This window comes from Euprymna scolopes, chromosome 2, assembly GCF_053919585.1.
Source record: "Euprymna scolopes isolate OS-2025 chromosome 2, ASM5391958v1, whole genome shotgun sequence".
In the NCBI taxonomy this organism is placed as follows: Eukaryota; Metazoa; Mollusca; class Cephalopoda; order Sepiida; family Sepiolidae; genus Euprymna; species Euprymna scolopes.
In genome coordinates, this window is record NC_136483.1 from 139,363,326 (window position 1) to 139,435,414 (window position 72,089).

The 72,089-nt window shown below is 33.8% G+C and overlaps 1 protein-coding gene across 1 annotated transcript; it reads left to right on the plus strand.

Annotated features, from left to right (window-relative positions):
• The first annotated feature begins 5,570 nt into the window (after positions 1-5,570).
• LOC145296672 (coiled-coil domain-containing protein 85C-like) lies at positions 5,571-53,201 on the plus strand. The gene is made up of 8 exons (XM_080142621.1): positions 5,571-5,763; positions 21,204-21,621; positions 32,703-32,892; positions 39,170-39,255; positions 44,022-44,117; positions 47,179-47,286; positions 49,396-49,494; positions 52,700-53,201. The coding sequence occupies exons 2-8, from the start codon at positions 21,238-21,240 to the stop codon at positions 53,024-53,026; spliced, it is 1,290 nt and encodes a 429-aa protein (XP_079998747.1). The 5' UTR covers positions 5,571-5,763; positions 21,204-21,237; the 3' UTR covers positions 53,027-53,201.
• The last annotated feature ends 18,888 nt before the right edge of the window (positions 53,202-72,089 follow it).

Sequence of the window (72,089 nt, forward strand, 5' to 3'; positions counted from 1 at the left end):
CTAAGAAATTTCTTTGGCCCCTTTTGGGAACGGCAGTCAGCTAGCAGAGAGAACTCAATCAACAGCTAATCCAGACACCTCTCTGCCTTCTCTCTTCTCCCTGTCACTCAACATTACAGCATCAACGGTTTTCACAGAAGACAAGTGCTGCCAACCTGGGACTCCAAAGAGAACAGCTGCTTGACCAACACAGCCAAAGAACTGTTCATTTCTTCTTGTTTCAATCTGAACACTGTCCAACATTCTGCTGCTCATATAAATCCCCTCATTGTGTAGGGAAATTAGGGAAACAATACCGGTTGTAGATATACCAGTGAGTGGTTTCCCTTGACTTGGTAAGCAGATAGCTGATGAGGGATTCAAGAAAGCACCTTCTCCTGTACAGCCTAGAGGGAGGAGATTGATATAAATTCTACTTGCAATTTATGATCGTACAGATGGTTTTAACCATCAGTTGAGGGGTTTTCTCTTGGCACAAAAGCCAGGAGAGTCTCGGCCATTGTTGAGATGGCTTGTTTCCTGTTAAATGATGTATAGGGGAATTAGGGAAAATGAGTCATCCCCTTGGCTTGGTAAGTAGATAGTTGATGAGGGCTTCTGTTACAGGAAAAAGGGCTGTCCCTTTCCATGTAAATAAGAACATTAGATAAGTGGAAATGAGATTAGGATAAGCAGAGACTCGAACCTTGTAAGCAAGGTTCAGAAATAGAATGTTAGAAATTGGAATGTTAAAAAGGCCTATTGTTAAATTCTATTATAAAATAGTTAGATATTTTTTATATTGTAAAAAAGAATTGATTGTCATTCTTTTATTAAACTGAATATTAAAAATGTCAGCTAAAAAGAATGAACAATTCAAATTAAAAATATACTGTAAAAAAATAGGTTAGGTTAAAAAATAGGTTAGTTGAAAATTGTGTTAGGAAAACGTGTGTGTAGCCACATGAATTGGTCACATTTTGGAACCACACTTCTGACGTCATAGCAAAAAGGGGATTCTCAATATAGGAGCTAGAGTTAGTCAGATCGCAGCAGTTGAGGCAGAACAGTTGAGTCTGCTAGTCAGCAGAGATCAGGAGAGTCAGTCAGTTGGCAGTCAGTGGTCAGCTGCCCCTTTGGAAGCGAAGGGTAGGAAGATTAAACTATGTAGAACAAATGTGAATTCCTGGCGTCATCATCATTCGACCGATGATAGGTACTCGACTGAGGTCCAATCTATCGTTTCCTCTTGCAAAACATTTGCAACAAACACTCGTCTAATTACAACCATGGTAAATAACTTTCCTTTCTTCCTCTATATACTTAAAACTAAACTGAACTTCTATGAGTGAAGTTTCTTTCCATTAACTACCCATTTGTAGAACATAATACCACTGGGCTGCTTCCCAGTTAACTGCAACATGATCGTTTTCAAGTTAATGTTACTAAATTCTTGTTGAGAAATTCTCTTAAAAAATCAAATTCTATCCAATTTTCACCATGATTACCCATCCTCGTGGTGGTGTTTCACCGTCCACTTGACAAATTGCTAAACCCTTATCCTCGAGTGTCCTTTCAGCCTTGATAAGTGATGGCTCATTAGTAAATCATAATAATCATAATAATAATAATAATAATAAGTTGAACGATTTCATTTTAAGAGAACAAATTTGACTTGTCACCGTTATGAAAGAGTCAAAACTAGCTATGAAAGAAAAACGTCCACTAATTCGGGAGTTAACATCTTCAATATAGCCAATATCGCCATCAAATAAACAGAGGAAAATAATAAAACTATATTTTTGTTGTACGAAAAGAGATAGCAATCAAATATAATTCCCTTTACGACTGTACTGACGTATTTTTCTTTTCTTTTCTTCTTTTTTTTTTTTCCTCAGAGTTCTTTCGACCCTCATTACTTTAAGGTGACAAAGTAAGGGACATAATTTATATCAACTTATTTTTTAGATTATTCTTTTTTTTAACAGTTTTTGTAATAGCGAAAAAAATGTCAAAATTACATAAATTATCGCCCTAGAAAAGATGACGTGATTCCTTTTCCGTTTGATGAAAATCGGTTTTCTTTTTTGTTGCAGACCATCTCCTAGTTGGCCAGTTGTGTACAAATCCTAAGAGTAATAGGAGCCTTCTATCATGTCTGAAAGTGACACAATGTTCAACAAGTGAGATCGGAAATGCGTACAACTCATGCTCTCTACTGATTCAAGTTATGACAACAGGATCATTGCCAGCACCCTCAAAATGCAAATCCGGACAGTTCAACACATAAGGGCACAGCTCAAAGTATCGGACGAGGACGACCCAGGGTTCTGGTTTTTGGTGTGGTTTCAAGTGAGGGACACATCATGCCACCTCACATCTTCGAAGTCGGCTTGAAAGTCAACACCAAAGTGTAACTGAATGTGCTGAAGAGTATGGTGATCCCCTGGTACAATCAGGTGGTTGTTAGCAGACTCTGGGTGTGGCAGCAGGACTCGGCGCCGGCCCACAAGTCCTAAGAGACCCAGGACTGCTAAGACTTTGTACCCTTTTCTCACTATTCCCTCCTCCTCCCCCGACCTGAACCACTGGACTACTTCGTTTGGTCATATGTCGAGAACATCACCAACATGACCTCCCACAACCCCAACGCATGCCTGATTGCCGCCGTCTGCCAAGTATTCGCCAAGCTCTCGCCAGCACTCCAGGAAAAGGCATTTTTTTTTTTTTTTTTTTTTACATAGGCATCACCACATTATCAAGGCCCAGAGGCCATTCAAGGATAAGGGTTAAAGAGTGTACAGTAGAAATTGGACAATATAGTAATCATTAGTAATGAAAATTTGGTAAATTTGATAACTTATATGGAACGGCTCATCAAGAACTTATTTACTTTAGACTTGAACACAACCATATTGTAGTCAGCCGGAAAGCAGGAAAACGGAAGACAATTCCACAGGCGTGCAGTTCTAAGAAAGAAGCTTTGTTCATGGAATCTACGTTTAGGTTTAGGCACAGATAAAGAGTGGGGGGAATTATTGATAGTGTTTTCAGCTAGTCGAGTGTTTCTTGTGAAAGTTTGGCAAGGGGGGACCATAGATTGAAGCTCAGTCGAACACTTTCCATGAAAATAACTATACATCAGAGACAAACTCGCAACATCTCTTCTGTGAGATAGAGGTTGCAAGGAGGAGAAAAGAACATCTCATATGAGGCTACAAAGTCTATTTTGAACTCTATCAAGGCAGGACAAGTTCTTTCTAGCAGCTTCTGCCCAGATGTGGCAACAGTATTCCATCCTTGGACGTACCTGGCTCTATATAGATAGAGAATAGCATCAGCAGTGAGATATTTACCGGATCGATAGAAAGATCCCACCATTTTTCCAGCGGCCTTGGCAACAGATTTGATGTACGCGTTCCATTTAAGATCAGGAGTAATGGTCAAGCCTAGAAGCCTGTCAAAACTTGAGGCCTCCTGAAGACGAGAGCCATTCATTTCAATTGATGCCAAATGTGGATTAGAATGTTGATGATGTAAAGAGAGAAGCTTGGTTTTAGATGCATTAAAAGTAACCAGCCACTCCTTTCCCCATTGTACTACGTGCTCAAGATCAGAGGAGAGAGAATTGGAGAGAACTTGGTCGTTTACTGTCTTAGATGTGCTACCATAAATGGTAGTGTCGTCAGCATAAATGTCTACAAATGATGTAAGGATGTGATTTGGAAGATCATTAATGTAGATCAGGAAAAGAGTTGAGCCCAGGATGGACCCCTGAGGGACACCGGCATTAATACTGTGAGCTTCTGATTTTTGCCCATCAACTACTACTCTTATGAACCTATCAGAAAGAAATGATTTAATAATTGAGAAGACTTTTCCAGCTATACCATAGCTAGCGATCTTATGAAGTAAACCTTTATGCCATACCCTATCAAAGGCTTTAGATATGTCAAGAGCAATTGCCCTAGAAAGATTGCCACCGTCGAGAGATTCGCTAATCCTATGAGATATAACTGTAAGCACATCTGCTGTAGATCTAGCAGAACGGAAACCATATTGAGTGTCACTAAGAAGGTTATTTTTGTTGAGATGGTTGATTACTTCTGTATTTAACACAGATTCTAGCAACTTACTCATGACGTACAGGAGACTTATTGGCCTGTACTGAGAGGGGGATGAGCGATCACCTGAATTCTTAAATACAGGGCATACTGATGAGATTTTCCAGGGAGATGGGAAACTATTCTCCTTAAGACAACGTTTAAACAGTTTTGTAAGTATGGGCGCTAGTTCAGGTTGAAGTTTTTTGAGTACTATAATTGGAATACCGTCAGGGCCAGTTGCTTTACTGGAGTGAAGGTTTTTGATTAGCTTGGCAACATCACGTACAGATATACGTATATCAAATAGCGTGTTTTCTGATACAGGAGGAAATATTGGGGGTTGGCGGCCTTGGTCGCAAAGGCTAGAATTAGCTGCAAAGTTCTTGACAAAGAGTTTGGCTTTGTCTGATGCTGATGAGATTACCTCAGGTCCATTGATAATAGTTGGGATGGAGCACACGCTTCTGTTCAGGATTCTGTTTGCTATTTGCCAAAACTGGTGGGAACCAAGCCGCTGCTCAGCTACTTTGGACTTAACAGATTGAGCATACAACTCTCTTGCGTTCCTTATTACTTTCTTACAATGGTTGCTGGAAGTCCTGAAAACGGCTTTAGTTTCCTTACATCTATTACGTTTGAAGCAGTGGAAAAAGTGATTTCTGTGCGCAATGGCAGCAGCACATTCTGGAGAGAACCATGGCTGGCTGTTAGGTTTTTGCATGCTCCCAGTTTGGGATCCCTATCAAGGCAGTTATTGAGGCTGAAGGCGGCTACATTGAATAGATATCAGCTCTATTACTTAAGTTACCGGAATTGATTTTTCCAATAAAAGTTTAAAAGTAAAGTGTTGTTTTCTTTATGGCGACAAATTTATCGTTCTGCCCTGTACTTACTTGCCATGTAAAAAAATACTAATATACCCAAAAATTACAAAAATTCATCGAGTAGAAAATTATTTATAGTTAAAAGTATTTTTACGGAGAATTGGGGGAAATGGCATTTTCACTAGATGTGAACACCTTGAAGATTGTGAATACAGCGGACATACTTACCTCCCTTTTAGGCTAATGTAATGGCCTAGCTATAGTGTCTTTATTTACTAAAAACACAATAGCAGTTGTTCTACTTGATGAATTTTCGTAATTTTTTGGATATATTACTATTTCCGACATGATAATTAAGTAAGTACTGTTGTTTTTGCTTAAACCCACATATTAAAAAAAATCGATCTGCCGACTTTATCTTAACAAGCACTGAAAATAATATAAAAATACGTGGAGAAAAGTTACCTCCCTTCCTTTGTCACCCTAAAGTAAAAAAAAAAAAAAAAAGAAAAGAAAACGTCGTTTTCTTTCTTTCCACGAAGGAGAAATTAGCATCGTCAACTTTATTGTCATCGCTTGGATGAGAAAGGAAAGAAAATGAAAGTGTTTTGTATGGAGGAGGAGGAGGAGGAGGAGGGGGCTAAGAATAATTTAGCAGGAAGAAAGACAGAAAGAAAAAAAAAGGCAAACACCGACTTTATTTTCGCCTTGCCACTTCCTGAACAAAACTAACAACAAAGAAACGAAAAGGCATCATCTATTTCGTTCCTTTATTTTTTTTTCTTTTATTTATTTTGAAAATCAGAAAATGGAAACAAATTATACACTGTTTGTATAATTCGGAAACAAAAAAGGTATATCTGTTTTAAATATTCAAGATTGTTTTATTATGATATTTATTTTGATAGAAAAAAATAAGTTTAAACAGGTACTCCTTAGTTAACAACTTAGAACTTCAACAAGTGTGTTCAAGCTACACATACTTTTTTACGTCAATCAATAAGAAATAAAACACAAAATGTGTAAACACATTTTTTTACTTCAATTTTGTAAACATACATAAAAAAAAGACATATTTCTTTATTTTTACTTAACATTTTAGAACTCACAAAAACAAATGCGTTAAAACCACATACAAGTTATGAGGCTAAATTGAGTTTCTGAAACTCGGTTCCATTATTTTTATCGGGAATAAAATAAATATTTATGTATAACTTAATTGTCATAAAAACATATTTTCATACTTGTGTGTGTGTGGTTTTGAAACACTTGTTGAAGTATTGAAAAGTTTCCGTATTTGCAAAGATTTCAAATATAATTCTGATTACGATTGTGTAAGTAACATTTCTTCAAGTTTTTATTTATTTATATATTTTCGTAGTTTTCCTTCTTGTATACTTTTAAAGAGTTTGTTTTGTTGGGGGTAAGGAGGCGAGAAAAAATAGTTTTAGTCAATAGAAAACCAAGTATTTCCCCCCCCCCCAACTAAAACTTTGACTAAAGAAATATTCGGGGTTTGTATTATTGTACACATAGATTCGAAAAAGTTGTCAAAAAACAAATATATAACAAATAAATGTTATCAAAGGTAAGATAAATTACTTTTCTACCAAACTGGATATAATTTTCGTGTTTTTATTCAATATAACATGTTTATTCAGTTCGAAAAGCATACAGTGTTTACCGATGTATTGGAAAATTCCAAATGGCGCCTGACTCTCTCTTTAACACTGTAAGTTCGGGAAAAGCTGTTATAAATAATAAACTAGACAAAATACTGTTAGAAATTCGCTCAATATATGTTACCGTGACATAAGTTGACATATATTCGGTGTTTTTTAATAGTATTTTGTCTAGTTTATTATTTATAACACCTTTTCCCAAACTTACCGTGCTAAAGAGAGTCGGGCGGGCGCCATTTTGAATTTTCCAATACATCGGTAAACACTGCATGTTTTTCGAACTGAATAAACATGTTATATTGAATAAAAACAAAAAATATATCCAGTTTGGTAGAAAAGTAACTTATCTTGCCTTTGATAACATTTATTTGCTATATATTTGTTTTTTGACAACTTTTTCGAATCTGTGTACAGACAGTAATACAAAGCCGGGGAGGGTGTTTTGTACCTATTCTGTACAGTTGAATAAAAAAAAAACATATAAAACTTTAATTAAACGTGGAAATACGATTTAAAAAATAGCGCGGATCCGGATCAGGCGGATGATCACTCTTTGCATTAGCACCGAAATTCGTTAAAGAATTCTTGGTGCTTATGCACTTCTGTTACCGTGCTATTTTTTTAAAAAATAGTATTTTCAAGTTAAATTCAAGTTTTACGATATCTTTTTTTTTTTTTTTGGTACTAAGTGCACTTATATTGATCCGTATTTAGAAAGCCATTCTTAACATGGGGGAGTGTTTTGTGCCTATTCTGTACTTTAACCTTACAATTTATTAAAAACGTATCATAAAACTTCAAAATACTATTTAAAAAAATAGCGCGGATCGATAAGTGTACTAGCACCCTTTTTTTTATTAAATTGTTAGGTGAAATTACAGAATAATTACAAAACACCCTCCCTATGTTAAAAATAGCTTTCTAAATGTTATTTCAGCACGGTAACAACAGTGCATGTACAGAATTCTTTTCAGCAAACATTTGTTTGCTTTAAAAGGGAATTTCTCTTGCGAAAATCGTTTCTATGAGAGATCTTAAAGACATTTTTAGACAATCTCTATAATTATTCTATTTATTTCAATATTTTATTTTCACAAAAACATTTTAATAATTAAATTAAAATTTGGTAAATTTTTTACGTGGGTTCCACCTTAATAACATTTTCCTTTAAAATGACGACCCGAACAGGTTTTCTCTTATTCTGAAAACGAATATCGCATTTAAAATTTCTGGAAAACTACTTATTTGCGGGAATTTTAAATACGATATTCGTTTTCAGCATATCCGAAAACTGGCATTTTTTTTTTTTTTCGATCTGCCATAGCGTAGTATAAACACTCCCAACCTCGTCATGCTAAGAACGACTTTCGGAATAAACACCCCAACCTCGAAAGCCGTTCTTAACATGGGGAGGTTGGGGGTGTTTATACTACGCTGGTGCAGGTTGCAGGTGTCGTAAAAAAAAAAATCAGGAAAACCTATAGAGGTTGTTATTTAAAGGTGGAAAACAAGTAAAAAAAAAAAAAAAAAAAAATTACCAATTTTTTTTTTTTTTATCGTGAAACAAATATCAAAGGCTTTTAAATTTTGTTTTCGGTTTAATTGTAATAGAATGGCAATTAAAATACTTCGCTTCTTGTTTCGATTGGTTTACGGACTTCGTCCCAAATGTGGAATAAACTTGATTTCCGGCAATTTTAAATTCTGTTTTAGCTTTTGAAATAAAAATTCTGATTCACTTTTTAAAATCAATAAAAATAATCGAAATTCAATATCGTTCACCATGTTTTTTTTTTGTTTTTGTTTTTTTATTTAGCTTTTGACATCAAATACATTTTGGTATTTTGTTTTACGACGTGACCAAATCAGAAATTGTTTTCCGGTTTTACTCTTAGCATTGTTTTTACTGTCGTTGCGTGACCATCGTCATATTACGGTTGCCACGGTCGTTGTCTTTCGACTATTGGAATTTGTTACCGGATTTTACTGAGCCAATATTGTCAGCTAAGACTCTATCTATACAAGTACACGAAGTTTATTTTTTTGCATTTAAAGTAAAATCTTCCAAAATGGCACTCTCAATTTAACTGACAGATGCCTCATCAATGGCAGAAATGGGGCGACCAGGTCTGGGAGCTGTAGGGGTTACCCCCAAAACAATGTGAAAAAAAGAAAGCATGATTCCGTGACGTCAAACTTGTGTTAACTATACGAACTATGGAAAAGCAAAAGCGACTTAATGATTTTTAAAAACCTTTGTTTATTTTCTTCAAACTGCAATTAATAATCTTTGTTATAATTTTGTTAGGTTTTAAGATTTACACAGTTTAATGATTAATAATATTATAAACATTTATATATTAAATATGAGATACGGTTTTACTGAATGTTTATGTTCGGCTTCCATACTTTTGTTCGGTAAAAAGAGACAAACAAAATATGAAGGGGGGCTGCAAAATGCTTAATATTTGTGCAATAATATTTTCAAATCGGTTTTAATCTGAAGATAAAATAGCTGACAAGAGCCATGTATATATATATATAAGTTAATAAAAAAAAATTAAAAATAATTAAAAATTTATGTTGTAACGGAACATTTTGAAATAATGGAATTTTAAACGTTTTAATCTGTTAAAAAATTAATTGTTTACGAAGTTTCTTTTTCTTGGCAATTCAACTGATTATAGTATATATTAATTCGCAAAAACGCTACTAAAAAGAAAACTATTAAATTTATATCATTTTTTTTAATTGCAACTTCAAAGTAAATTTTTGTTCAATACGTGTATTTAAATTTCAAAAAAATAAATGTTTTACTTATTTGAACTCTTATGGTTCATAATAAATAGAAATTTCGATAGATTTAAAAAAATAGATAAATATGGGGGGGGGGGCACGTACTAAAAAAAAAAAAATTTCCCCTCGTATATTTTACGGAAACTGCATTTTATATGTAATTTCATTGTAAAATGGATAAGCATCGAAAATTTCACGAAAATCTGACCATTAGTTGATTTTTGCTAGATTTATTAAACACGGGTATGTTTTCACGTTCGAAATGCTTACTACATGGGAACGTTATTTTAAAGCACCAATTATGTAAACACGATTTTCGTCTCGCAATTTCATTATTTTCGTTCGATGAAAAAAATTTTTTTAAATTATTACTAGTTTATTTTGCCCCTCTTCTTTTAAATGGTACAAAAGTTATATTGATAATAAGTTATATTATAATAAAGTTACATCGTTTTACATATAGAGGCGGGTAATTCTGTGGTGACTTTTGTAGGTTCCTAGGGAGCTGTTTATACAGATTTCTGGCTATATTTGAATTCATGATGCCAGCATTTTACAATGCCATATAATGGAGATCATTACCATACGTTTCTTTCATTTCATCAAGTCTTCTGTTGTGAGCGTCCTTTCAAATACAAAAAATCGGATCACTGCTGCGACACTGAACAGAGGCGGCATTTCATAATTGACTCAGTTGAAACACGTGTAAATCAGAAATCACAATTAGTTCAGAGCTGCAATTTTGTACAGATTATACTGAGCGAACGGAAATCAATACAAAAGTTGTTCTTAGCATGGGGAGGTTGGGAGTGTTTGTAGAGTGGGGAAAATTGTTGATGGTGGCTGTTGGGTGTTTCTGTGTAAGTTTGGCAAAAGGGAATCATAAATTGGAACTCAGACGAGCACTTGCCATGAAAATAACAATGGAGCAGAGACACGCTTGTAACATCTCTTCTGTGGGAAAGAGCTTGCAAGGAAGAGAAAAGGGTACTAGTGTACTTATTGATCCGTGCTGAAATAATAACGTTATTGTTTTAAAAGCCATTCTTAACATGGGGAAGGTGTTTTGTACCTATTCTGTACTAAAATACAGAATAGGTACAAAACACCCTTTTACAATTGAATTAAAAAACATATCATAAAACTTTAATTAAACTTGGAAATACGATTTAAAAAATAGTGCGGATCAGTAAGTGCACTAACACCGAGAAAAGGGTATCGCTTACTAGGTTTTGAAGTCGGTTTTGAACTCTATCAAAGCAAGATAGGGGTTACTGAGTAGTTCCTGCCCAGATGTGACAACAGTACTCCCTTTTAGGATGTACTTGACACTTATACATAAAGAGGAATGCATTGGCAGTGAGATACCTACTGGAGTAATAGAATGATCCAATCATTTTTCCAGCGATCTTGGCAACACTTTTTTCAGTAGAAAAAAGATTAGGGAAATTCCGTTTTGTTTCATGCATATGGTATCCTGGAGCTCTGATTTTGCTCATTTTCAAAATTGGAAGTTTTTTTTGTTGTTTTGTTAGCATATTGGCTTAATTTTTAATCTTTTATTTGTTTATTAATTCTAGAAAAGATTGTTTTACTAATTTTTCCTATTTTTCGGTTAGGTGCTACCAGATCAGGCTGTCTGAAGATACTAGCTTCCTAACCTCAAGTGCACCAAACATAGATGTTTTTTTCTATCCTTTTGTAAAACTGAATCATGTTCTAAATAGTCAAAAACAAAGACAGCAGTTTTCATCTACAAAACAACCAAACCAAATACCACAAATAAATATTCGAAGGTATAAAGAAACCCTTTTTTTTTTTTTAATTGTTGGATTCGGCATTGAATAACCAGAAAAGAGTTGAAATGCTGTAAAATAAAACTATCAAACCAAACACCATGAATAAATATTAGAAGATATAAAAAATTTGAAGGATAAGATCTTTTTTTCAAAATTACTGGATTCAGTATTAAATAACTTGAAATGGATACTACTGCAGTTTAAATCCTGTTTTTCCGTGAGTCTCACCTGCAACGTCGGTGGATGATGCAAACCGCCAGATTATGCTGAATGAACGGAAATCAATACAAAAACAAAAAAAGAAATGAATAACCTACCATAAGAATTTCATGAAATGGTTTTATTTTATTTTTTTTGGCAACTGTTTTTTATTTACTTATTTTTTTCTATGAAAAAATTTTTTTCTTTGAATTGATGAACAATTATTATTTTTGTTTTTATTAAGGAACAAAGAACAATTTTTTTTTTTTTTTATTTATACATTTTTTATAAAACTTTTTATCAAAGAAAAGATGTATTTTTTAGTATTTGTAACAATTTTGGAGTTTTCTTTTTTCTCCCCCCCCCCCGCATTTTACAAACCAAATCTTTTTCTAAAGAAAAGTTTTTTTTATAAACAAACCCTCCTTCTCAGCAAGGTTGTATCCTCTGAAGACCCAGAGCAGTTTGACAACCCGTCTGACGTTATATTTCCATCTATTAAAGCCAGACTTGTCCACTTCCACTGTGTGCCCTGGCCTTCGATCAGCTAGGGATTCAGAAGGAAATAGTCCTGGCAAATATCCCTCAAGAAGTTTTTCCAGTTGGTGAGAGTGTGATCCGAGCAGATATCACACACTCACCTTAGGTTGTGCGTTGCCTTTTTGTAGGTCTGCAAATATACAAACTTAAGATAATTGGCATCTGGAGATGGGATCGCTGGAAGAAGGTGCTCTGGCATAAGGAAGTCCAGTGTCTAAACTGGCCATTACTACACCTCTCGCCGAAACTGTTTTTTTTTTTCATTTTTTAAAGATACAATTCCATTGGCATTTCATACATCTCTCAGTTGCCAGCAGCCGGTTTTCTTGTCAGAATGCGAGGACTATTCCTGACAACTTCACGATAGCTTCTGGTCTAGAATTGTTCATTATCCTTGTCACAAAAATAAACATTTGTTTTTGCAATGGATCTTTTGAAGCACAATGAAACTCTTCCCTTTTCTTCCAATTTGGTGTCGTTTATCATTGAATAAGCTCACTCGCCATTTTCCAGGACAGTTTGCGTCATCTTCCGGGCATTGCCGCATGAGACTCACGGAAAAATAGGATTCAAACTGCAGTAGTACCTTGAAATGGTTGATTTGCCATAAAACAAAATAACCAAACCAAACTTATTTTGGGTTGGTTGGATTGATTAACTAACTGCCAAAGTAATGTTAAAATTATTTTTATGGTCTTTTAGTAAGATATAGGTCTCTTTAGATCTTAATTTACTAGTTTTGTCACTAATTTTTAGTCTGTTTTTGATTTGTTTACTTTCAGCATTTATTATATTTATTACATTTGTTTTTTCATTTTACTATTGGGGTCAAGATGTATTCTTACTTATATAATCACAATTTTTCTTTTCTGCTTGTTTGTTCTCACTCACAGAATGATTAATATGGTGTCCAGTAACACTTACGTGAGAGGCAATTCAGCCAAACTTTTTCATTGCCATTTTCTAGCCCTCTAAAAGGACAGTCAGTATTTAAAGTTGACAAGGCGTCATATTCCTGTCTTAGCCTTAGCCATGATATGAGTTAGGCAAGTTAAACATTTCAGGCTCCACCTCAAAATATTTTTATATTCTTGTCCACAACTCTTTCCCAAACACTCCATTGTCGGTACAACATAACATTTAATGTATAACGATATTCGTCGGCCATTTTTATTTATTTTCTATCTTCATGTTTTATTGTGATATTTCTATATTATTTACAAAGAAATGTTTGCTCTTTACAAAGAAAATAACTAAAGGAATGTTTCTTATTTAAATAATACTTGATGATGCTTAGTCCCCCCCCCACACACAAAATGTCTCATAGGCAATACCTAGACTTGCTAGTGCACGTGTATGTGTATATCTATATATGTGTGTGTAAATTTATATGCTATTTCACGTATGCTTTTAGAAACATATTTTCAAGGTAGAGATGTAACAAGCATAAAAACGATGATGTTTTTAATTTATTATATTTTGTTTCTTGTTTTTTTTTGGGGGGGGATATTTCGAGCAGTCACAAAATGTAGGAAAATGGATTGAAATGAAAAGCGTTGAAAATACTGGAAATTTTATCTTGGAGTTGTATTCTTGCCAAAATTTTCGAAATAGTTCACATGAATTCTCGTAACCGTTTGTCAAAGAAGAACGTTGTTGTTTTTTTAAATTTTGAACGCATGTGCATTCATCTCACTTGATATCAACAGTAAACGCAACCGATTTCAATGTACATAAATAAATGATTAGAAACTGAAAGAAATGTATTTAATTGAAAAATTAAAATTGATGGGAAAATAATAATAATAATATTAATGATAATTATAATAGAAACAAAAATAATAGTAAATAATAACAAAAAAGACTGTAAAAATTCCTGATGAAGCTGTACAATAAACAAATTTAATTGATTTGTTAGTAAATGGGATTTGTGAACTGCCACTCACAGTAGACATTTCTGACAGTGAATTACAGAATTCATTGAAAAGTTTGACTTGACAGATTTCCCTTCACATTCTCAAGGTGTGAAACAAGCAGTTAAGTTAGTAACAGGCTTTTCAGTCAGTATATGACTTTGAAGCACATATTAGCTAAATTTTTGTGCTAGCAATTGAGACAGTCGTTTTCATCTAAAACTCATTTGACTCCATGTATTAAACAACAAACAAATAATTGTTTGTTGTATTTTTATTCATAACAGAAAACGTCAATATATTCAACTATTACTGCTAAAATAATAGTATTTCAAAGTCTACAGAGGTAAGGTAGGGTGGAGTGGGAGTTCAATTTGAAATTTTGTTATAATTTCTTTATTATATATATATTTAAAAAAAAAAAAAATTTTTTTAACATTTTCACCCCAAACAAAGCACATCGCCACTTTGATGTTGGGGGTTAATATCAGGGACATAAGCTACAGGGGTATTATGTAGGGAGTTGGGCAGCAAGATGTCGGTTCACGTTATACTTGAACGTCTGCATGTCAGTACAGTTGGGGAAGCAGGGTCCCGGAAGGGAGTTCCAAAGTCTACCGGTTCTGGGGAAGAAACTACTGGAGTAGAAGGCTCTCTTACATCAAGAGATCTCTGCTGTGAAAGGGTGGGATTTAGCTGCTTGTCGGGTCTGTCGGGGGTATTTATGTCGAGGGGGTATAAGTGCTTGCAGTTCGTCAGAGCATTCACCGTTAAAGTACTTGTAGAACAGGCAGAGGGATGCTACATTTCGTCGATGGGACAGAGGCTGAAGCTTAGATGACAGTTCAGGACCTATTAGGTTGGCGACTCTCTTTTGGACCTTGTCCAGGAGCGAGATACTAGTAGCAGATACACCAGCCCAATTCTCTAAAATAAAATACAATTTCTTGATTTAAATACTGAAATAATAATTTCCTGGTGTAAATATTGAAATTGTTTGGTTTTCCCATCAATATTTAGGCTAAATGTGGCAAGATCGAGGATTTTTATTTAAAATGCTTCGTACTAAATGCTCAAAAAGCCATTGAAGATTCAGACCTAATTTTTGGTGTCAGTATTTAATAGGTATGCACACAATTCTCGGTACATTATTCTTTTTGATATTAAAAAATTAAATGACCTACCCTTACTGAAATTAATATAGGAATAGATAGGTTTACACATATACATATGTGTAGGTGTTGGTAATCATGTAATATTTTTTCAGAAAATCAAAGTCTTTATTAAGACCTACGTTGTGTGTGTTCCATTCGATTTCTTTTTGTTTGCAAATGTTTTGTAGATTGGAAATCAGATTCTTTCAGGAGGCATCTAATGTTGTCTAGTGTATGTTCAGGTAGATTAAGATGGTCTGCTAGTGGAGTGAAGGGGGGTTTGTGTGTGTGTGTGTGTGTGTGTGAGAGAGAGAGACTGCTTTCCGCTTATCTCGGCATTTCTTTCCAGTTGTTCTGTACAGACACTTCACTTGCCACTGTTATTTAACAATGTCAACTCAAGAGAGGTGTGGTTGGAGATTGCACACCTCCTGCTACAAAAAAATTTCATGTGCAGGCACCCCTTCATGGGTATCCATAGTCTGTCAAAGCCTGAAGGAGCCTTGTGTGTGTAACTAGCTGTCCCGATCCATCACAACCTGAGATTACAAGCAAGTGAAATCTTAATGTTTATATAAACTATGAGTTTTGTATTATGCATAGTGGTAGCTAGCAATTTCACTGACCCGTGTTCAATTACCGAAGAGGTGAGAGAGGTGTTATATGGTTATTTATAGACTGTCTCACTGAATCTTCATAGTCAATATAAAAAAAATCTGTAATTTATGCACTGTGCTATGTTTTTAGACAGGACTTTTTAGTTAAATTCAATTTTTATGGTATTTTTTGTTTATTAAATTTTTCTTTAACTGCAACTCAACACCTACCTTTAAATTGACAACTTTTTTTAGGTTTTCAGGTCTGCTGAAAACGAATATCACATTAAAATTTGGAGCAGACAAGTAGTTTTCTGGATATTAATACATTTTTTTCCCCATGTATTAAATGTCAGTGGTGTTCACCATTTTTAACATGGGGAGGGGGGAGTGTTTTATAACATGCATGCGCATGTTCAGTTGGAAAAAACACGGCCTCCAGTGAACATAATGGATTACATTCGATAATAAAATTCTTAATATCCAGGAAACTACTTGTCTGCTCCAATTTTAAATGTGATATTCGTTTTCAGCATACCCGAAAACCTTTAAAAGTTGTAAATTTAACAGTGACTGTTGAGCTGCAGTTAAAGTAAAAAAAAATATATATAGCAAAATTATTAGGTGAAAGTACATAATAGTTAACAAAATCTCCCTCCTTTCCCACGTGGTAAGAATGAGTTTCTAAAAAACTGTTATTTTAGCAGAAGTACCAAAAAATCAGGTTGTAAAACATTCTAACGGATTGGACATTTTGCAACCACAACAAACGAGACAAAACATAAGAGAAAAAAAGAGGAAAGGCTTGGCATAAACAGGTCATCGGGGTCAATAGGTGAAATATCCGGGTGGCCGAGTTGTCAGATTACACTGATAACCTTATTGATCTCTCTATTCTAATTTTCTCTATTATCCGATGTGCTATTGAGTAAACTATTACAATTTGTTGCTGATGCTCTACATAATAATTATCTTTTAAAGGTTTATTATTAAAAATCAGATTGTTTTAGTCATTTCAACACTTGTGTTCCTACTTTCTTGCCTAGTCCACGAGGGTAAAATTATTATTTTTTTTATATGTGGGGGGGGGGGGGGGTTAGATATCTAGCTATCCAAAAAAGGAGGGGGGGGGGCTGATTCAGTAAAAAAAAAAAAAAAATCTGTTTATAAAGACTAGCAGGACTTGTGGAAATTCCACAGCGGACTCTTTCATATGCAATATATTGATGTTGGCATTTTGTGGATGTTCAGTCTAAATGGAGACGCCCCGATATTATTATAGCCCTTTTGTTAAAACTGCAAAAGTATTTATCTAAGCTAGCAAGGACGCCCGACGTAGCCCAGTCGTAAAATATGCTTAAATATGATAAGAAACCAATGCCAACAATAAAATCTTTAGATTCATACGATATGATGATGATGATTTTAATAATGGATAGACATTTACTTGCTGCCTACGACAGCAAGATGTGACACAAGGTCAGAAGGTAGGGATGTCAAGCAAGCGCCCCTAAAGGAGGGGCACTCTGGCCCTAGCAAAACTTGCCAGGGCATCTCTGTCGGCATTTTCCAGTAGGAGCGCCTCAGACAACAAGCATTAAACTTGCCCCACCCAAAAGCCGTATGGCAAGGCCTGGGAAGGTGGACCAACTAGGTAATACCCCAGGCGTACCTCAGTTTGAGATATTGAGCCAGTTCCTGGACCCCGCATCTTCGGGCAGATTCTTGACTGGTACTTTCTACGCAGGTCTCTAAGCAACCGAAGCAGCATGGAGACCAACCCAGCAACATTAAAAAAAAAATGAGAGGATGATGATGATGATGGATGTGTTAGAAATATATATTTAATGTATGAACTGTGAATTAAAATAACGTACATTCTAACACTACATATGGATACTATTTGTTTATATCTCAAAAAAGGATGACGCAATAGTTAAATATTTTTAATTTAAACTTTTGTTAGTTTGTCTGCATGGAGTTTTCTGTCAATTTCACTCTATGAACCTTTCTTTTTACCTTTTAAGACTGCTTCAAAATTGAACACAGGCTTTTGTCGTTCTCTCTCAATTTACCCCCTCCACTTAAGGTTTTGGTAATCTTTTAGCCCTACCTATATATGGCAGCATGACCTGTTGATGTCTCGTTCCACTCCCCCTCCCCCAAGAAGAAATCCAAAGGGCTGCAATGAGGTAAGCTGGAAGGATAAATGTCAGGTGAACTGTGATTGTGATTGACAAAGTTCTTTAACTAGTGGTATCCAGCATTGAAAATAGTTTTTGTTGTATCACCATTCATTAATATGAGAGGGTAGTTTTCCTTGTGGATTATTACAGCATGTTCTTAAAAAGTTTAAAATGTAAAACAAAATAATTTGAAGGTGAAAACAAAAACAAAAAAAAATGGCATGGTTTAAGAAAAGCAAAACAAATTGCAAGTATTATGTTTGTATATTTTTAAGATGGGGATTGATACATATTTTTGTATTATTTGGAATGTTCAGACTAATATTCTCATTTTGGTTATTATTGTTACATTTTGGGCGGTGTAACCTTTGACCGCCTTCAGGTGCATATTCACACTGGATGTTATTGATACAAACATATCCATCAGAATTAAAAACGCAAACAGCGTAAAGTCTACTTCTTCTTTGCATAAATTTGGGGCCATTCTGTTTGGAAAAACAAAAATATCATACCAAAACTGAACTGACGCAAATTTATATATAAAAAAAAAAAAAAAAAAGTAGACTTGATGCTATTTGCATTTTGAATTCTAACAGCTATGTTCGTTGGAAAAAGAACAAAACATTTTTTTTTAATTGATGAATATCAGTAATATCCAGTGTGAATGTGCCTGAAAATGGTCAGAGGTTATATCAGCCGAAACGTAAGAATAACAACCAAGCTCAAAATGATAGTTTGAACAATCCATATAGTACAAAAATTGGAGGTAAATATTTGACTTGAGTCCGTCATCTTTCAATTGGCAAACTATTCAGAAAGAATGTGTGTCATGATGCTTGTCCACTTATTGTGCATAGAAGCTCCAATCCCAAAAGGCCAGTGTCCTTTTCGAGAAGAGTCTTAATTGCAATATGACACAGGTTTTCCGTGTTTAACTCTCATGGGGTTTTGCTAGAATATAGCATGGAAACATGCAATAGTCAGATGAATATTCACGTGGATGAAATGCCAAAAATTCTGTATAACGTAATTGCTATTAGGACAACATAAACACTATTTTAGCAGATTCTATATGTCATAATACATATCCAGCCAGTGCCAAAAGTCCGCGTTGCAGATATACATAGAAGGAAACCATATATTTTGTTTGTTACATAGTCTCGGCATGGTATCTCATGAATGATGTGTAGCATTTTGGTGTATGCTTGATCAAGTTTCTTAGACCACAAACAGCATTTTTAGTGTCCAAGAGTGTGATCTGATCTTTATCTCATAGCTACATATAATGGATGATTATTTAAACACATTGGTAGAAATCAGCAGACAATAGAAAGCCAAAATCATTTGAAATTCACCTGTGACTTGATGAAAGCAGTTTGAAAAAATTACTAACCATGACCATAAAAACATAACTCCGTATCACATGCAATGTCACTCACTCATGAAATCATAAATGAATTTTAGTTTGCCTGACTTGTCCACCGGATTCAGTTTTGAATATCCAACAGTCTTTATTTTATTGCCGTTTAATTATATGTTCTAAATCTGCACCCCTGGATATGAGAACCACCAGGGATTAAAATATGGCAGTCTTATCAACAGATTTGTATTCCAGCCAATCATCGTGAAGTCATATGACTTCGTTAATGGTCGAGGACCATCATGAACTGACTTAATTGTATGAGCATCTCTCCATGGCTACTATTTGAGAAAATGCCTTCAGTCTGCTCCTAGCCTACCAAAAGAACAGGGAATCCAATTGAACTTTCTGATATTTGCATATTTGTTTTGAAAAGGGAGATTTTATTAATTAACTATTATGTGGTTGGATGAATCTTATTCTTTTATCTTTCAAGTAAAAAAAATGATATGCCCGAAATGTGCAGCTTGCATTGCAAGCCGATCTGGATATGACATATGTAAGGCTGTGATGGATCTCTTCACTTTAAGAATAGTCTGAGGGTTATTTTTATAAACACTATCTTTATTAATCCCGCAGCTGAACATCTAGGAGGTTAGACATTGGTAAGTGTGAAACTATTCTGGATTACACATTGTACTGATGAGACGATCATCAAAGTGTCCCCGCACATCATTGAACAGTGACAAATAAAAATCTATAGTTTTTTCTTTTCTTTTTTTTTTTTTTCTTAGTATTCAAATAAATATATTACTGCACAGTTTTTTATTTACCTCTTCTCCAGAGGGTTAGATACAAAGTCAGATGTGCATTTTGATAAATGTTTCTGTGAAGTGAACTGGATTTGAACTTTGTACACCGAAATTCTAAGTCCCTGTTGTTAACCACCTAACCACCAAGACTGTTTATTTTATAATAATTTTAATTACATTGTTGGAAAAGCATGTGTAGTTATATCTACATACAAATGCACTATTTTATGTTGATTTGTTCTACATATTTTGCTGGTATAAAAAAACATATTTTACATGTTTAAAAAAACATATTACACGTTTAAAAAACATTTTATATTTATAAGGAAACATTTCATATATTTTATATTTATAAGGAAATGTTTTATTTATTTTATATTTATAAGGAAATGTTTTATTTATTTTATATTTATAAGGAAATGTTTTATTTATTTTATATTTATAAGGAAATGTTTTATTTATTTTATATTTATAAGAAAATGTTTTATTTATTTTATATTTATAAGAAAATGTTTTATTTATTTTATATTTATAAGAAAATGTTTTATTTATTTTATATTTATAAGAAAATGTTTTATTTATTTTATATTTATAAGAAAATGTTTTATTTATTTTATATTTATAAGAAAATGTTTTATTTATTTTATATTTATAAGAAAATGTTTTATTTATTTTATATTTATAAGAAAATGTTTTATTTATTTTATATTTATAAGAAAATGTTTTATTTTATATTTATAAGAAAATGTTTTATTTTATATTTATAAGAAAATGTTTTATTTTATATTTATAAGAAAATGTTTTATTTTATATTTATAAGAAAATGTTTTATGTTATATTTATAAGAAAATGTTTTATTTTATATTTATAAGAAAATGTTTTATTTTATATTTATAAGAAAATGTTTTATTTTATATTTATAAGAAAATGTTTTATTTTATATTTATAAGAAAATGTTTTATTTTATATTTATAAGAAAATGTTTTATTTTATATTTATAAGAAAATGTTTTATTTTATATTTATAAGAAAATGTTTTATTTTATATTTATAAGAAAATGTTTTATTTTATATTTATAAGAAAATGTTTTATTTTATATTTATAAGAAAATGTTTTATTTTATATTTATAAGAAAATGTTTTATTTTATATTTATAAGAAAATGTTTTATATATTTTATATTCAAAAAACACTAAACATTAAATATGATTTTTTTTTCTTTTTGTGTCACACCAAAATGAATAAACCCTCATCAGATATGCCCACCAGGTTCCACAATCTTCAGCCACGATGACTTCGCCTTCATTACCAAATGGCGTTCCGTTAAAGAGGATTTGTGATGAGGACCTGTCCAAGAAGAGCCATGTGGAATTATCTCGGATTGTACGCCAGCTGGATTCAGAGAACAAGTCTCTCATGTTTGAGCATGACAACATGATGAAAGAGATCAACCGGAGATTACAGATCCATCTCATGGAGATTCGTGGATTGAAAAATGTCAATCAAAAGCTCCAGGATGACAACCAGGAACTCCGAGACCTCTGTTGCTTTTTGGACGATGAACGACAGAGTGGGAAGAAAATGGCAAAGGACTGGCAGCGTTTCGGACGTTACACAGCGAGTGTGATGCGTAGCGAGGTGTCTACATATCAAGAAAAGCTTCGAGAACTTGAGGTTTGAAAAAAAATTTTTTTTTTTTTCTGAAGGTTTTGTCAGCAGTGCTTGTATGTATGTGTGCATATATATATATATATATATATATATATATATATATATATATATTCCTATAAATTCGTTCTTTTGTGTGTATTGATATTCATATTAAAAACCCTTTTTCTATTTATTTAAAAAGAAAATACAATTTTCTTATATCTTGGTTGTGGAATTGCATTCACTAGCAAAAGATCTAGCTAATTTGCATATTCTTTTAAAAATTCATTTTAATTAATTCCCTATTAGTGTCTTCGGTTTTCTAATGTGATAATCATCTTTAGTTCACTATTATGTGTAATTATATTCATGCAGATATTCTACATGATTTATACTTGCATAATATTTGGGCATATCATTTTTTTTTGCGTAAAAGTTTATTGTAAACACAAAATTGTTTCCATATATATTTATGTATACATATATATTTTTGTTGCACAAATTTTGCCTATCAAACTCCTAGAGTTTTTGGTTTACAGACATGAAACTTCATATATAAGGTATTTGAATCCATGCAAAACTTTATATTTGGGTTTTAGCCCGGAAAAATCGGTGCAAAAATGTGAAAATTAAAAAAAATGAAATTTGCCAGGTGAAGGTCGAACGCCAGCATTATGAATGCATAACGTAGTTGCTATTGGTTCATGTTTTAATTTTAAGCCTTGCAGTAAACATGTTTTCATAGCCCAGTCATTGACGGGAGAGGCAAAATAAATTGTGAGCTGAACGTTTTGGTTTCGATTCTCGGTGTTGGCGCATGAGTTTTTTTTTTTTTTTTTTTTTTTAATACTATTTAAATCATTACTATATATTGCATCCAATCTATCTATATCTATAAAACTGAAAATGTCTGTCTGTCTTTTCTCTATGGTAGTTAAGGAAGACTATTATACAGAAAGGCATTACTTTACATATTCACACTTTTTAATATATACATATGCACATAACCTTATGAACAGTACATAGGATCCAAGCAAAGCCGGGCAGAACTGCTAGTATATATATAAAAGTGAACGTGTCTGTGTGTGTCTACATTTCCCTACACAATAACTCTGTCAATTTAAAGTCTACAGACTCGAAATTTGATATACAGGGTACTGAGATTTGGGAAAATCTTTGTGATCGGTTTTCGGCCAGAAATTTTACTGTTAAGGGGTCAAAGTTCAACGATTTGACCTTTGAGAACTCTACCAAACTCCTCCGACAATTTTGAGTCTAAACACTTTAAATTTTAGATATAGGTTCCTTGGACATGGATCTAACTTAATAACTTGATTTGAGCCCAAAACAATAAATGTTAAGGGGTCATAGTAAGGGTCAAAGTTTTTAAAAATTTGACCTCTGCGGTCTCTAGTAAATTACTCAGACAATTTCTGGTCTAAACATTTGAAATTTTACATAAAGGGTATTCAGAGATAGGGCAAGCTTTTTAATCGGTTTGGGTCAAAATATTTTTAGTTACCAATATATAAATGTATGTATGTATGTTTGCATGTTTGCCCAACACTTGCGACAGAGGCGACGGATTTTCTCAAGATCAGTATCGTTTTGAAGTTCGACCTTTCAGACAACAAATATCGAAAAATTGGCTAAAAACATTAATATCTTTACTTTCAACTGGGCACTTTTCTACAGGGGAGGGATCGCTTTTTTCGCCGATATTTTTTAAAGTCATCCTCTTCTTTCGATTGTCTAGCCTTAATTTAAACATAAGCCACTTCCGGTTTGGTGGTGGTCGTAACAGCAAAGACATCAGGTTTTTTTTTACCATTCTTTTCCTCCTTCGTGGTATGGGTTCGAGCCTGCCTTCCTACTACCACTTTTTTTTTTTCTGCTCAACATGCACATCCAAACACCCAGGCAACGCCGGGCTGAAATGCTTGTATATATATATTATGTATATATTATGAGTAGCATTTTTTCTTGAAGGCATTTCATTAAATATTATAGGTGACTTGTCTGCATATTTTTTCTTAAGTACTAGGATACCCAATGAGTGGGCAAATTCATCTGCCAGTTCCAACATTAACCAGGAATCTGGAAAGAATCAATGAAAAAATATGCAGGCACGATTCATCTGTAGTGCTACAGATTAAAAATGCTCATTTAATAAATATGTATATACATCAGTGGCGACTCTAGCCTATTATTGCTACTTGTGGCCCCCTCGCCCTCTGTTAACATCAGTTCCCAATCCGTGGTCCGTGGACCCAAAGTCAGTCATCATAGTTGCTATTGCATGATTCTCCATTGTATAGCACAGATTGACTAACGTACCTTGCATGGTGTTTTTTTTTTTTTTTTTGTAAACAATCAAGATACTTATAATTTGTAGTCTTGTTAATACAGTAGATAAGATAATTTTTTTTTTCCTTTCAAAAGTATAGAAGAAAAGAGATGTTCATTACTATGACGAGAAAAATGTTTATTAGAATAAAGGAATTGATGACAATGACAACTAACCAGGTTAGCAATTAAGTCCACAACTCTTCAGGTCATTTGTCTCATGGAATTATAAAATAATTAAATGATTGATTTTTTTTATTAGCACTTCACAATCGTTTTTTTTTTCCTTAATAGGAATGGTTTATTTGTGAATTTTGAATCGTAGAAATCTACGAAAAATATGAGTTCTATGTCATTTTATATTAATAGTAAGAAAAACCCTCAAACCTCAGAACCTTTGTAGAATTCCGTAGTAGTACGTAAATACTTCTGTAATTTTTTTTCATAAAGATTCTGTATGTAACTTTTTTTCTTTTTTTTTTTGCTGCATCATTTCACAGCTAGTGTTCGTCTATAAATGCCTTTGAATGGGCGTGTCTGCAGGTCAAGCGCTATTTTGGGAAGGTCATCTCATTTGAGCATAAACTCCAGGCGTCTTGGTTTGGCCGCAAATTTTTTTATTACCTTATTGTGCAATTCATTTCTTTGCTCTAAGTCTTTAAGCATTTGCTTCTCAATTGAAATTCGGGCTAAAGACGAAAGTCGATACTCAGGCATATTGCATCTCAAAAATGATCGTATTCTGTCCAAGGTTGAGAAACTTCTTTCATTTGAAACTGAAGTAGCGGAAATGGTAAGGAAAAATGTATCAGTCTCACAGTTTCAGACATTGTAGACAAAAAAACGAGTTCATGAAGCATCTCCAAAATAGCTTTACTTGAGGTACATTTTTTTAAATCATTGTCAGAATACAAATACCTGAGCTCACTTGTCAAGGATTTTAGATAAAAAATACCAGGGTATTTTTTCTGCAATGCATCTATATGTTGCTTAGGGAATGTACTGGAAAAATTTCAAACTTCTTCACACCGAGCAATTCAAAATATGAAAAGTCTCCTATGTTGGCGAATCATTCCTTTAGTGACGAAATGATGTTTTGAATTATTTCAAAATATACACTTTGGTAGTTGATTCGATTTCCCCTAGTTCTTTTTGTGGGTGGAGCGTGTGATTCATTCGATATCTCCATGTCTGTCATCGTTTGTTGGATCATATTTTCATAATGTTCATTGTCACAATTGTTTGATTGAATGAAATCATGTATTTTATCTTGAGCATATTTCACGTCGAGTTTTCTGCACTGTAAAATGTCAAATAGTTTCTCTGCTTGAGAAAAAATGACATAAAAACAGTTAATAAAAAATATGAAAGTGAAATCATTCAATTTTGACAATAAATTTTCGGTTTCACTTAGTGTTGCTTCATCCCATATTTTGCCATGATCAAGAATATCTTCGAGTGCGTTCATTATTTTTTGACGATCGTCTTTTATAGCGGATACAGTTCTTGATTTATAAAACCATCTAGTAGCACACAAAGATGGGATGCTGATTTCAAATTTTCAGAACACACTCTTCCGTTTCGTACTAGATGATGTGAATTTACTGAAGCTGTGTAAATGTGAAAAAAATATTTTAACGCCATCAACTTTTCCCGTACTTTTACTCAAAACTAAATTAAGTTTATCGGCATAACAATGGATGAAATCGGCATGTTTAAATCCCCTCTCTCTCAATTTAATTTGCACTCCGTTCCGTTCACCTGTCATCACGGCTGCTCCATCATAAGTTTGGCAAACCAAATTGGATTTTGCATCATCGAAGGAATTTAAAGAATTCTTGATTACATCAGCTAATCTTGTGGCACTTTTGTCAACGTTCATGTCATGAAATCCAAGGAATCGTTCAATAATTTTGCATCCATTCACATACCTAACAATGATCGAAAGCTGTGCATGCATTGCACAGTCAGTTGCTTCATCAGCTTGCACTGAAATAAATGGAGCACTTTGAATTTCAGCGTAAATAACATCAGCAATCATGTTATCAATTGCGGATTTAATTTCATTCTGCATTGTTCTGGAAACACCTAAAAATTGCCTAGAGCTTTCTTTGGCGGAAAGTTTTGATGCAAACACACTGTCAATTTTAGAGAAACACTGCAATAATTCTCGATAATTACCTTTGTTAAGACTATCTTCTCCTTCATCCTGTCGGTGCAGTGGTAGTTCTTGTTTGCAAAGATATAATATTGCGTTTATCAGGTGTTTCAGATGTTGTCTATTTTCTTTGACCAATTTATTGTGCCTTTCTCTTTCAAGTTTGGCCGATTCGCTAATAGCAGTGACTGTCATACATGCCAAATGTTTTTAAACGCTTATAGTTATTCAAATGAGTCATTGATTATGCATGAATTTTGCAGTCAGCCAAAATATGCTTATAATCAGTATAGCCAGTATCGGTCCATGATTGTCCTGATTTAGGCGTGAAAAGCAAGCAAGGCCAACAATAGTTTTTCCTCAGATTTATTCGCACATAACCAGTCAATGTCATTAAACCATTTGGATTGGAACGAACGAGTTCTAACCTTATTCACCAATAAAGGAGTTGGGCGTCCAACTTTGATAATTTCTCGCTTTTCGGCTACAGTTCTCTGGCCAAACGATCTATTTTTCAGGTCTAACACAATATCCATTTCCATTATATTTAATTTTAAATCCAGATCATTAACAGCAAATGCAGTACAACTTTTTTTTTTTAAATGTTTTAGAGAATAATCTACTTACCCATGAAACACAGGAAAATTAGCCCAAGTGATGTTATACGCAAAATGCAGGGAACTTCCAAAACGTAAATTTCATCTGATGAATCTTGAAACATATGATATTTTGAGCAGTTGAAGTTATCTGTGGAAACACTGAGAACATTGAAAATCTTAATTTTATCCAAAAATTCGAAGACACAAAAAATTTGTAAATAAAGTCTGTGGTAAAATTGAATGTAGTGAAGTGACTGAAATATTTTCGGCAACTGAAAGAAATGTTCTCCAAAAACGGTGATTAAATTTTACCTATAGAATAAAAGGTAATATTTATGAATAAAGTTGGGTTTAAATAGCTGTGAAATGATGGATGCAGCAAAGAAAAGTTACATACAGGAACTTTTATGAAAAAAAAATTACAAAAGTATTTACATATCACTACAGAATTCTACAAAGGGTCATTGGTTTGATGGGTTTTCTTAGTATTAATATAAAATAACTTAAAACCCATATTTTTCGTAGACTTCTATTATTCAAAATTCACAAAAAAAAAAATTCCTCAATAAAAAGACAAACAAATTCACTCATTCAAAACCTGTTCTTTATTAATTAATGAAACAATAACTTCATCACTGATATTTACAATCATACGCGTGGTTATGTTTACACACAGCTATTTGTACTACTACATATTGCAGCAGTAGTAGTAGTAATCGTTCTTCGTGTGTTTATGCATACGTATGTGTCTATAGATCTCTCTCTCTCCCTCTCTGTCCCTTTCCCTCTTCCCAAGATAGGCGTCAGCAGTGACATTGTGCTCAATTTGTTGAGCAAGGTAGCTTGACTTGATTTTGCCAATGGCTACAACAGAAAGCGAGATTTCTCTAACATTACTGTTATTATGAGAGGGGTCTTGTGCTTGGCACGGATTACGCATGTTCAACATTGTAGCCACTTTTATGGGATGTTCAATGGATCTGACGGTGACCAGACAAAGACCATGCATTCAAAACAGCATCGTTGTATTATTCCCAGATATATTTATGAACTTTTGGCTACTTAGTTATCGAAATTTGAATAGATACGTAATTTAATTGAGATCAGACTAAGTATGCTTGGAATTAATGGATGATTTTTAATCCATTTTGAATAACATTGATCGAATCATTGGTTGTGCCGGGCACGAGTGGCACTAGTCCCATCTCCACCCCCTGAGATATATATATATGACAAAAAGTCCATATTCCACATTTCAATCTTATCGTCCATCTTATTGTTTATTTCTTTCAGTGTGTTCAATTCTTGACAGCACCTATTTCGTAGTGCAGAACCATTCATATAATTATCATGTCAAATTTTTATTCTTTTTCCGTCCTGAGTCATCAGAAGAATAGGAACTTTAAAAAAAAAAAAAATGAAAGGAATGTGGACATGATTACAAAAATTTTTTAAAATCGAAAAAGTAGTTGCAATTGTGCTTTATGATATGTACGCAATTTTTGTTTTTAAAAAATCTTGTTCCAAATTTCTTCAAATTTTCAAAAAAAAATCATAAACCTTAAAAAGATATACCAGATTTTACTTAGAGCAAGTAAAGTTTACTATTCCAAATTCAAAATTATTATTTTAAAATTTATAATAGTTATAAATAAATAAACAATTCATACTGATGTCCTACTATGTCAGTTTCGAAGCAAAGAAAAGCTAACACATTTCTAGGAGAATTCAAAACGTATTTCAATAAATTTAGGTCGTAAGCAAAAACTTGTCAGAGATTGTTGTCAAATAAAAATGATACACAATTAAAATCCAAAAACTCTTTGAATGTCTATGAAAACATTTGACTAAATGGAAAGCGACACACTTCAGAGTAGATTTCAAATAATAGAAAAATCGAATTTGAATGTTGAAAAAAAAAATTGCTTTCACATGGAAACGACTCACAAAAGTCAATATAAGTCTCAGTTAGGATAGCTGAGAAAATATATCAGAAATAAATGCTTACATTTGGCATTCAGTAACTTTCAACTCAAAATTTATGCATTGAAATTTGATTCTCATAAAAATTGATCTGAACTTTATAAAATAATTGTTTTTTTTATTATCACATATGTATATATTGGATTTTTTCTTTTTAATTTAGTATATAATTATTTCTACAATCAACCAAACGTTTCAGCTCACAAAATAGGATTGTAAATCTTATAAACGATTCCATGGATGAGAGGCATTTAATTTGTGTCGCTCTGCATGTTTATACTGATTTGGGTTTCTGCGGTCATGGTTAGTAATTTGACAAATCAACAACTCTTTGCATTAAGTTATAGGTGACCTTAAAGTGACTACCAGTTTGTGACTCTCATGATGTGAGGTTGTTTGATCGTGCAAATAATAATATTTTGGTTTTCAGAAATCTTGATGCTAACACTTGATCTCTATGTAAGATACATAGATTTTCACGTGTTCCATTACATCTCAAATGTTACCATAGGCAACATCACTTTGAGAAGATGTGCCATTCGCATTTTGGCTATATTATTTTGAATATTTAGCCAGGATTTACTGGTAGTGTGAAGTATCCTCAAATCAGGTTGACCTGACAGATCTCTGTACAAAGAGACCTTAGACATTCAAGGACGGTTTCTTTATTATTTTATCATGTTTTCTCTGGGGATGGGGTATCCTACCTGATTTCAAACATCCTATGTCATACATTACAACCGAGAGATCTTTTTAAAATTCTAAATGCAATTGTCGTATCTCACTTACACTTGGTTCACAGAGTATATTCCTTTGTGGACTGAAACCACACGAGATGATTTGAAAATAGCCCTTTTAAGTATATGATATCATAAAAAACCTAGACACCTCAAAAGCATGTGGACCTGATTACATTCTGGCTTTACTATTAAAAATAGTGCTCCACTGAGTTTGCTCCAGTTCTCTCCAAACTTTTCAACAAATGCCTTAACAACTCTTGCTTCCCTGACTGTTGGAAAACTGCTTCTGTCGTACCAGTTTACAAGAATTCTGGCAAAAGAACTGACCCATTAAATTTTCACCCCATTAGATTCCTCCCTCTTTTCACCAAAATATTTGAGTCTATAATTAATCAAGCTCTAGTCCACTACCTTACAGTTACTAAACTGACCATCAGTATGGATTTAGGCAAGCCTATTCTACTGCAGATATCCTAACTGTAATCTCTGAAAGTATATACCATGCACTGTATAAGGAGAGGATAGTAGCCCTAGATATATCTAAGGCTTTTGACAGAGTATGGCACGATGGTCTTCTCATGCAAATCAGACCATGTGGTATTACTGGACGAATACTTAACATAATTAATCCTTAAATAAGAGAAGAATCCAGGTTGTCCTCATTGGTCATATGTCAAAATAATATGATATAAATGCGGGTGTACCTCAGGGGTCGATCCTTTAACCTTTGTTATTTCTGATTCATAAATGACCTCCCTGATAAAATTGTCTCTGATCGGCACATTTGCTGACAAAATCATGCTCTATAACAGTCACAAGGGGAAAACGGATGGACACATATCCAAAGCAATGGTGGAAACCCTAGAGGAAGACTTCCAGTCTGTTGTGGAACGGGACAAAAATGGATGGTAACATTCAATGCTGCCAAGACTAAGCTCGTTTCCTTTAATAATTACAAGAAACCTTCTCAACCACCAATAGCTATGGCTAAAGATACATTACCTAAAAGTACTTTGTTCAAACTCTTCTTTCAGTTTCTTTTTATGTCATACATAAGACTTTGGTATTTCATTATTTTTTTCCTTTCTCTCTCTCTAATATGTGTGTGTGTGTGTGTACATAAATAAGTATTTGTAGTTGGCCTAGTGATTTACTTCTAAGAAGTCATTGCATTATTAATAGCTCAATTAACTCAAAATTATACCTGCAATTGAACTAAGTGCAGATCAAAGTTTGGGAAACAAACCAATTCCTACAAAAGATAATGGGAATGGATGACCTTAAGGTTAAGTATAAGGTAAAAGTAGAGAAAAACAAATCGACGTCAGTCGATATAACATTACAAATATCTAGGTTGACAAAGACACATATTTGAGATCAGTTTGTCTATAGACATGATGTGAGGCAGATCGCCAATCATGTTGTAATCACTGAAAGGAAACTTTTGATAATCACCAAGAGCGAAATTTCCACCTAGGTTAGAGGTGTCCACCTATTTATCATTACTAAAATAGTTAATCAATTAGTCAAGAATATAAATCTCTCTATTTTTTTCCAAAAATAAACTTAAAAAAACTCTTCCAACTTTAGTCTCCTATTCTACCCATGTGTAACAGAATGTAGACACACGTATGGCAGCAGCAATAGCTAACGTATGCAAATGACCAAGCCTTGTACAAGGTGATGTCACAGTGAGGAAGAAGGAAAGAAAAAGGTAAAGAAAAACATGGCTCCAGAAGGGCAGAAAGATGTGTTACACATGTGACCTGGGAGTAAGAAAGAAAGACATTTCCTAAACATGGTCGTACAAAGATAGAGTACCATGCGTTTGACATGGCAGTCTTGTTAAGCAAATTGGAATATGAGTCTTTTGAACAAGAGTCAAAGCGTTATTCTGGAAGTACCTGTAAATAAATGTCTGTTTCAATTAAAATAAAAGTGAGTTGAATTCTTTCCGTGTCTTTGTTTCCTTGCAACTGTCTTTTAATTACTGTTAACAACATAAAACATTACACAATGAGTTGCAATATCAAAAAAAGAGATGCTCGATTAAATTTTAAGTGTATGACGTTATTGTTATTGTACTAAACTATTTCCAACAAGTCTTATGTTCGTTGAGGCTTCCACAAGACTCCTATCTTCTCCTAGAAGTATTGCCAGCCTGAGAGCAGTTAATCTCATATGTCTTTTTCATCCGCTTCTGGTCCCCACAATTCCACTGTCAATCTCTTAACCACTTCATGATCCTTTGTCTGAAACGTTTCCTGTTTACAAAAACAAAAGTCAGATTTGTTTAAGCAAATATATTGTGGTTATATAGTCAAGAGTTAACTATTCTACATTTTCCCAGTTACAATTTCCTGTCAAAAGTTACTGTCAAAACTCACTACTCCAAATCTATCACACTACTGTCAAAACTCATTACTCCAAATCCAAGACTCTGCTGTCAAAACTTGCAACTCTGTGGTCAAAACTTGTTCCTCCAACATCCAACTCCAAACTGCCAGTCTCTAAAAAATCAGTCTTTTTTTTTTAAGACCAGAAGCCTTTTATTTGCATATCAGGTGACAAGATCGCAAACATATAAAGAGAAGTAGCAACTATTTTTTTTTTCTTTTTGTTTGCTAACGAACACTACAGGCTGCATAAAACAGGTTTGTACCAATTTTCTTTTAAAGCATTCAATCACATATTTTAGCTAATATTTATACTAATAAATATACCCACCATTATTTAACGTACTACAGAGTAATCGCTAGAAAAAATAGAAAATTTGAAGTTGTCAATTATTCAAATTTTTTATTTTGTTTAAATTTTATTGCATCTGGCTTATTCATTTTTTTCAATTTTGATATCCACAATATTGATAGACAGTAGAAAACAACTGGATAGGAATGCTGAGTCTCATAACTATATCCCCAGTAAGTGTTGAATTTCTAAGATTTCAGGTGAAAATTCTCTGAAGATAGCAGTTTCAATACTACCTAAAGCAGGCCAGAGGTTTAGTTGGTTAAAAACGTGGTGAGACAACAACTTTGGAAGGCAGTAATTACTGAGGATACAGTTACAAGACTCAGCATTCCTATCCCATCACGATTAAACTCCTGAAGAAGTCCAGAAGATGAGTTAGCTCAAACGTGTTGAAGCAACAACAACAATTATGAAGATGAGGATAACAGTCCGCAAATAAATAAATAAATAAATGTCCATCAATATTTAACATTTAATAACTTTCTTTACTCAAAAAAATGTTTTTTTTCTTGTTGTTTTTTCTTTTAGCTGAAACAAGAAGAACTTATCCAAGATAACTTGGAACTTCATGAGTTATGCTTGTATCTTGGCAAGGAGCATCTACTTGATCAAGACAGGGATGATGGAGATGGAAGTAGTAGTGGGACGATTGCTGGGTGTGAAAAGACAGAACAACAAACAGCTGAACGACAGGCAGAACAGTCACGAGAACAATTATGTAAGTAAATGTAGATTGTCATTAAAAAAAAAAAGGAAACTAGTGTGCGTTAACTAACCGGAAGTATCTTTTTTTTTTTCAGTAAGGTTCTAGTAGGGAAAAAAGGGGAGATAATACAAATTTTAATGATTTTTTTTTTTAATATCATTTTTCTAATATTAATGATTATTTTATGGAATAATTTATCTAGATTAAGAAATATAAATTTACTAGCGGGTGTACCTGGCATTGCCCGGATGTGAAGAGGTGGTGTAGTAAGGAGTCAATACAACCAAAAAAAAAAAAAAACTAGATGCTGCCTAGGTGGAGTGAAGTGTAAAAAAAAAAAAAAATAATTTAAGCGAACGGTAAAATAATTCAGTTTTTGTTTTAAAAGGAAAAGAAAATCCCATTACATGAGCCTCGAAATAAGAAAAAAAAATGGAGCAGGCAGGCAAGCTCAAACCTGTAACACGAAGGAGGAAAAGGTGAAAAAAAGCAAACCGCTTAACCCCCGCAGCCACCATGATATATGACTTGGCTGCTATTCAAATTAAGGCTACTCATTGCAAGTGCGTATGATGACGTTGCAAAAATGTCAGTGAAAAAGTGACCCCTCCTTGTACAAAACTGCCCAGTTAAGGGTGAAGGAATGAATATTTTTGGCCAATTTTTCAATATTTGTCAATACCAATCTGGTCAGGCTCCGTCGTGTGTGTCAAAGTTTTTGCGAAACCTACAAACACACACACACACACACACACACGAACATTTTACCTTTTATATACATATATTTTGAAATAGGGTTGATTATATAATAATTTTTTTAACAAAAATTAATTCAATTAAATTTGGGGTCAGTAACGTTTTCTGCTGTGTTATTTTAATGAACTTGTTTTGAATTACCAGATAATGATTGGTTTAAAAAAAAATCATAAACATTTGGACTGTCTCCCTTCCTTTTCTTTGCAAAAACTCTTCTGAAAATGAAAACAAACAAATACAGTGCTTGTTAAAACACTTGACAGATTGAATTTTTTAAATATGTTGTTTTAAGTAAAATTAACAGTACTTACTTGTCATGTCAAATAGTAATTTGTTCAAAAATAATGAAAATTCATTGAGTAGAAAATTGTTTATAGTTAAAAGTAAGCTTTGTGGAAAATTGGGGGAAATGGTATTTTCCCTCTGTGAATACCTTGAATATTGCGAACACAGGGAACACGCTGATCTTCCTTTCAGCCCCTTTAATGCCTGACGCACTGTTTTAGACCGTAGCGATAGACTTTTCTTTTTTTTACTAAGAACAAAATAGCAGTTGTTCTACTTGATGAATTTTCGTAATTTTTGGATATATTACTATTTTCGACATGATAATTTAGTAATTACTATTTTTGCTGAAAATCGCATAGTTAAAAAAGATGATCCGTCAACTCTTTCTTAACAAGCACCAAATATACTTTCAGTTAGTTAAAGTGCACTAGTTTAAAATATTTAAAAAAATGTGGTACTTGTACAGTTCAATCAAGACCTTAAAAAATGAAAATATCTAAAAAAAAAAAGGTTATATTGCACGTATTTGTTATGGAACAAAGTTCTCCGAAAAAAAATTTCACTTAATTTCATCAAGTAGTTTTTTTTTTTTTTTTTTTTTTTTTTTTTTTTACACCAAAAAACAATTTGTTATGATACTCATCAAAAGGTTCGATTTTTAGGAAGAAAAGCTAGTATTAAAAAGACGGAGAGGAAGTATCTGCGCTTTAACTGGAGTTACCCACACCCCCACCCCCCCGTGGCATGTTTAACAAATTCACTAATGGCTGACTTCAACGTGCTCTCATAAGAACGTGTTTTTCCGCTGTAAAAAAAAAACTACTTGATCAAATTAAATTAATTTTTTTTTCGGAGATCTTCAGTCCAAAACGGATACATACAATATAACCTTTTTTCGATATCCTCATTTTTTAATGTCTTGATTAAACTGTACAAGTACCAAATTTTTTAATCAGAATGTACACATACAGCTACAGCAAACAGACTTCACTCTGTATCTTTCTCTTTCTCCAAACCATAGATCTAGTCTTTACTCGTCTCAGAGATGAAATTGTCACTTTCAACAAAATAAACCCTTTTTTATCCCTCCACATACACTGCAAACAAGAGCTTTCTCATTTCTGTATCTTTCTTTTGACTTTATCTTTCTCTGAACCATGGGCATAGTGTTCACCAATCCTACAGACGAAACTGACTCTTAACCAATAAATCACCTCTTTTTATTCCACTTCAATAACTCAATTAAAAAAAAAAAAAAAAAAGGCTTACGTGCTTGAGTTAGTCTTATTTTAGCTGATGACGCATCTATGATCCCCCCTTGCCAAACTTTCACAAAAAACACTCCTCTAACTACAACAACCATCAACAGTTTCCCCCACTCTCTTACTAAGTCTAAATATAAATTCCATAAACAAGATTTCTTTTCTAGAACTGCCTGCTGTGGAATTCTGTTTTACTGGCCTGCTTTCCAGCTGACTACAGTATGGCCATCTTCAAGTTCAATGTAAACAAGTTCTTGTTGAGCCCCTCTTAAATAATTCATTCCTACCCCATTTTCACTGCTAACTATTAATAATTCTGTGGTTTCAGTGACTACCATACATTCATTAACCCTTATCTTCAAGTGGCCTTCGGGCCTTGATAAGTGTCGACTCCCATGTAAAAGAACTGCGTTGTCATTTCATTTACCATATCTATAAACACATATACAAGCATTCTCTTTTTTCAGAGAGGTAAGTCTTCATCACAGTAAATTATCTTACATCGCAATTGTGTACTGAGAAATGAAGAATTAAAAATCACTTATAGAATTATTCTCATAGAATGACATATTTTTGTATTAATCGCTATCACATAACACATGATAAAAAAAAACAATGAGGGCAAACATACTTAAAAAGGTTTAGGGCAAGATAACTAAAACAAATCATATATCTACATTTTTGCTTCCTTTCTTCATCTTGTTTCTCAAACGTACTGCATGTGACACAACTGATAACGTGTTAATAAATATCATGATGGCCAACCACCCTGGTCTAACCGTTTTTAGAATTTAACAACATGACCATGTAATGGGAATTTTATCATGACGTCCAATGAAGATCATCCCATTGCACAACAAGAAGGAAATAAAAAAACAACAAAAGAACACTACGATAAACAATTTTTTTTTTTTTTAATATCTGGGAAGGTAAATAGGGAAAGAAAGGTATAGTCAGTTTTATGTTCATCAATAACAGTGTCTGCCAAGTTAGTCCCTCTGGCAGTTCTCAAAGAACTCCATTAACAATATTGTAAGGGATAGTAGGGGTAAGAATATAGGTGTAGTCAGGGCTTACTGAGTGTCAAAGAACTTAAATAAAACACGTCAACACTTAATCTTTTTAAAAGAAGGCGTATGTAAATTACCTCCCTTGCGCCATTAACGTAAATATTCTCATTCGAGAAAATTTCAATCCTCTTGGTTCTGTAAGCCAAGAAAATAGTCCAAATCTTCTGTGGTGTAATGTATTTCTATAGAAGATTTCTTGGTTCCTTTTGACTTGTGAATTCTAACACCTCACTGGAATTAGTGTTCTTTTTTTACAAGACATGAACATTATTAAAATTAAAAGAAATCTTGCTTGCACAAGATTCTGACACAGTGGTACTTTGAAAAATCAATTATAAAAGTGATATTCTCCTGAAGGTTAAAGGTTCAATTTTCAGTGTAGGTAACAAAAAAATACAATTGCAAATTACTTAGGACCTCTATCAAGTCATGGCTAATGGAATGAGAGCATGCTACACCTGTGAAGTAAATAAAGGGTTCCGTTCAAAATTCTGTCTAGATTTCCGAGTTTGACAAGATACACCCGAAGAAAGCCAGAGGTTACATCAACCGAAACACTGAAAATGACACTCAAGATGAGAACAGTAGTCCGAAGAATTCAAATAATACGAATGGATTAAGTTTGAAATTCTGTGTAGATGAGAATAATCAATCCTCATCTCAAAAATTCTGAAAAAAAAAAAAAAAAAAGTTGTCAAGAATAGAAACGTTGTTTTAATTTGAAATAAAATATTTGTTTTTTTTGTTTTTTTTTAAAGTGATTTTATCTCAATATCTTGGAATAATTTAAATAAAAAGTTTAGAGGGGTTCACTTTACTATATAAATTTTATGTAAAATGATCATCCAGTTCATACATAGGATAGGACAGAATAAGTAATCTGAATTTTTGTTGAAGAAAACTTTTGACAGGGCCAAGACATGTTGTTTGGTGAGCATATATAAATTATAGATAAGCAATGTGTGGAAATCCCTCAGAGCCTTATTAGAAATAACAGCACATTTCATGACAGGATTAAAGTTAAAGTACATCGGATTCATATTGAGTCCGTTTCTTTTGATTTGTGTCTTAGACGTGTACTTCAGGGAGTTTCATGCCAGCATCTGAAAGAGATTCTTTATGCTGATGATTTAGTGTTTGTCTGCGAAACAAGTCTACTTGTTACGTTTTTAAACTTGGAGAAAATATGATACAAAGTAAAGATCTGAGAGAAAATTTTTAGAAAGAGGAAAGTTTAGTGCTTCTCTATTATACAAACGATAAAATATTGAATTTCAAGTAAAACCAAGTGATACCTATGTAATTGTCATGTCGCAAATAGTAACATATCCAAAAAATTACGAAAATAAGATAGAAAAATAATTATTAATGTAAAACTGTTTTCGATAAAGTTTAAATGGGGAATAAAATTTGTCCAACATTTTGAAGTACGTTCATCACATGACATAAGCAACAGAACATAATTATCTTTCCTGTCAACTTATCTCTTTTTAGTAAGCATAATATAGTGATTTCACTTCCTCCCTCAAATTTTTATTTTTTTTATTAATAATTATTTTTCTATCTTATTGCTTTTCATAATTTTTGGATATGTTATCATTTGAGACCTGATAATTACTTAGGTACCATTTGTTTCACTTGAAATTCAATATTTTTTTCTGTTTGTATAATATAGAAGTGCTAAAAGTTTCCCGGTTCGGTTTGTGAAAAGGGATGTAACTCAAATTTTTAGCCATACTTATAAGCATTAGATACACAAGTACAGTAGAAATTAAAGGTGTGTTGGTTCATGTGACAGAAGTGTAAGACAATGGAGATGGATGAGAGCTCAGATGTGAAGAAAGTATATTTGAATGGCAAGGTAATTAAGGTTGTTCAGAAGTTTTGCTATCATGGTGATACTATGGAGCACAGGCAGGAGTTGGTGCTAGTGTGCTTGCAAGTGTTAGGAGTGGATGGAGGAAGTTCAGGGAACTTCTGACATTACAAACCAGTAGAGGATTACCAAGGGGGAGCCTATCAGGCATGTGTATGGAATGCAATAATGTACCAAAGTAAAATCTGGCTAATGAAGGTTGAAGACATGTGTTGCATGGAGAGAAATGATCTGAGAATAATATGATGGATGTGCAATGGGTAATCTTAAAGACAAGTTTCGACACGACTTTAGAGGAAGATAAACTGTAGACAGTGAAGAGATGTACGTCCATAACGGGCGACATTGTTGAAAGAAAGGATAAGAGTTAAATGTAATCAGTTGAGATAGCAGGATCAGTTTGCAGAGGAAGTCCAAGGAAAGCATGGGAGGAAGTGGTAAGAAAAAAATATGAGAGGAAGAGAGATAAAGATCTGAACAGGTAAGTTAGTTAGAAAGTGAATTTTTAAAAGCTGTCCAGCACATGCCAGCATGTAAAATCAACATTAAACCGAAGATGACGATGAACAAAGCCTTTAGTTAGGTTCACTTTTATCTTTCATTCTGAATGTTACATCTTTTTTTAAGTTTATGACATCACAAGCTAATGTTTTCTTTTCTCTTATAAAGTAACATCAATTATTTATATAAGATTTTTATGTCTACCTCCTCCTCCTCCTCCTCAACATTGGGAAATTTAATATTTTGTTTGTTTTTCTTTGTTTTTCTATCTTTTACTTTTTTCTATCTTTTACTTTTTTCTGTCTTTTACTTTTTTCTGTCTTTTACTTTTTTCTGTCTTTTTCTTTTTTTTCTTTTTTCATCTTATTCTTTTTTTTCTCTTTTCTTTTCTCCTTTTGTTTTTTTCTTTTTTCTGCAACTCTATTGGACACTGATATTTCACTATCACAAGCACCAATTAGATCTATTTAAAAAAAAAAAAAACATTAAAATCTAATTTCTGCTTTTTTTTTTTTTTTTTTTTTTTTTTTTTTCAGCTGTTTCAGATGAGACTTTGAATTATATTAAACTTCTAGAAGAGAAAATCCGTAGATTAGAAGAAGAAAAAAAACATTTGACAAAGGTATGATTTTTTTATTTTTTATGATTGTTTTTAATTTTAATATCTGTAAAATTGGCAGAATTAAGAAAAACTTTAATATAAACTATTAAAATTATTCACTCTACAGGTGCAAATATTTAATAGTTTTAATGTAATATTTTATGTTTTTAGTGATCACGTGCTTGAGAATGTCTTTCCCCATTCATGGGTTACTATTTTCAGAGATGTAATTAATCCACTTCTTAGTAGTGTTATGCTTTTTTGGTATTCAGAAAAAAAATGAAACTCAACCTTATACAGGGTGACCCCCCCAAAAAAAACAGGACAATCAATTGTTTTTCTGAGCATTTTACAGTCAACAGAGAAAAAAAAGGCCAAATACCCTAGTGTTTTGATGTGATGTTTTGAATATAATAAACTAGTTATGACCAAAGTTTCATTTCATTCAGACAAAACACTAAGAAACGGGGCCTTAAGCTTATACATGCAGATCATGATGTCATAATCATTAGATCACTGTCTTGACATGTAAAAATAAATGTTTAAATTTCAACTGTATGGTAAGGTTTGAGTTTTGACATTTTGAGGTCTGCCAGCTCACAGAAAGAAATAAGGGAGTTTTTTTTTAAATATTTTTTTCATATTTTACTTCTTGAGGCTGAAACTTGAGTTCTGTATAAGATCCATATCTGATTAAGTCCTCCTTTAAATCTCGAACGTTGAGTTAGTAAAGAATTAAAAGAAATTAATTTTCCTCTCCCCAAATAACCAATTAACTATGTTATAGTATGTTTTTATTTCAGTCTTACCAGATTCCAGTATAACGTTGTACACTTTTACACACGTACACCCAACATGTTGTAGCAGAGTATGCCACAAGGAACATAAGACAAATAATAACCTGACACCTTTTTTATTTTTTGTAACGAAGACATTAATTTTCTCATTCGTTCACTATGAGTGACTTCTCGTTACGGCTGTGATGCCACCCATATCTCTTGCGCCATCTTATCTAACATACTCTCTCCTTTTTTAGTCTTTTTTTTTTTTTTTACCATGACATCGTTTTACACATGGCTCGGTATTTATATATAGCCGCCATACACACTCTGTTACACCAGGACGGGAATTCATCTGGTCTGGTGGAGTATCTAGTTAAGTGCTGTTACTTTAGTCAACATAATCAAGAGAGAGCACACCTCTTTTCGTATGAGCCAGCTATGTTGAGCGGATCTTATTTGGGTATCTTATTTTGAATGTTTGATCAAGGTTTACTCGTAAAGAGAAGTATCCTCATGCCAGGTTTTCCTGACAAACTCTTGGATTTGGAGACTGAACACACTCAAGAATGGTGTCTAGTAGATATTTCAAATTCTACATTAAATTCAAAGTCTTCAATGAAGATCACCAAAGTTTCTACTATTGGCATTACAAGTTGATTTTTTTTCTTTTTAGATAATTGCTATTTTATCAACTTGAAAAGAGCTTTGTAAAAGATGCTTAAAACCGTTTGAATTATGCATCAGTAGTTCAAAAGTTATGAGAATTTTAAGTGCCAAAATTTAGGCTTTTCCATAGACATTTTTCTCTAGAAAAAATGGGCTAAATTATGGACCTCAACATTTCAGGTAATTTCGCCACCATTTATTTATTTTTCAAGCTATTCTCATGAAACTTGGCACTCTTATGTAAAATTGTGTGCTCTTTCTGATTATGCAGTCAAATTTGATGTGTCTCTTTACCATAAGTCATGAATTATAAATTAAGATGTACAAATTTAAGTTTTTTTTAAACTGGCGCATGGTATCATACAGTCTGTTCATGAACAAAACTAAGTATTATAGTCATATTTAAATATAGCTTTATTGAGAGCATGCATTTTCCTGCCTTCTCACCAAAGGAGAGCTTAATCTTGGGTGTAGCCATTGAATGCCTAAAGAGCATTCATGGCCGCTATTTACTACTCCCCTCAAAGAAAAATAAAAGTTAGTAGATATGAATTAATCTCAGAAATAAATCGAAGAAAATTTTTCATATAGATTTTGGATTTCTATAAAAGATAGAAATTCCCATAGTCGACCAGAACTTGTGCATTTTGGGACCAGTCTAATTTTCAATTTTGTAAATCGTCTCTATCTGGCTCAAAATATACCCCTATTTTCTGAGATGCAACCATAAATTGTACTCTACATGAATCCTTGATATGGCTTTCACAGTACCAGGATACCAGGAATCCTGATAAGCAACAACTATATATTCACCAGTTGATGGTAATTTTTGTCATTTCTATTCTGTTGTTTTACTGAAAATTCAACTATGTAAACAAAGAAATAAAACGGTAATTTTTTACCTTGTTTCCACCTTTATTAAACAATCTCATTTCTTATGTTATCGCTAAAACGTAACCCCGAGAAACTATGCACAAACGCACATACCAAGATGGCCACCAGCAATAACATAAGAAATGACATTGCTTAATATTCGGAAAGCTACTTATTTGTGGAAAATTTAAATGTGATATTCGTTTTCAGCATACCCGTAAACCTTAAAAGATAGCCATTTTAAAGAAAAATGTTAAGGTGGAAACAAGGTAAAAATTTACAAAATGCATCACAATGAAATTCTTTATAGAACTGCCTAATTATTATTATTATTATTATTATTATTATTTAGATATCCTCAGTTAAAATAAAATGGGTTTATTTTACAGATTCGAAAAAATGGTCTTGATAATGAGTTAAAAATAAATTCAAGTTTCACGATATATTTTATTTAATTGTTAGGTGAAAGTACAGAATAGTTAAAACATCCTTCCTTCCCCATGTTAAGAATGGGTTTCTATATAACATTATTTCCGCATGGTAGCATAAGTGCACAAGTACCTTGTATTTGTTGAGGTTTTTTGGGGGTTTTTTGCCACTAAAAACACAATTCTACCTTAAGTAAAAGTAAGTTATAAACACAATGATAACAGAAACGCATGTACTTAGTACATTTTGTTGTTTTTAATGCTTTTAATACATGTGTACTAAAAGCGTTAAAAACAACAAAATAGTATTGTTTGGAAATCAAATTTGAAAAACTTGAAAATAATTTTTTTTAAATTGACAAACTCAGAATAAAAAATGACTAGTCTAGTAAGACGAAAGCAGAAACACAGTTTTCTATTTTTAAGAGAATGCTTTAGTCAGCTTGGTGCCTGACGCGCTTAGCGACCGTTTTTCTGTAAGCAGATTTAATTTCTATAAAAGATAACATTTTAAAGAAATTTCCACGCAATTACTAATTATCAAATATTTACATATTATGCATGAAAATAATTCTTAGACTGTTATCTATATGAAAATGGATGATATATACCAATTTATCTTATCAATTTTGAAATATTCTTCATCAACTTTGCTCGGTCGTAACTTTGCTTTCTGTGGTTGTAAAAATATAAATCAAAATTCAGTAGAGATGGACTTCTTTGTTTATATAGCCTGTAATATTTCAGCCATATCCAATCAAATTTAACCTTGCACATCCAAACGTAACGTATGAAATGTAAACATTGAAAAAGCAGTTTCCCTTTTTGCTGTCGTCACTTTTTACCTTTTTTCATTTTTAACTTGGAGCACAAAAACATTGAACGCATAAAAGAGAAATAAGTTTACATCATTGGAATGCTTATTATATTCTCTTTCCAGCAATGTAATTCTTCTAAGAATTGACTCAGAAATAAAAAAAGATATGACTTGTTGAAGCACATTAGGTATGTAATATTGCCGATGTCTACGAAAATACAGCATATGCTTGTAATGCTATTACTATATCAATGAACACCGATAAAATATAAACTGTTGGACATTTATGACTGATACTTGGTGGATAAGTCAGACATATACTAACATTTATTTAACCGTCAGCGATGTGGTAGTGTGGGATCCTAAACACAAAACTTCTAAAATAGGAAGACCTGTCAAGACGTACACAAAATTATTGACAGAAGACAATGACTTACAACTTGAAGATCTTCCTAAGGCCATACAATGATAATGATAAACCAAATATGATCATGATTTTTATCTCCATCAATATGGATTATTTTGACTATTACTTTACTCACCCTATCGAATTCTGGAATCTGTGTGGATTTCAAACAAAACCCCTTTATTTTATCTGTGGAGTAATTTGCTCTTGTTCCATCATCCATTACCAAGTAGAAGTGCTAAGTAATTTGTAATTGTATTTTAGTATCGCCAATACTGAGGGTTAAATCTTCAGCCTCCAAAAGACTATCACTTATGATTGATTATACATCGCACTTTTATCCATTCTACCACGGGTCTTTGTGAATAATTCTAATGTGAATTTTCAGGAGTCTTAAAGTAAAAATACAATTACGAATTAAGATTTCAACTAGGTCATAGTTGACTGAACGAGAGCAAGCTACCCCATAAATTAAATATAAGGTTTCATTCAATTCAGATTCTTAGGTCAACAAAATGCACATAAAGAAAGGTTGGAGGTTATATCGGATAAAACATTACAAGAATAAGATCCAAGATGAGAACGGTAGTCAGAATAATCTAAGTAATACAAATTATCAATCCTCATCTCAAAAATTTTGAAATATAATTTTATCAAAGGTTTTGCATGTATTATTATTCATCGGACTACTGTTCTCATCTTGAAGATGAGAACAGTAGTCCGATGAATAATAATACATACAACCAATCCTCATCTCAAAAATTCAGAAACGTTATATCAAAGGTTTTGTTTTATAATTTTCCTCTGAAATATAGAAACTTGAGCAACCCTTTACTGAGATGGGACAAAGTCGGAGTTCAACTGATCCAGTTTCATCTGCGAGCTATTCTGTTCCAGTTCGAGCCCAAGTTGTAAGTGCCAACATCTATTTTTTGCTCTCTTCTTTAAACTATTTCCAAATGCAAACAAGAGTAGTGTCCCCGGTTTGTTTGTATTTTTTGTTTGTTTTTTTTTTTTTTTTTTTCATGATGCTATCAGATTAGGCTGTCTGAAAATACTGGCTTCCTGACATCATGCATCAAACATTGATGTTATTGTTTATTTTACTTTCCCTGTGTAAAACTCAATCATATTCTACAAAGTCAAAAACAAAAACAACAATTTTCTACATAAAACAACCAAACCAAGCACCATGAATAAATATTTGAAGATATAAAGAACTTCAAGTGTAAACACTAATACCAAAATCACCGAATTTGGCATTAAATAATCCAAAAAGGATTGGCATGCCATAAAATAGAACAAAGAAACCAAACACTGTTGATAAATATTTGAAAATTTAAAGAACTTGAAGCTTGGCATAAATTACTGGAAAAGGGTTAATATGCCATAAAATAATGATCAAATCAAACATCATAAATATTTAAAGATATAAAGAACTTGAAGTATAAAACTCTTTCCAAAATGATTAGATTTGACATTAAATAACCCAAAAAGGGTTCATATGCCATAAACCAAAACAACCAAATTTTTTTTTTTTTTTTTTTTTTTTTTTAATTGTCGTCACGTTTGCAGAGGAACACCTGGAAATTAGGAAAATGAATATCATCAAGGGTGAAATTATGTGCGGTGGTCCTAAAGTCCTGTTACCCCTAACAAAAAATTATCAACAATAGAGAAACAATCAGCAGAAGACGTCTTTGAATAATATTATGTGGGTATTTGTGTGAGTGTCGATGTTCATTCACTACACAGGCAATGATCATCTGCTCATTGTGCTGGTCTGAAGTTGTTGCTCAATTTTTACACTAGTCAGTGTTGATTGTGTGTTCTCCTTCCAAATAAAATCATGTACATTCCATGGTTATAGTCAGTTAATGTACTTTCTAATTTCCAGCATAGCACTACCAAAAGCAGTGACAAGGCAAATCACTTCCTTCACTTGTTCTTCTGTATTTCTATTGTGAAGCAATTTATTGAAATAAAATATTATACATCACGTGATGTACTTGCAATAACCCTTATCCCTGAGTGGCTTCCGGGCCTTGATAAGTGGTGATCACTGTGTAAAAAAAAAAAAAAAAAAAAAAAAAAAAATATAAGAAAACGATATTATTGAAAAGTATACAATAAAAACTAACAAAATTATAAAAACAACATAATTCGTCTTTATTTACAGACTATTATCCTCATCTTCTAGTTGTTTCACAACGTTTCGGCCAACTATTCATATTCGGGGTACATGGTGCAGTGAATAGAGGCATTGGATTCCTACAGTTCCAGATGAGCACTGTCTGCAGATAGCGGTCTCAGTCCTACCCAAAGCCTGCTAGAAGTTTAGTTGGCCAAAACGTGATGAGGCGACAACTATGGAAGATTACATTGAGATACAGTTGAGTCTCGGCATTCCTATCCCATCACGGTTTACCACCTGACGAAAGCCAGAGGAATAGTTGGCCGAAACATTGTAAAACAACAACTAGTAGATGAGGATGATTGTCCGCGAATAAATAAATATATAAATTACTCGTCTCAAAATGATTCCAATAATAAAAATATTACAATTAGTCTTTATTTGCACTTTTAATTGCAACATTTTTTTTTAAAGTTTTTATTTTAATTGAAATTTATAAGAAATGTTTTTGAAATTATAAAAATAAGTTTTTTTTTTTGTTTGTTTGTTTTTTTAGGGTGGGGGTGAAAATAAAAAAAAAAATTATTTGAATTTATATAACAAACATGTTTATGGAAGTATAAATATATAAAAATACAATTATTGAAATCAAAAAAGATCAGAAAAACGTTAAAAAAAAAAAAAAAAAAAAGAATACATGCACAGGGGAGATATAGGCCTGAAAAAAAGTGAAGGAACTGATTTACCTTGTCACCATTTCTAGTAGTACTACACCAGAATTTAGGAAGTATATTAGCTAACTATAATCCATTCTACAACTACAGGTCCAAGTAAACAGGGTGCATAAAGCAAATGGTAGAGGGCAAAAGACATAAACATAAATCCTAATAATGATATAATTCCCTAATACAAAATCACTGCCATCATCTTGTAAATTTTTGAAAAGTGTGTGTATATGATTTTGTTTTTAACTGCATGTTTCGACAGGAAAAAAGATGGATACCCTATATTTATGTTATAGACCAGCTGTATTTACCTAGAATTGTCCGAGTAAAATGTTTAAAAACAAAACTACAGAATAATCTTTAGTATGTACGTACCCATCACAGAATGGAAATGTTATATTCCAAAAAGCAAGCAAATTTACCAACTTTGCAATTAATTCGTCGGCATCATAGCATAAATTTAGTAACTATGAATTGTTGATTTGTCTCCCTTTGTTTCTTGATAGTTTTTCATAATGGCAGGTGAGACAGTTATTGTTAAAATACTCATAAAATTTGGTTTTCTTATCTAAAAATAAAACTATTTGAACAATTTATGTAATTTTTGGAGTATGACATGTTCGTTCCATGATGGATATGTACACCATAAAGATTTTTCTGTATTTTTCTTTTTAATCAGGTTGAATTCTAAATAAGAACCAAAGAAGAATATTTCAAAATATGTTCTACCTATACAATTAAAAGTAATTAAGAAAAATAGAAGAGCCATTAAAGAAAAAAATGAACTATTTCTTTCCCCGACATTTTCGATATGGAAAAGTAAAAATATTTTTAAACGCTTAAGAACACAATTTTTTTGTTTAGATTATTTTTTTTTTTTAATGTTTTCTTTTATGCACAGATGTGTGCTTAACAGTTAGCCTGAAGAGCTCCTTGGAGCAAAATACAAATGTTTCTCTGTAGCTAGCTTGCGATAAGCATATTTTCATAATGCTACTAAGTGCTATCCATGTATTGAGCACTGTTTTGAATAATTATTTCCTATTCTTTGGAATCTAGCTTAATAAGCATTGCTACAGATAATTAGAAAATGTTCATTTGTATGTTATCTAGGTTTCTAGCCACAGTCGCCCACCTTACTGCGTCGAAAGTGTTCCCAGTCATCCTGCAACAATTCAACAACAATCCACCAAGCCTGAAGAAGTTGTCCACGCCATGAAGGTAAAACAAAAATCATTTACAATTTACTGATTCAATGATACACTTGATAGAAGGTCACACAGACCAAACTATCAACTTGTAAATGCTAACTAAACAACCCATAAAAATATGTATTACTAATAATTTATTTTAGTATCGATCACTATTGATATATATACTCCTATAAATTTGTTATTTTTTTGTGTATTGACTTTCATATTAAAAACCCTTTTTTCTATTTATTTAAAAAGAAAATACAACTTTGTTACATATGGGTCATGGAATTGCATTCATCTACAAAAGATCTAGCTAATTTGCATATTCGTTTAAACATTCATTTTAATTAATTCCCTATTAGTTTTTTTTGGTTTTCTTATGGGATGATCATCTTTAGTTAACTATGTAACGTGTGATAATATTCATGCAGATATTATAATATTTGCATAAAAATATTATAGTAAACACAAACCTCTTTCTATATATATTTATATATATATATTTATGTCTGCAGATATATATTTGTTTAAAAAATGTTGCCTACAAAACGCCTCAGTTTTTGTCTACAGATATGAATATAGGGTATTCAAGCCCATGTGAAACTTTATATTTGGGTTTTTGTCAGGGAAAATCGGTGTAAAATTTAAAGAAATGGAATTTGCTAGATGATGGTCGAATGACATTACGAATATGCATGTGTAACGTAATAACTATTGGTTCATGTTTTAATTTTTAGCCTTGCAACAAACATGTCTTCATAACTCCTGCATTAACATCAAAGAAAAAAGTAAATCGTAAGCTAAACGTTTTGGTTTGAATTCTCAGTGGTAGTGCAAGAGTCAGTTTTTTTTTTTTTTTCTTTTTTTAACTTTTTAAATCATTACTGTATATTGGCCCCAATATAATAATAAATATGAAATCTGCATTAATTAAAATATATGTAAACATATTTTAGGATAGGGCAATGCTGGGCGGCCTGCTAGTATATATATATATATATATATATATATATATATATATATATATATATATGTTTGCTCTTCTCTTCCTTTCTAATGAGAAGCATTGTGCTTTGGAATACCTTGGCCTAAAAAGTTTTTCTTTTTTCCTTATTGATTGGGTGACCTATTTAAGTTTATTTAATTGTAAACTGTCATCTGTTATGTTTTATATATACTAATAGGCTAACCGGCATTGCTTGGTCATAAAATATACTTAAATGTTTTAATTTATCCAGATTTCATATTTATAGAACCAATACGCTATTGATTATTATATTGTATTCAATATATAATAGTGATTTCAAAGGTAAAAAAAAATGACTTGAGTGCTATCAGCTAGAACCAAAACGTGTAGCTCTCCAGTCTTATTCATTACCATCTGATCTAAGTCCATACGCATGTAAAACCTTAAAAAAATAACGTTAGATATAAATGTATATTTGCGTATGTATAGAAGTAACATGTTTAGTAGACTCACGACTGCCAAGTTCAAATTTTTTTTTAATTTTGACCTTTTATCAGCTATTTTTACTGGCTAAAACCTAAATTGAATTTGTTTCACACATTCAGATCCCCAATATATCTAGTTTCAAATCTGTAGATCAAAAATTAATAAAGCAGTTTGTTAGACCGTTCCTCATGCAGATTTCTTATTTGCTATTATAGAGTCGATTCTCATCTCATTCATCTGAAATGTATGAATGAAAACCATTACCGCCAATAAAGATATATCATTATCAATGTTTTACTGCTATTTTTTATGCATAGTCAAAATACAATATAATGATGAATTTATAAATTAAAAAAATGTTTTTTCTTTTATTCTAATCACCCCAAACAAAACAGTGCCACTGAAACGTAAGGGACTACTGTGAATTAGGATCCATATTTATAAAGACATTCTAAGTGGAGAGCTATGCAGCAGGATGTTTGTTTGCGTTACATTTAAGTTTCTGCATGTTGGTACAGTCAGGAGAGCACGGAGAGAATTTCAAAGGGTAGCAGTTCAGCATCTGTTGGGGGGGGGGCTTCTACAGTGAAAGGGTGGGATTTTGCTGATTGTTGGGTTAATCAGAAGTATTTACATATTTGATGTATATTGAAATTTAATTCTATATTTTCATCGTTTCAGGTTTTAGAAGTTCACCAACAACTTGAACGACCTGTAAACGGAACGGGCAATGACCATTTAGGTGACAACGAAAAGGCTATTGTCAAAGAAATGTGTAATGTAAGTTTATCAAAATTTTGCATATCATTTATCCAAGTGTGAAGGCCAGATGTTGGGCATCTGATAAGACTGTCTTCTGTACATTTTTTGGGTGTCCTTAAATTTGTGAAACATTCCGATTGAGACTATACAGCCTTCCATTCCAATCCAATCCGAAATGAAACTCCCTCTAAACAGATTGAATCGGCTTGCTTAACAGGAGGAAGTTTCATGTGAATATCAAATTAATAAGTGGTCTCCAGTCGTTGAACCTGAAGAGGGATGGGCACCGTCAGGCTGTTCTTGTCTAAGACACACTGTACAATTCTGGAGGGTTAATGGACGTGTTGTCTCCAGTCATTTGCATATGCCATCAGGGGAAATGACAATGTTAGAATTTTGCAGTTCTTGTGGGAGAAGTATCGACGTCCTTTTACATACAGACAGTACTTGGTATTCCCGAATGATCACCCACCTGGTACTGACCAGGCTCAACGTTGCTTAACTTCACTGATCTAATGGGAACCACTGTGCCAATTTGATTATGCCATATATATAACCTTCCATTGCAGACTCTTTGTACATGATGACCTCCTCCCAAATTGCCACCTATGCAATCTTAATATGATTCATGTAAAACTCGTTCAGAATTACACTCCGTACTGATGAAACGATCACCAAATTATTCTGCTGTATCATTAAATAGCAGTAAAGCAAAGATTAATAGATTTTCATGACTAAATAATAGTGGACAAGTCAAGTATACATTCAACAAGTCCTGACAGACATCCTGTTAGTGGTCCTTTTGGTTCTGTGTGAGCATTCATGGATTCCACCTAACACACAGTATGTTGTATCTTATGGATGATGACATCATTTCCAGTGCACTGACACCCGCATATCAATTCTACATACATTTTATTCACTGTTATGTGACGATCAGTACGGATGCGTTAGTCGAGGCACACAGTGTTTTTGGGATGGTCTGGGATGGTAGCTGTGCATGTGTTTGTCAATCACATCTCTGTCGCCACTCTGAAATCAACGAACCCATCTCCTAACTGTGCTGACATTGGTTTTGTAAATATTCCACAGGTGCAAGTGAATTTTGATTGGTTCAATTTTTTTCTGCATGAAGGAATTCAATGACGCATCTCTGCTTTTGACACACGTTCATGACAGGGATTGTTTTTATAGTTTCACACCTGAAAGTTTCAGCTCTCTTTCATCTGCAAGAGAGCTGAAACCCTCTGATATCTATAGAATAACAAGTTTGAAGTACCTTCATAAATTCTTATTAGATTTACCTATAGGTTTTCCTAATCTATTTGTAAATCTTTGAGCCTCAGAGTCTATTATCTATAGTTGTAAAACTTTGATTTTCTCATATAAATACTTGTAGTGTTTATATATTCTACTCCTAATGATTCAAAGGAGAGTAGAAAGTGGACTTTGGCTTTAATTTCGGCAGCTTCATAATTCTTGCTTCCCTTATTTTGTTCTTTAATCCTCAGATTCTGACAAAGAGGGAAAGAATTGCTGAAGAACAAGTAAGCATTTCCCTTTTTGGTTTTATGTACTTAGCAAAGAAAAAGGTAGCTTAATATACTGTATCGGTAGAGGTCTTACAAGTGGAACAAGTAAGGTCTCACTTTTCCTAAATTTAAATAAACGCAATACCATCATGGGGTAGCTACATTGAGTTGCATAGGCGACATGTCAGAATGGGTGTGGCGGATGAAGATGCATGAATGCCAGAAATACTAACCAGTTTGTTTGTTTTATCTGGCGGAAAAGTTTAACTTTTGTTAACTCCTGCTTTCACACTCTAAACCACTTTGACTTTCACTCAAGTTCTGTTTTGGCCCTACCAGATCAGGTTGTCTGAAGATACTAGCTTCCTGATCTAAAATGCACCAAACGTTGATGTTATGAGTGTTTTTTTTTCCTTCCCTCTTTGCAAAACTCAATCATGTTCTGCAATAACAAAAGCAAAAACAAGAACTTTCCTCTACAAAACAACTAAACCAAACAACCTGAATATTTGAAGATATAAAGAATTTGAAACACAATTGGATTCAGCATTAAATATATGAAAAGAGTTGATATGCCATAAAACCAAACACCCAAACAAATCAGGTTCTATTAGAAATCCCACAATTCAATGTGACATTTTTTTTTTTTTCAGTCTAGTTAATAAATTTGGAAAAAAAGTTTGTCATTAAGGAATTTAGATATTTAGTAGTTGCTTGATATTGTTTATGGTGAAAAGGTAAATTTATTTTTGCAACAGTCTTGTGAAATTTATGAACTTTGTAAAACACTTCATTTTACAAGTTCTGGTTGTTACATTAACACTTTTATTTCAATATCTCGTATTTTGAAGAACAATCCATTAGTAATGGAGATTTAGTGTCTGTTTGTCTAACTATATCATTACTATCTTTTAATCCTCAATTCATGTTACCATACTATTTTAAACTAATGTACTATTTTTCAATGCTTAATTTAGGGATGGCAGAAGTGTAGTATCTGTTCTGTTTTCATAAGATTATGCTCCCAGATATTACCTTCTCTTTTGAAAGAAGGCAGTGTAGTATATGTTTGTTCAACATATATAGTAACAAAACTAGTGTCTGTTGAAAAAAATCAATAATGACTTGTGAACACTTTTTTTAGAACTTGTCATTGATCTGAGGGAAATAACCCCATTTTACTAAGAATCGTTCATTATTTTTTGTTGTTTATGAATTTAGGATGATAAAAGCAATGCAACTTCAAGGAATTGTAAGAAAAGATAAATGCAACTACTTTTTGTTTTCTTTTTTTTTTTTTTTTATAAATGTTAACCTTAAAAACCAAAGAATGGAAATCCTTACCAAAAAAGAAAAAAGGAAACTGCAATTACTTTTTGCAATATAATAAACTGCAATGCGATTTCTTTTTCTGGCATCTTTTAACTATTTTATCAAAAAAAATAAATCATTTTTTTTTTTTTTTTTTTTTTTTCTAATAAAAATTACAATTAGTCCCATCTCCTTCGAATCAATGATGAATTATACAGAAGCCTCAACTTGTGTTCATTTTTTTAACTTTTTAATTTTATTTATTTTTAACAAAAAGAAGCTCAAGAGCTGCGACAGTGATGATTAGAAAAGTTTTAGGTCCAAGAATCGGTATAAGTCAAAGATCTGATTATAATTTTTTTTTTTTCTTTTTAATTTAGGTTGTTTGGCGTAAACTTGAAGATTCATCTTCAGCTGAGGCTTCCAAGGGAATGCTGCCATCTTCCTCTCCAGAGACTTATGCTCGATTTTATCAGCAATCTTCCAAGAACCCTCCTTTCAATAATAAACCTTCACACCCACCACAATATCACTCTGCCACCCACCAGAAAGCATCGAACATGTATTCACCACAACCTCTCCCCTCGGGTCATGCAGTTCAACATTATCAAACAAAACAGACATCACCGTCGCAAGGACATAACTTTCGATCAACTTCACACTCATCTTATCAGAATCGAGCAAGCAAGCATAACTATAAGAAATGATCCACGTGTTCATGTGCAACATTTTTAATATTTTTTTTGAATTATGAACTCCATTACATATCAAAATTTAAAGCTTTATATTTCTTACATTTTTAACTCTCTAAATGTTGATACATCATGAGTTCAACACATTTTTTTATTTATAAAATAAAGAAATAAAAATTATATATATATACATATGTATTAGAATTTGTAATATATATGGCATAATTGCGTTGACACACCGGTTCACATCAGATCGCCAAAGTTAAACAACATTGAGCCTGGCTAGTACCAGATGGGTGACGATTTGGGATTTCTAGCCACTGTATGTGCTCTCCACTTATCTCGGCATTGTTTTCAGTCGTCCTGAACCTCCACTTGCCACTGGTATTTAACAACGCCAACTCAGGAGAGGTGTGGTTGAAGATTGTGCAACTCTTGCCCAAAAAATTTCATGCACAAACACCCTTACAGTGGGTATTCATAGTATGTCAAGGAAGCTACAAATTAGAATTTTTAAGTTTAAGAAGCCAATACAAGACAGGATTTTTTTTATAATTTTTTTTTTTTTTACATGGTAGTCACAACTTATCAAGGCCTGGGGATAAGGGTTATTGTGTGTACAGTAATCAATGGGGTAATATCGTAGTAATCGTTAGTAATGGAGATTTTATAAAGTGTCTTACTTAAGGGGGCGGTTTATCAGGAATTTGTTTATGTTGGACTTGAAGACTTCCAAATTGTAGTCAGGTGGGAAACAGGCAAACAGAAGAGTTTCACAGGCGTGCACTTGTAAGAAAGAAGCTTTGTTCAGGGAATCTATGTTTTGATTTAGGCACAGATAAAGAGTGGGGAAAATTATTGACAGTGGTTTCAGCTAGACGGGTGTTTTTCGTGAAAGATTGGTGAGGGGAGACCAGAGATTGGAGCTCAGGCGAGCACCTGCCATGGAAATAATGATAAAACAATGACAGGCTCGCAACCTCTGTTCTGTGGGAGAGAGGTTGCAGGGTAGAGAAAAGGGCATCCCCCACTAAACCACAAAGTCTATTTTGTACTCTGTCAAGGCAGGATAGGCTGTTTTTAGCAGCTCCTGCCCAGATATGGCAGCAGTACTCCATCCTTGGACTTACTTGGCTTTTATATAGATAGAGAATTGCATCAGCCGTGAGATATCTTCTGGAGTGTTAGAAGGATCCTACCATTTTTCCAGTGACCTTAGCAACAGACTTGATGTACGTGTTCCATTTCAGATCAGGAGTAAAGGTCAAACGCAGAAGCTTGTCAAAACATGGAGCCTCCCCAAGACGAGAGCCATCCATTTCAATTGATGCCAGATGGAGATCAGAGCATTGATGATGTAAAGATAGGAGTTTGGTTTTAGATGCATTAAAAGTAATCAGTCACCTCTTCTCCCACTATACTACGTGCTCAAGATCAGAGGAGAGAGAATCAGACAGAACTTTGTTATTTACGGCCTTTAATGTATTGCCATGGATGGTCGTGTCATCAGCATAGATGTCAACAAATGATTTAAGTATGTGTTTTGGGAGATCATTGATGTAGATCAGGAAGAGAGTTGGGCCCAGGATGGACCTCTGAGGGACTCCAGCATTAATAATGTGTCCATCAACCACTACTCTTATGAGCCTATCAGAGAGAAAGGATTTAATAATTGAGAAAACATTTCCAGTTATACTGTAGCTGGAAATCTTGTGAAGTAGGCCTTTATGCCATACCTTATCGAAGGCCTTTGATATGTCAAGAGCAATTGCCCTAGAAATGAAGCCTTTGTCAAGAGATTCACTAATCCTATGTGATATAACCGTTAGCACATCTGCGGTAGATCTAGCAGAACAGAAACCATATTGCATGTCACTAAGAAGGTTATTTCTGCTGAGGTGGTTGACTACTTGTTTATTTAATATGGATTCGAGCAACTTACTCATGACACACAGGAGACTTATTGGTCTGTACTGAGAGGGAGATGACTTGTCACCTGAATTCTTAAATACAGGGCATACTGATGAGGTTTTCCAAGGTGTTGGGAAGCACTTCTCCTTAAGGCAATGCTTAAACAGTTTTGTAAGTATGGGGGCAAGTTCTGGTTGAAGCTTTTTCAACACTATAATTGGAATGGCATCAGGTCAAGTTGCTTTACTGGAATCAAGGTTCTTGATTAGCTTGGCGACCTCACGCACAGATATTTGTATGTTGCATAGTGTGTTGTCTGTTATAGGAGGAAATACGGGGAGTTGATGGCCTTTGCCGCATAGGGTAGAATTAGCTGCAAAGTTCTTGGCAAATAGTTTGACCTTGTCTGATGCTGACGAGATGACCTCAAGTCCATTGATGATGGTTGGGATAGAACGCACACTTCTGTTCAGGATCTTGGTTGCTATTTGCCAAAACTGGGATCTGGTCGCTTACTTTAAGCAACAACTTAAAGTGAAGATAAGATACAATTGGAAAAGATTACATCGCATAGACTTTGATAGGAGACGGGTGCACAACACTAGTTTGTGCATCCAATGAAGCGTTAGGTTTGAGTTTGTTTTCGCACCCTAGTGGTATTGGTCAGGCGGTGCTAAGGTTCTATGGAACCTAGCCCCGAACAAAGTTTAATAGAGTAGGGTTAGTTAGGTTTTAACCACTTCGAGTGGAAAATACTTCATTGAGTACTAGTCTAGAGTATGATTGTTGATCCTGTCCCCGATTTTATTTTTTCATCGGCACTAGGAAAGCTTCCAAAGATGCCCAGTCCATCCTTTGTGTTGCCTCTTTACGTACATTTATCTTGGAAGACGCTGTCCATTCCCTATGTTACCCATCCCTATCTAATTTGTTTTTGAAATATTGTCCCTAGGTCCCCCACTCCACACTAGGGAACAACCCGCTTGCTTTCGATCTTCGGGACCGGAAGACAGTGGGCGCTCCATATTTAGAAGTAGGGTGGGCGGATCCTTTACTAACCCGCCCCCATAGGAATTTTGTTTAGTTGTTTCCTTTTTCTTTCTTTTTGGGTGTATCTTAGCTTGCCCTCCTCCCCACCATTTCATCCCCCATTTATTAAAAAAAAAAAGAAAAAAAAACCTTTGTTTTTAGTACATAATTTTTGTTTTTTGTTAAATTGTAAATAATTGTTTTTGCAGAATAAAGCCAACACATACGCTGGGGAGACTTTAAGCAGATAAACTCAATGGTAAGAATGAGGTATTATGGTGATAGTGTCTTAGTGTAGGGAAACTTAGTCTTTTAAAGACCTAGCTAGTAATTAGTAATGACCCTCGAACCCCCACTACTGGCCTTGTACCTAAGTGCTTTGGACCCCAAATGAGGCTCTGCCAGGTCCGGGGTCAAACACTAAACAAAAAAAAAAATAAATAAATAGAAAAGAGGATTGCCTTTTTCTGTTGCTCTTGGCCTTTGGGTCGGGATCAAAGTGTAGTATTTGTTTCGGCAGATACTGCAAGCAAAGACCATATGTGGGAGCAATCCCACACATAAGTTATTGGTCAATGTAGGGGAACCCTTCATACCGATTGTCATTATCCAGCTCCCCTACTCCCCGGGAAGCTGGTCCCAATTTCCCCAATCTCTCCACATTAAAAATCGGCCTTGTGCCTAATTTGCTCAGTAGGGGAGCAAATAAATATCCTGTTGTTCTTGGCCTTCGGGCCAGGATCAAAATGTAGTATCTGTTCTGCAGATGCCGCACTTAAGGTAATTTGTCCCAGTCAATGGAAGGGAAACCCTCTATACTGGGACGATTACTATTTTTGGACTCAACCAGAGTGCTCTTTCTTTTTCTTTTTCTTTTTTTTTCAGGGAGCTGGTTTAACCCCACTTTAAAAATGACCTTGTGTCACATTTTGCTTTGGTGGGAAAGCAAATAAATACTACGAGGGGCGTGCAATAAGTAATGCCCACTTCTAGTTGTTTGATCTACCTGAAATTTTGCATGTGCAATGATCTATATCTCTATGGATTATGTGGCAAATTACAGCTCTGAACTAATTGTGGTTTCTGTTTTACAGGTGTTTGAACTGAGTCAGGTGTGAAATGGAGCATGTTGAATGTCAAGCAGTGATCCAGTTTTTGTATTTGAAAGGACGCACACCACAGGAGACTTTTGATGAAATGAAAGAAACTTATGGTGATAATGGCCCATCATATGACCTTGTAAAACGCTGGCATCGTGAATTCAAACACGGCTGGAAGTCTGTGGAAACAGCTCCCAGACCTGGTCGCCCCCCCCCCTTCTGCCATTGATGAGGCATCTGTCCGTCAAGTTGAGGCTGCCATTTTGGAAGATCGACACATTACTATTCGCCAAATAGCCCAAGATGTCACGATTAGTACAGGGTCTGTGGAAACTATCATTCATGACCATTTGCATATGCATAAGGTGTCTGCCAGATGGATTCCCAAGTTGCTCACACCATTCCATAAGCGAGAACGCGTCGAGTGCTCTAGAATGAATTTGGAGATGTGCCAAGAAGATAAGTCAAAGTTTTTCAAAAGACTGATTACACAGGATGAAACCTGGGCCCATCACTATGATCCAGAGACCAAAGCCCAGTCAATGCAGTGGAAGCAATTGGACTTACCACCTCCAAAGAAGGCAAGGGTGCAGCCCTCCGCTAGCAAGGTCATGCTCGGAGTCTTTTGGGACCAGGACGGAGTAGTGATGACAGATTTCCTGGCAAAGGGTACCAAAATTACAGGAGCCTATTATGCTTCACTTTTGAGGAAATTAAGGGAAGCTATCAAAATCAAGAGGCGAGGCAAAATCAGCAAAGGTACCCTCCTCCTGCAGGACAACGCTCCGGTCCACACCTCACATGTCGCCAGATCAGAAGCACGGGCGTGTGGTTATGAAATCCTTCCCTATCCTACCTATTCTCCTGACTTTGCATCCTCTGACTTTTTCCTCTTCCCAGCCATGAAGTTGTTTTTGAAATGAAAGCGTTTCCCAGATGATGCAGCCTTGATTTTTGAAGTCACGTCGTGGTTGGAGGACCAACCTGGGGTGTTCTACAAAAACGGTTTCCAGAGCTGTATCAAACGATGGGAGAAATGCATAACTCTGGGTGGTTTTTATGTAGAGAAAGACTAATAACTGTGCCAAGTTTTGTTGCTCTACTGCTACGGGAAGTGGGTCGGGGTATTACTTATTACACGCCCTCATAGTATAAATATCAATACACAAAACCCCCAAGTTTATAGGAGTGTGTGTATATAATTATTTACTATAATAATTATTAAATACTTACATACACTAGTGTTCCATCCTTTCGGGAATCATCAATGCAGGATGACACGATTACTGTCGGTCAGGAGATTCAAATTCAGCAACGAAGTCATCTCTGACTCCATTAGCAAGGAAGAAATCATCTTGGCTAACCTTAACCACGAGAAATATAGTTGAAATTCAAACATTTATTTTTAAATGTCAACATCTGTCAGAGTGTCTGCCAGATGGATTCCCAAGTTGCTCACACCATTCCAGAAGCGAGAACGCGTCGAGTGCTCTAGAATGAATTTGGAGACGTGCCAAGAAAAGTCAAAGATTATAGCATCATGATCTGTGCATGTGAGCTAAAGTGACCAACTTTATTTCAACTGTAAAATGCTCAACGATAAGAACCGAGTTTTTGAAGGAGCTGACATAATTATTTACTATAATTTATATAATGTTTAATATGAAAATATATCTATGGCGAGTTATCTATACTGAAAAGTTCATGTTTCATTTTCACAGGAAATAATCATTTAGCCTGATTATTTTATTTTTATTTTTTTTTTACAAAGGAGTCACTACTTATAAAGGTCCTGAAGCCACTCAAGGATAAGGGTTAATGAGTGTACAGTAGTCCACGGGACAATATGTAGTAATCGTTAGTAGTGGAAATTTGGTAAATTGGATTACTTAAGGGGACGGCTCATCAAGAACTTGTTCACGTTGGACTTAAAGACGACCAAATTGTAGCATGTTAAAAAGCAGGAAAAATGGAAGAGAGTTTCACAGGCGTGCAGATCTAAGAAAGAAGCATTGTTCATGGAATCTACGTTTAGGTGCAGAAAAAGAGTGGGGGAAATTATTGATAGTGGTTTCAAATAGATGAGTGTTTTTCGTGAAAGTTTGGCAAGGAGGGATGTATATTGGAGCTCAGATGAGCACTTGCCATGAAAATAATGATAACGCAGAGATAGGCTCACAATGTCTTTTCTGTGGGGAAGAGAAAAGGGCATTCCCCACTAGACTACGAAGTCTATTTTGAACTATGTTAAGGCAGGAGTACTGTTGCCACATCTGAGCAGGATACGCTGCTTCCAGCAGCGTATCCTGCTCAGATGTAGCAACAATACTCCATCATTGGGCGTACTTGAGATATCTACTGAAGCGGTAGAATGATTCCACCATATTGAGCATTGTTGAAGTAAATGCTGAAATATGCACAATATATTGTAGCACTTTATAATGTGTGTATACATAAAATACTAATAAAAAAATTATAGGGTGTGTAATCTCTATGAAGACAGATTTGCACACAATAAAAAATAACTTTTAGAAACAAATAAAGTCTTTTTACTTAAAAATGTTCTTGTTCAGAATTCCCCCTATATTAAAAACAAAATAAGGAAAAATCTGTATGATGTACGTATCCATAATGAAATGAAAATATCATATTCCAAAATTCACGTAAATTGATCAAGTAGTATTTTTATAAAGAAAACCGTTTTTAAATGATTAATGGGGATTTGTATGCATTACAACAAAACTCGCACACCTTTGAATTGTGGTGGAGTTATCTCCCATTGTTTTGTGAGATTTTTTTTTAAATCGCGGCACGAGATGGTCATAAAATTTGAAACTAAATTTAAAAATAGAACTACCAGATCAATTTATAGGATTGTTGGAATATATTTTCGTTTCTTTACAGATATGTACATCATGCAGATATTTTTTTTTTTTTTTAATGTAAGGGAATTTTGAACAGGAACCAAAAAATATTTTTCAATTTATTCATTAAAATCTCCCTAAGCTATAATAATGTTTTTTATGTAAGGTATAAACCACCCACATATAGGTATCAGGTGAAGTTTGTTCATATTGGACATTACACTATGGAAATTTTTAGGGATTACTAACAGGGAGACCCAACGTTGGCTGAGATTTAATAATGATCAACGAATGTTTCAAACTTTGATAGTTTTATTGTCATCGAAATCGGTGAAATCACCCATTTTCCAATTAAATCGATTAAATGCCTGCTCTTGTTGGAGACCCATCGCAGTGCACTGAGAGAAAACTTCACATGCAGTGACTTAATGCACAATACATTGTAGTCTGTATTACACTGTAGAGAACCTACTGTTGATTTTATAAAATTATTATTTTTATAAGTGTAATAATAATTAACTAGCGGAACCTGTGGAAATTCCAAAGGAGACTCGTTCATATATAATATATTGATGTTGGCATTCTGTGGATGTTCAGTGTAAATGGAGATGCTCTGATATTATTGTAGCTTTTTTTGTTAGTATAAGTATTTATCTAAGCTAACACGAACTCCCAGCAAAGCCCAGTTGTAAAATACGCTTAAATATGATATTTTAATTCTTGCAGATTTTGTATATATTATTATAGAGTTAATGTTCTATCGATTTATTATATATTATAAAGTTGCGATTTCAAAAATAAAAAATATATCCATATGACTTGGGTGCATTAGCTTGAATCAAAACCGAAATAAAAACTTATGAAAAAAAAAAATATATATATATATATATAACTTGAGTTCCTTCAGCCATAATCGAAACCTTATGAAGAATTCTTGATAAAATTATAAACCCAATAGATGACTTAAGTGCCATCAGCTACAATCGAAACCAAAGCTTATGAAGAATTCTTAGTAAAAATATTTATTACAAGAAATGGAAGTACATAACAATTAAACGACCCAGATGTAAGCGTGAACCAGAAAATGACACACACTCTATCGTATTAATATATAGATTATAATTTTTTTATTATTGGCTTGAGTTAAAGGTTAATATTAAAAGGTTAAGTATCATGATGAAATTGTGCTTTAAGCAGAAACGGTCATTTTGAATGCACCCCTGTCATATCAAAGAACCTACTGTTGATTTTATACGTCGAGCCTTTCAGCTTGTGTAGTAATAAAACTTCTCGTATGCACTTGTCACGTAAGGCTGTGTAAGGTGTTAACTTGAGTCAAAATTTCCTGTTCCTTATTTCATCAGATTATTTCAATTATCAATACTTATTGAAGACATTCTGATACAAAACCTATCTAAGAACACTGCCAGGTACATAAAGTACCGTTGTGTGAGATTTCATATAAAACCGACCCAACTGTTTTTGAGTCCATAGCAAACACTCTCTCTCACACAAAGTCCCTTTTATTAGGTTGGTGCAAAAATAATGCCGTTTATATATATATAGTTGAATGTCAAAAACGGCATTATTTTTGCACTAACCTAATATATAATAGTAGAGATTTTGTGTTATGAAAGTGCTCAGTAACCCTTTTTTCTTAATGACTAACTATGCTCCCTATATAGTAGACTAAAAGATAGATTTAGGAAGCTGGAGGACCAAATGTGAAAGATCATGTGATCATGAAAATTAGGGTTGATTGTTTTATTTGTTTAGGAGTCTTTATCTCTGATGAAATGATTTTTCCTTTTTGTTTGTAAAAATATAACATTTACTCATCACATATGACTTGCACTAGATTATGCACACAACATTTCAGGTTGTTCTTTTTAACACACTGTGTTCTTTTGCAATCGACTTCACAGATCTTCTAGGATTACCAACAATAGTGTGCTGCATTTACTGAATAACTTCAGATGTCCTATTGCTGTCAGCATGTCTCGAATGTCTCTCACATTTTAATAATTGTGATGTTTAGCCTCTATAGCAATAAGTGTGTGTCACTTCCTTTATTATGTAATTATAAAAGTTGCAATTGATAATTCTAAAATATAAAGTCAAATAAAATTCCTGCTTTAGTAAAAATAACGTATGTCTTCAAATACTCTATGCACTTTACGTGAGTGTATATGTATATATAATTACGGCATAATCACATTGCTACACCAGTTTCCACTGGACCACCAAAGCTAAGCAACGTTGAATCTGATCAATACTAAACAGGTGACCATTTGAAACTTCCAGGTGCTGTATGTGCTCTACGCTTATCTCGGCATTGTTTCCAGTCGTCCTGGACTTCTTCTTGCTACTGGATTCAAACAGTGCCGATTCAGGAGAGGTGTGGTTGGGATTGCGCAACCCTTGTCTCACAATTACATGTGCAGCTTCCCTTACAGGGGGTATCTTTTGTCTTTCGAGATAGAAAGGAGACGTCAATATATATATATATATATATAGATAGATATATATAAAAACTCTGTGGACCATGCACCCTTGCTTAAATCTTGTCTCCAAGGATTGGGAGATTCCATCTTTTAAAAAAGGGGTGACAGGTGAATTATATAATTAAATGAAATACTGAAATGCTGTAGGATTACAGATTGTATAATACTGCAAACATAAAGTCCAAATAAATATTAGTATCGATATTTATAAGATGCTCCTAAACAGACAAAGAAAGCTCAATATACGAAATAGAGCAATATTATACATGGAAACTCTAAACTAAATTATGTAGAATTACAAAATTTATTGTTTGACAAAGAAGTACAGATAATTTTTAAAGTTTTTTCCTTAATCCGTGGATTTTCAATTAATGGCTCATCTCATCAGAGGACATGTTATTAGCAAAATAGATATGGGTAATCATACATTTTGTTTATTAGCACATAAACTGAAAATTAAATTTGAAATGATAGTGTAAGAAAGGATACTCCACGACTGAATATATGTGTATGGATGTGGTTCGGAGGCTAAAGAATGATAGTGGAGAGTTGTATGCTTCGATTCTAGCTGATGGCATCCAAATCATATATTTATTTTTTTAGTTTTGATATCACTACTATATATAAGGTTCAATATAATAATCGATAGAAAATTGTCTCTATAATAATAAATACATAATTTGCATGAATTAAAATATCATATTTAAGCACGTCTTACGACCGGGCAACACTGGGTGGCCTGCGAGTATATAGATAGAGAGAGAAAGAGTGTTATCCTTAGACTGTTTCACTGTATCAAAGCTCTTCAGTATGGCTAAATCAGCAAGTGTAACATTGTCCAGGAACCAACATGTTGTAGTCTCAGCCGCAAAGGAGACAAAGAATAGGAAAGAACTTCAACTCACTTTTTTTTTGTGGTACAACATTTATTTTCCTCATTCTCCCACCACACGTGACTTCTCATTATGGCTGTGACATCTCTCACGTGATTGTCTTCTCAAAAGTTATCCACATCTCTAACATAATCATCATGCTCTCTCCTTTTTTTATAGTCTTCTTTTTCCTTACCTGTTGAAAGTAAGTGAAATTTCAATGTAAACATTATCAATTGCCTAAGAGCTCTATTTGTTTACTCAAAAAGCAATGCATTCGAAGCTAGTGATTTCATTAAGCAGTAGTCTCAACCTATTTAGTTGATTTTCTATTTTCTTATCCCTGTACAGAATTAAACCATTTACATTTAATGAGGCGCTGAATGTCATAACTCGTTGAGCGCCATCTCAGCAAAATATCAAGTTAGTATATAATTTTATTCCCTATAGTCTCCTCTAACACGTCGATGCCTCAGTTCCGTGTTGAAAGACAAAGGATACCCACATAGGGGCAGGTGCGTATGTAATTGTGAGGCAAGGGTAGCGCAATCACCAACCACACCTCTCATGAATCGGCACTGTTTGAGTCTAGTGGCAAGAGGAAGTTCAGGACAACTGGAAGTGATACTAAGATAAGTGGCGAGCACATACATTTACTACTGACCAGGTTCAATGTTGCTTAACACGTACAAGAGTAGTTATAGTTGAATTCAGACCGGAACATTGACTAATGCACAGTATACTCGCCAAACTAAACTTTAACAGCATTTTTCTCCATCTTTTGTTTATGGTGCTTACTGAGTTATGACATTCAGCGCCTCATATAAAATCCACCAAAAGCCAGCATTATACATAACATATTGTCATTAATATCTTCCACTGTTTACGGTATTATCGCTGCTTGTCATACTCTGAGGAGATATGGTTTAATAACGTATCCACAAATTGAGTTATTTGGACAAGTTTGACAAGGATCCGTTTTGACAATCAGTCCGATAAGAACTTGACACATGTTGGTGACCTTTTATCTGTTGGTTTTGGATAGTCCTAGGAGGTCCACACTCCCAAGCTTTGCCTCCTCTTTTTTAGATGAAATCAGTTTATTGCTTACTAACTGAGGCACCTGACTATGGAATGCCGATGGGGTTGCCTAAGCAATTTTTGATAGACCAGAGTGCTCCTCACCTGTGACCCGTTGGGTCACTATGTTATATTAGCTATGGAATTCATGTATGAGCGTGATATTTGTGATAAAGAAAATAGTTTGTTTTTTTTGTTTTTGACATAACAGAAACATTTCTATGAAAGTATATTAAAATGAAAAAGAATATAGATAGATTTCTATGAGTCGTTCTGTTTATTATAATTGATTATTTTTGAAAAAAAAATTTAGTTACTGAATTATAAGTGGTTGGCCATACTTATAGGTAAATGTGCACTGAACAGATATCATAATACTTATTATAGTTAAATTCAAATTTTGATATACCTTGCTTATTTTTTTTTTTTTTTTTTTTTACATCGTTTATTTCTGTATTACATTTAAGTTATTTTAAACCCCACTGTTCCCATATTAAATAATAATTTTGAAATAATAACGTTAATATTTCAGCGTTCCAATTGTTCTTTTGTTTTGTTTTTTTGTTTAAATTATCCAAATAAACAATTGTTAATACTGTCTGATTTTTTTTTTTTTTTACATCGTTTATTTCTGTATTACGTTTAAGTTATTTTAAACCCCACTGTTCCCATATTAAATAATAATTTCGAAATAATAACGTTAATATTTCAGCACGCAGGTCATGTGCACATGCACAACCGGATGTCGTAAACCGGAAAGTGGGTTACATACATCGTTACAAGATCATTTGAGTTTTATAATTATATAGATTTACTTTTGCAAAAAATGATTCATACATTTTTAAATTTTGAAACCTTGATCACCAGTTTCTTCTGCATTTATCCTGTAGAGTAGACATACACAGTATTTATTCTTCCACCATATATACTGTCAAAATCTGGATATGAATGAGATATTATTGTAGCATATACAACACCTTTGTTTCATCCAGAGGCCTTCATTCTGAATCTCATTTTCGTGATAGTGTCGTTGCCTATCTCCATACCAACGCAGACAATTTTCCTTCATTTTGTCTGACATGTTTAGACATGTTTGTCTTTTTGGATAGAAACAAAGTGTAGTATTCATTCTGATGCTACATTTAGTCTCTTTTATCCTTAGTCATGAAGAAAATATCTTTCCAGATGTAAACAAATTTTTTGTTCCAACCCTGAATGCCCCTATTTGGGGACTAGATTTTCCTCACATTAATAACCAACCGTGTGTCTAACTTTGCCCTCATAGGGAGGAAAATAAATAGGAACTTCAGACATGCTTGAGTCTGATTGGACCAAAAGTCCAATGCAACATCTTTGTCTCTGTGGACGAGTCTTCATTCTGCTGCCTTTGCCAGCACTTGAAGCCATACATAGCAGATTTAAAAGTTTGAAACATTGACATTTATTTTGCGTTTCAGATACCATAGATCCTTTTTTAGGCATGAGCCAAAAAAGCATTAGAATTGTTACAATTTCACAGGAGCTATTTGTGAATCTAAAGTTGTACTTAGTGTTAAATTGCTGCAAACATTGGGATTCCACTTTCACACTGTTAATCAAATGATTGTCCAATTCATCAGAAAGGGGAAATAATCAATATCATTTCAGTTGATCAGGCCCTTTTGACAGTACTTTCCGTTCTTAATGATAATAAAGGTGCCTATGTTTCAGAATTTTTTATTGTTTTGATTATTCCGACTACGGTTCTCATCTTGGATGTTATTCTAGGGACGTTTTTAGTGACGTAATCTCTGATCATTTTTGGGTCCATCTCGTCAAACTCTGGAATTTTATGTTGAATTTAGGGAATTTTTATGTACTCTAGAATCTGTATGGAATTAATCATTTATTTAATCCAGGGAGGTAACTTGGTCTCGTTTCTTCAGTCATGACCAGGTAAAAATCAATTTCAACTGTGTGCTCTGGGCCTCTGATCTGCTGCGGACTCCTAAGGAAATACTGCTGGCAAATTTCTCTGAGAAAGTTCTTCCAGACTGTATTTGTGTGCTCTGAAACAATACCGCATTCCCTTCATATGTTCTTCAGGGTAGCATTTCATACGCCCACAAATAAATGATTTTTTATGATCGTGGTAATCTCCAAGTGGACCAGGTAAAAAAACGATCCTATGCGCAAGGAGACTCACTGTCTGCTCTGCACATTTGTGCATCTCCACGAGAAACTATCCTTAACACACAATCTTCATTTCAGTACGCATTTGTGTATACAAGTCCTGCACCTCATTTGTTTTGATAGCAGTTTCTTCTGACAATATAAGGTTGTCTGCTCTGGTGTTTTCCTTTCTTTTTCGAAAGAGCATAAATTCATTCCTGTGCCTGCCATTATCTTTTTTGCAAGTTTGAAACTAATTTATTTATTTATTTATTTTTTTTCCTGTTCAATTTCTTCTAATTCCAAAGTCGTCTGCTTCCATTTCAATAATGCTTTTTCATTGGCTGATTAAACGCTCGGCCATTGAAGTAAAATAAATAAATAAATAAATAAACAGAAAAAATACCCTCTACCATCACCCAAAAATAATAAATAAAATGTATTTTTTTTTTTTAATAAAAACAAACAAAAAATAGCGATTTAGCATTTTAACATTTGAACAACGCTCTGTTTAATCCGATGTTTGCCCGTCACACTCGATCCATGATTGACGAGAAATTCCGAGAATCCGGGTCAAATTCTGCAAGAGTATCAATGTTTTTAAAGATCTTCTAAACTATTTTTATTTATTTATTTTTTATATTTTTAGTGAAGGGGATTTCCATTACTTTCTTTTTCACGGACTTTCTAATCATTGTTAAAATTAACATGTTTCTCAATGCTATAAATATTTATTTGCCCACCCAAATTTGCAAACATTCTAGAAGAAAAAAAAAAAGCATTAAAATTTTTGTGAAAAACGAAGCTTCCAGTGAAGTATTACTTCACTGAAGTAAGTACTAACAAAAAAGTGAAAACGATGGTCACGTGGAGTGGCACTCCACTGGAGTGTTGTACTGCTGTGGTGCTGTGCTGTGTATAATAGCACGTAACTGTCTCGTGTTCCGCCACGGCCGCCGAGATATAAACAGCCTGTTAACTGAAAAATGGCTGCGGGCAATGTAGGTAACATTTGTCGAACTGTTACTGTCGATATTATTTGACGGCATTTTAAAAAAGAGCATTAAAACATGTTAAAAAAGTAAAGAAAGGAACCCAATTCGATTAATAATGAAACTGAACTTTATTCAATATAAATATTATCTATTTAAAATTACGTAATTTTAAAGCAATATACAATCTGCTAAACTGAATTATGAATTTATGAAACAAACAATTAAAGAAACATAAAACACAAACAATTCTTGGCCTTCGGGGCAAGATCACAGTGTAGTAGTAGTATCTGTTCTGATGCTACAATTCAGCTTTTCTATCCTCAGCCGGTGGAGGTGAAATCCTTCATGACTGAGACAATTTTAATTTTTGTTCCTATCCAGAGTGCCCCTTATTGGGGAGCTGGATTTCCCCTACAAGATTATATGTTGAAATATTTAAATAACTATTACTTTTAATACAGAAATTACATTTAAAGTTTTGATTTTCTGTTCTTCTATTTTCATTTTTTCCCATGTTTTTCATCAAAATGTGTAGCATATTTTCATCAGTTACATGGTTAGGAATCCTATACTCTGCTATAGTCTTCATTTTCATATCAGTACAGAATACATGAATACGGAAATGAAGTTTAAATAACTACTAAAAGGCAATCATACTATGTGAATATCGGTTAAAAACTAAGAAAACATAGTAAACATGTACGATATTAAATCAGGATGGTGGTAAATTTGGGAGGGGACATTATTATTATTTCACTCACTAAGAGTTGTCACACAGGCCATCATCAGTGATCGCTCACTGGCAGTAACCTGTGGTATTCACGGGAGACCACGTGACAACAAATCTCCCCAGATTTCCAATGTTCTCTACTTCTTGACCACTCGTGCAGATGATTGCACGCTATCACAACATCCGTTTACCATTGATTTCTCATTGGCATCAACCATTGGCGTTTCCTGGGGTTTAGGTGACAAAATGCCCCCCCCCCCCTCCCCAAGGTACCAGATTTGAACTGCACACTTCCAGTGGGATCTGGTTAGTACTTTTAGGGTTTGTGCTTTTGGGGCACAATCTAAGAAAATAAATAATTCAACACAAGCTACTAAAACAACGATCACAACAACTTCAATAAACGTAATGAAGAAAAGAAGGTTTATTCTGGCGACTGTTCACAGGGAGATATATTCCTGGTCAAAACCTGACCCTGACCACCTGGTGCAGTCACAGGAGTTATTCCCAGTGGGAATCGTCGATACCGGATGAGATAACACAGAGGTGGAGAGAGAGCGAGGAAAAGGGTCCGATCTGCTTGGCGTCTCTCTCGGTAAGGAAGGAGTCTCTTTTTTCAAACCAGAAGCTGTCGGAGTTCCTTAGGGGAGAGAAAGGCTCAATGTGCCGCAGACCGAATTGGTCAGTATGTGGCCGAATAACACAGGGGAGAAGCATTGATTTGCAAAAGAAAAAGTTCCATACTCTTCCAGCTCAGTCTTTCCATCCCCCCCGACCCTTCACAACTAGTTGATGTGGTGCCAGTCAATGTCATCTACACCAGTTTTATTTTATTACCATTGTAATTATAATAATAATAATAATAGTATTTTTTTTCATTAAATTGTTAGGTGAAAGTGCGGACTAGTTAGAAAGCCCCTCTCCCCTGTTAAGAATGGCTTTCTAAATAATAACATTACAGCAAGGCGCGTACAACATTTACTCGTACTTCATGGGGAATGTGGACCCTGCATAAATGGTGTTTTTATTTAATGATTGCTCCCTGTAAGCGCATGCAAAAAAAGGTTTTCTTTGGTTTATTTAATCACAAAAACTTTTTTGCAGGTATTATTTAAGGCCAAAAAGAGGTGTGGGGGGGGGGAGACATTATTTGAATATGTATGAAAAAATAATTTAACAAAAAAGTAAAAAATCTTTAGTGGAGAAAATAATAAAAAAAATGAAATAAAATAAAATAAAGCACAAAATAAAAGTATGAATCAAATTTACCACCAAAAAACAAAAAATTCAAGAAAATAAACACATGTATGATAAAAAAAAAAAAGTCAGAGATATATACGAAGAAAGTGAAAGAAAACGCTTTCAGGAAGTAATCATGGAATAAAAACTCTGTTTACGCAGGGTCTACGCTCCCTGTGAAGTGCCCATTTATTTATAAGATAAAACACAAGAAAATATTTTAACTAAAATTTAATGTACTCTTTATTTTTAGTTTATATCAAAAATTTAATTAAAACTGATTAGTTAATGAATCTTTTAGATGAATTTGTGTTCGTTATGTCTCAATAAACATAGAATTTCTTATTTCATTTCCCATTTCAGTCATGTAAATTATTTACAGTTGAAATGTTATAAAACAAACTTTAAGTTTTAAATATATTTCAAAGAAATAAATTACACACAGTGAATTCATCAATCGTTTTGGTTAAATAAAAAAAAATTAAAAAAACTGTTGCAAAAAATGCTTCTAACTTTAAAATATTTGGAAATACTCAATGAAAAGTTTTATTTATTATTAAAAGAACAGACTGAAAAATATTCTCATATAAAAATTATTTGTTTTGCAGTTTAAAAAAATAATAAAATGAAATATTCGATTTTCTTTGATACATGTCATCTTTTGTGCCTTGAAGTGTGAAATTCGTTGAATATGCTAATAATTATTATCTTTTAGATTAGCAAAAAAAAAAAAATTATATATTTTCATTATTTTTCGAAAAACACTACTTTTAAATCTTTGAAAAATAAATTAATAATTTTCTTTTAGTGAGCCCAATATTGCTAATATACCATTAAGTAGGAAATGCTTTGAAGAGTTGATACCAAAAAAAAGTTGATAAATAATTGCATATTTTGCTAAAAATACAATAATTTCTCTTGGCGTGATATTACCTCAGTTATGGTAGACCATAAGGCCTACAAAAAATTGTTCGTAGTCCAAACAGTTGTTATTTCCCTCTTTTTCAAAATTATGTCAAATTCTAACGAAAGTCTAAAAAAAAAAAACAATTTTATATGGTTTATGGAAAAAAAACAGTTTTATATGGTTTATGGAACAAGTATATGGTTCACAGGTTACAAAAGGGAAAATCGTAATCATGAAATTAAAAATACATTCAATTTTTGAAAATAAAAGAATTTATGTGTTATATTCGCATATCTCTCCACATTTCCATGAATAAACCGGAAATCAGCAAGGCAATGACGGCAGCAACAATGGCGACCCTAAGACAAATCTGTTCGCCGTTACAACGTAGTCAAACACAATAAATACACAGGACAATTTTAAATCCCATCTCTTTAGATACACACATCATTAAAATAACTCGCACCTTACTTCAACATAGAAAACCTCCAGAGAAAGTTGCACAGCAAAAGAAAAAACCTAAATAAAAAAATCACAGACACTACCGTAAACGCAACTCAGATAGCATAAAAACGCAAATAATGACTCCACAAAATACCCCAACAATACGACACCGACTAGGTTACATTCACAACTTTCTCAGCTTTAAATCGATGTAACACATGCATACACACACCAAACAGATAATTCTCTACAATTCATTAAAACACAAAAAACAAACACAAATAAAAAATACGACGGCCATTTTGACGCCGGAGCCGATGTGCCTTTTACTACGTCCGCACGTGCTGTATAAATAAGCCGGCCGTCGGAGAGAAAGTCAGTTTTTCAGCAGATCGCTGGCCAGAGCAGGTCGCCTCGCTACCAGTAGAAGCGGACACAGCTGTTCCCCTCAACTCTTCGCACCATACCAGCGACAGCCGTTCCCCTCAACCTTCTAGCAGCAGCAGCGGCAGCAGCAGTAGCCGTTCCCTTCAGCTCCACCCAGCAGCAGCTCAGCGACAGCCGTTCCCCTCAATCTTCTAGCAGCAGCAGCGGCAGCAGCAATAGCCGTTCCCTTCAGCTCCATCCAGCAGCAGCAGCAGCGACAGCCGTTCCCCTCAACTTTCTAGCAGCAGCAGCGGCAGCAGCAATAGCCGTTCCCTTCAGCTCCACCCAGCAGCAGCAGCAGCGACAGCCGTTCCCCTCAATCTTCTAGCAGCAGCAGCAACAGCCGTTCCCCTCAACATTCTAGCAGCAGCAGCGGCAGCAGCAATAGCCGTTCCCTTCAGCTCCATCCAGCAGCAGCAGCAGTGACAGCCGTTCCCCTCAACTTTCTAGCAGCAGCAGTGGCAGCAGCAATAGCCGTTCCCTTCAGCTCCATCCAGCAGTAGCAGCGGCAGCTCGGCGACAGCAGTTTGATTCAAAGCGCCTAGTCACCATATCACCGCTTGTTCCAATCCCGGACGTCATCCCTAGACCGTACCAGCATCTAGGCCCCTGTACATGCCCGAACCTGATCAGGCCAGGATCCCTACCTCTCTAATCCCTATTCCGGCCTTCCTGACGCCCGGCTGACCATTCCGGCTTTGATTGAGGATATATATGCTTATTCACTTTGACCCTCAATAAAGGTTGAAACCAAATTACTTCGTTTGTTCTCCTTGCTTCCATACGCTCGTGTTATTTTATAACAACTGGTGTCAGAGCGTTCAGC

Coding starts and splice junctions, on each gene's coding strand:
- LOC145296672 (XM_080142621.1), top strand. CDS start 21,238: ATGACTTCGCCTTCATTACCAAATGGCGTTCCGTTAAAGAGGATTTGT. Junction 21,622..32,702: donor AAAAGCTTCGAGAACTTGAG/GTTTGAAAAAAA, acceptor TTTTTCTTTTAG/CTGAAACAAGAAGAACTTAT. Junction 32,893..39,169: donor ACAGTCACGAGAACAATTAT/GTAAGTAAATGT, acceptor TTTTTTTTTCAG/CTGTTTCAGATGAGACTTTG.